The sequence below is a fragment of the Amblyomma maculatum genome, chromosome 6 (genome assembly GCF_055883805.1).
Source record: "Amblyomma maculatum isolate TAMU_Amacu chromosome 6, ASM5588380v1, whole genome shotgun sequence".
In the NCBI taxonomy this organism is placed as follows: Eukaryota; Metazoa; Arthropoda; class Arachnida; order Ixodida; family Ixodidae; genus Amblyomma; species Amblyomma maculatum.
The window spans coordinates 133,711,445-133,783,533 of NC_139349.1; the positions used below are offsets into that span (position 1 = coordinate 133,711,445).

At 47.8% G+C, this 72,089-nt stretch overlaps 1 protein-coding gene across 2 annotated transcripts; it reads right to left on the minus strand.

Annotated features, from left to right (window-relative positions):
• Positions 1–19,766: 19,766 nt before the first annotated feature.
• On the minus strand, positions 19,767–41,013 carry LOC146186790 (uncharacterized). 2 transcript variants are annotated; one of them, XM_084607407.1, is made up of 4 exons: positions 40,663–41,013; positions 27,628–27,821; positions 25,322–25,380; positions 19,767–20,823 (listed from the first exon to the last, which is right to left on the minus strand). In XM_084607407.1, exons 2-4 carry the CDS (start codon positions 27,812–27,814, stop codon positions 20,158–20,160), a joined length of 912 nt encoding a protein of 303 aa, XP_084463533.1. In that variant the 5' UTR covers positions 27,815–27,821; positions 40,663–41,013; the 3' UTR covers positions 19,767–20,157. The 2 variants fall into 2 exon arrangements, with proteins under 2 accessions (XP_084463533.1, XP_084463534.1); XM_084607408.1 differs by lacking the exon at positions 40,663–41,013 and adding an exon at positions 34,075–34,315.
• Between the last annotated feature and the right edge of the window lie 31,076 nt (positions 41,014–72,089).

The window sequence follows — 72,089 nt, forward strand, 5'->3', positions numbered from 1 at the left end:
GGGAAGGAAATACCTCAAATATCAGTTTCGCTCGCCCCCCCCCCCCCCCCCCCCCCAGTATGCAAAAAAAAAGACTTCAATTATAGCACATTGTAAAATATTTCTCGCGTGCTTTTTGCTCCGGAATATATTAATGAAGCATGTGGATACCAACTGCACAAAGAAATAGCGGACGGCAGAACCGAAGCTCGGTGGCTGCAGCGATGCAGTGAACGCATTTGAATGCCATTCGCCTGAAATCCCATTGTCAAAAATGGTCGTGAAATGGCTTCTGATACGAGTTTAAATACAGAGATGTGGAACTTTGTTTTTGATATGAATAATTGTTGCATTACATTTATTTCGCAACCAATCATAAGCCAGGTTTTTAACGTGTCACTTCCGTCGGTGGTTTCTTTTTTTTTAAACGGCAGTACCCGGGTTAGATTCCCGACCGCCAGTGGCTGCGTTTTGATGGAGCCTAAACGAAGAGGCCTCGGTGTGCTGCGCGATCTCAGCGCGCGTTAAAATCCCCAGGTGGTCGAAATTACTCCGAGGTTTTTTTTTTTTATTGATTGAAAAACTTTATTTGGTGAGGGTGTCTTCGCGGTTTCTCCTTTTGTGGAGCCTTCATCGCTGGCTGGTGTCCTTATTTCAAGGCTTAACTTGCTTTCGCCGCCCTTAGAGCACGCTGTATCAGACCTCGTTGGTTTTCACAGTGGTCGCTGGCCAGCATTGTATGTCAATCTTTTGGCACGCCCATGTTATGTCATACATCGTGTGTTTTTCCCCACACCACAGACATACGTGCGGTTATGCCGTCGGGTAAATAATATTTCGTACGTACAGATTCAGGAACGTCCCTGTCTGCAGTTTTCGCCATATACTCGCCTCTTCTTTGCTGAGATCTTTATGTGGCGGCGCGTATCTACGTCTTGCCCCCCTATAATATGCAAGTATCGCCGAGCACTCGCAAGGCACCGGCGTATAGGCTCCTCGAGACCGGATGGCCCCGGGAGCTCAGCACCGTACATATCATCGAGCTACCCGATCCGCCTCTTGGTTTTGCGCCCTTCCTGCGTGTGCCGGCACCCATATGATAGCTGTATAGGTCTTATCGCTCCTTCAGCGTTTCCAGTTTCTTCCCTGGCTTGGGATCATGACCACGTCCGCGTGCCTCCATTCCTCCGGCACCGTATCATCCGCCCAGTTCTTGTTCATCAGGTATGTGAGCTCGTATCGCCTCGTCATTCAGGTTCCGAATCATAGCGTTGGTAATCTTATCCGCCCCCGCAGCCGTGTTATTTTGAGCCTTTCTCATCGCTGCATAGACCTCCTCTTTAGTGATGGGTTTATCTAGGTACTCATTGTGAGGCTCTACTACGGCATCCTTTCGCTCTTAAATTTCTTCTCCATTCCTTAGTTGCCGCAACACTGTCTGCAAGTCTGGGTCGGACCCAAACATTTTCTTGCTTAGCAGCTCTGAAGTCACGCTCACTGCATTAACGTCGACGTCATCACTGAAGTCATCACGTTCGCTTGGAACGGCTGGCGACGATCTTGAAAGCATATCGGCCAGGAACAGCTGTTTCCCTGGAACAAAGTGAAGAACTAGGAAGCTCAGGAAAAATCGTTGCAATCTTGGTGGCATGTCACCAATGGCTTTCGAAGCAATTGCTATCAACGGTCTGTGGTTTCGGTGGCGGACTTGCGGCCGTAAACGAAATGAAGAAAAAATTTCACAGCCAAAAGTAATGGCCATTGCTTCTTTCTCGATTTGCGCGTATCTTTGTTCTGCCTCCGTCATTGTGCGTGATGCATAGGCGACCGGCCGCCAACTACCACCGTAGTTCTGCAGAAGGGCAGAACCAATCCCATTTTTCGAAGCATCAGCAGTGACCTTGGTCTCTCTTTAGCATGACCGAAAATGGCTAGCGAAGGAGTACCGCTCAATGCGTCACAGACAGCTTGCCATTCTTTACAGTTGTTTTCAGACCATTCAAAAAGGGCGTCTTTTTTAATGAGGCTTCGTAGAAGCGTCGTCCTTTCCGCTAGATGCGGTACATATTTCCCGAAGTAGTTCACTACCCCGAGCATTCTGTAAACGCTAGCTTTGTCCTTTCGCTGAGGCATTTCACCTAATAGTGCGGTCAGTGCGGGGTTGGGTCTTATTCCGTCTTTGTTTATGACGTCACCCAAAAAGTTCATTTCTGTGACACCGAATTTGCATTTCGCCGCATTGAGCGTCAGGACGGCCTTTTTGGCTAGTTGCAAGGCTGTATTGTGCTCTTTCCTTGTGCTCGCCCATGTCATCGACATAGATTCGGACCCCTGGAGCCTGGTCGATTATTTCATTCATTGTTCTCTGGAAAACCTCAGGCGCCGAAGCAATGCCGAAAGGAAGTAGCAAGAAACGGTAGCGCCCAAAGGATGTTCCGATTGTGCATACCTTTGATGTAGCTTCATCTAAGGGGATTTGGTGGAACTCCGAATGTGCGTCGATGAGAGAGAAAGAGGTGGCCCCGGCAAGCTCAGCCTCAATGTCATCTCGTTTAGGCATTTCATAATAATCTCGCTTTAGGCACTCGTCAACATATGCGCAATTTCCCATCCTTTTCTTCTTGCTGAAATAAACTGACTCACCCAATCAGTGGGTTCGCTGACTTTAGCCACGATGCCAGCCCGCTCCATTCGATCCAACTCTTCTCGCAGGGGCTCAAGCAAACGCCAACGGCACCCGTCGCACCTGCTAGAAATACCGGTGTTGCATCCTCGCGCAGAACCATGTGGTAAAAGCGTGCTAGGCAGATGCCCTGAAACAACTCGGGAAATTCCTTAACCACTGCAGTGCTGTTAGTGTGCACAGTGTTCACAGAACGCGACAACAGACCTAACGCTTCACTTGCAGACCGTCCCAATATGGCCTGGTTGCCCTTTTTTTTACAATGAACAAGTCGAAGTACCCCCTTTGGTCGTTCAAAACCACTTGGAGCGTAGCCACGTCGATGTGCTTTATAACGTCACCGGTGTGTGGGCGGAGTATGGAGGGGCTTGCTCTTAAACCAGACTTCGCTTTGAGCCTTTGAAAAACGTAGTAAGGCAATAGATTCTCTTGCGGGCCTGTGTCTACTTTCAGAGACACTACTTGGGAAGCCACTCTCGCGTGAATGACCCAATCAGCTCTGTTGCCTAAGCTGACGTCGAGCATTCGAAAACCTTCCTGCTAGCCGCGTACTTCGCTTACTTGAGGCACGTTTTTGCAACAGGGCCGAAAAATGGTTAGAGCCACGGCACCGGAAGCATGTTTTGCCGAACGCTAGGCATCTGCCGCGTTCGTGGACGCGGTTACACTTAGAGCATTTGAACTGCCGGAATGTTTTTATCCGAGCCATTTTCTGTTCTCGTTGAGCCCCATCCTGCTCTGAACATTTTGCACACTGTTGAAACGTTGCCTTGCTGGCGCGTTTCAATTCATGCTGCTTGTTTCTCCGCTTGAGCCTATGTATTGTTTTGTTAGCGCATACCTCTTCTGCCTTGCAAATTTCCTCCACCCTCAGTAAAGCAAGGTGATTAACTTTCAGCATCTTAAAGCAAAGTAAAGTCCTTAACTTCCAAAGACAACCTGGTCCCTGACCATGGAGTCACTCCTGTGAAAAGCATTCGAAGGGTTCGCCCTCAGCTTGCGCTGACATACCGCTCGTACACTTCGTTTTGCTGCTCTTTGCAGTAATTCCTTGAACTTCTTTGTAACAGTCTAGGGCGTCTTCCTCGGCTACGGTGAGCAGCAGTGCGGTTTTGACTCGTTTCGTCCCCTGGTTCTTTCGTCGACTCCGTGGCCTGCAGGAAAAGCTCTAACCGCTGCTTGAAGAGGCTGCGGTTCTTCGCGGTGCTACCGGACAGCACCAGCGGCTGCGGTGGCTTCACTAAATCCATTGTGCGCTTCGATCAGCGCATTACTGCATACGTGAAAGCCATCCCACGTCTGACACCATGTTCCGGCGTCCGACAACGAACACGCAGCATGGAAGCAGCAAGAAGAGCGTTATTCGAGATTGCTTGCTGGTATATATAGCCTACAAGCGGCTGCATGATAACGGCCAGAGCGCATGCGCGACTGATGCATACACGACATAACCCACTGATGAGATCATTTATGACATACTTACGAACGGACCGCGATCATGAGCCATTAAAGGCTTTCGCCTTAATACGGTACTGGCGTGCACGCTAGTTGGTTAGATGACTCTGAAGTCTTCCAGCGCTGCATAGTTACTCACACAAACACACACATACACACAACAGATTGCAGCAAGACGTTCACAGCGATGGTGCGCTCACTACCACAACTAACTGGCTGTTATTTGTGATACGAAGAAAACACGAGAAAAAAGACATAAGAGCACAATAAGAAGAATAAAACAGATATTTCAGGAAAAATGCAGTATCCCTTCCTTCCTGCTGAGCGCCATAGACGAAACACACACGCATTCCTTTTCTTGACCCGAAATTATATTAAATGACTCATTAATTTGTCTTTTCAAAGTCTCAATGTTTACCCCTTGAGTCCTGTTGAGCGTTATCCGTTCCACAGCGAGAGCAATGGGTGGCCAGGTTTCCTGGAGCCGACAATGCTGCACACGCATTGCTGTGTTCTCTTAACATCTCATTGAGGCATCGGCCTGCCTGCCCAACTACTTCCCACATGTCAAAACAATGTTGTACACAACACAACTATCTCCCCTTGGCAAGGAACAGGTCACTCATTCCATCTTTTTGCTCCAGAACAATTCCTTCAAATTCAACATACAAGGATCAAAGGTATAGCTTCAACAGACCTAAAAAACGGTCAGTGCTCATTCCACTTCCATTTTGAAACTGCACTGCACCGTAAGTAAGCATCAGTTGCTTATTCGACAGCGAGGATGGCCATACGCTGTGCAATGCTGTAAAACATATATTTCGCGTCAACAGAGAAAAAACATCTGATGGGTGCCGCCCGTTATAGAAATTCAATCAACTCATCTGAATTTCTCACCGAAAGCGGGTCTTCTACTGGGAGACAATTCATGTATTTCTGAAGAAACAAAGCTACTACGCAGCACTGCCATGTGCGGCGGTCCTCAACGAGGACTCGGAAAGGGTATCCCTCCTTGTGGAGGCATAGCAAAGCAATCTCCTGAAAATCTTTCTCTTAGACTCAGACAATCCACCATCTATCCGCAATGCTACTGCAGACCCTCCTCGATGAATCTTGTGCCGTAGCCAAGCGTCCAAATACCGAAGTAAGGATCGGAGATGTCAGTCCTCAGTTCAGCTCATAAAAAGCACGAGTCCTCGCCTTCGCTTCTGCTATTAGAGAACATCTACTTGAAATGGAGACAATGAAAATATAAGAAGACCCGACGCACTCGAAATTTCATGAATGATCGAGAGGATCTCAAGCGAGGTAATATCCGGGGAGGGTGGAGAAAGGGGCCGCTAGTGTGAGTGAGAGGGGCAAAAAGACGAGGATGAAAGAGGACCTGGCTTACGGACCCGCGAGGAGCCACACAAGAGGCATCCGTGTAAACGACTCCATGGGTATTGAAGGGCGGACTGTGATGAGATGCGAGGCAGCAGCATGTCGGCGGCCAGCATACAGAACCGGCGTCATATTGGAGGAAGTGAGGAGCGGCATTCATGTAGAAGGTCAAGAAGTGACTCGCGGTGGGGCGGCAACAGAATGGACAAAAAGGTCCCGCTGCAGCGGATCGGAAGCCACGCGAGTTGGAGTCAAAGCGTCAACTTTGAAAGCAGGGAATATACGGAAGTTAGCAGCCACCGGTGGGGAAGAAGTTGGCAGAAGGACTGACTGGATGGGGGAAATGTTAGCCTGGTTGAGAAGCTAGTGTCCATGATCTGTGCCGGAGACGCGAGTTATCTGTCGGTCGCGGTTACCTTTCCTCTACGGCACTTCGCTCAGTGCACGTGCAACCCTCGAACCTATACATACACCACTCCTTTGAACATACAATACTCCTTCATGGGAAGAACAGTTGATTTGAGGTAAGCTCAAATCAACTCCAAGAAGGTATTTACATACACTCCGGCTGAATTCTGGAAATCCAGATAGTCTCTTTTCATAGTTTTTTTTTTCTAAAGGGATCATCAAATGCACTTCTTTGCTGAGATGCTTGACCAAGTATCCCGAGATTAGCATCTGCCATGTATATGTTTCTGATAAAATTGCGCGGAAAGGTTTATCGGGTGAGTTTTTGCACTGAAGAACACCGACAAGGTGCCTTGGTTTGTATCCTTAACCTTGAGGCGAAGCTGTCTCAGGTCAGCTTCCTCGATAATCCGTACAACCTTCCTCGTAGCAGCTCTAAGTCCTTAGGTTGCACTTTACGTAAGTGCTGCCAGAGACTTGATCCGAAAGGCATAGCGATTCAAATCTCAATTTGTATCTTTCGTGTTCTTTTATACGGTTCAAACAGTCAATCCCTTCAGCCGCAATTCGGCTGGCCTCATTTTTCTTCATCAGCTTTTTCTGCGACATGTCCTTACAATGGCGAGCTTCCCTGCTGCGTCAACTTCCGTTGCATAAGCAAAATAGTGTGTATTACCAACGGTAACTACAGGATTTTGTTCGCGCTGAAACGCACTGCTTTTTGGTGCAATTTGATTATGTGGGGCGTTGGCTTCTATTGAGATATTAACTGCTGGATGCAATCCTTGGCAGTACCATGTTGATTACTGAGAACGCCAACTATCCGAAGATGACCTTTCTGGTCGTTGTTTGCCTTGACCGCCGAAGTCAAGCTTGATGTTCACGCCGCCAGACGGTGGATGTACGACGAGGAATATTTTTTTTTTTTTCAGAGAATGGATACATGCCTGCAGACTGAAAATCGTTACTACCAGTTGTAGCGTCTTCGTTTGTTCTCGAACCGTATTGCGGTACGTGGTTTCAAGCGCGCTGTCGTCCGCGTATACCCATAGGCCATCAATTTTGTCCACTTACCATGCGATATTCGCCATGGCGATGTTAAATAAGATGGGGGGGGGGGGGGGAATGACTGACTGAGCCTTGAGACAAACCCATGCGGTTTATAAAATGTTGCGCAGTGTGGTTGGTATCGATTTGAATGTCACAAGTTCTGTTACTCAGGATGGATTTCACAAAGTTGATGACTCGGGCTCAAACTCCGGTGTGGATGAGCGCGTCGACAATGGTTTGATGACTGATGGTGTCGAACGCCTTGTGTAAATGAACAGCTACCAGTATGTCGGGACGGCCTTTGCACCATCGGCGTGCTCTGTTCAGGATTGGAGGTCTCAAGGTAATGTTTGAGTGCTTTCATTGTTGTGGTAGAGAGCCCGTATGCAAGTGCTGGTCGAGTAGGTGTGCCGAAGGTCCGGAGCATGCTCAAAACTATGTCATCTTTGCCAAGACACTGTTGTTTTTCACTTGTGGAAGAGCATATTCAAATTTGGACGTGCTAAAGGGGGCGTTAATGCCAGTAGAGTCTGTGGATGGAACGGGGCCATAGGTATCTGTCTGGCGGGGGGGGGGGGGGGGTGAGGCGGGTTGCGTAAAGAAAGTGCGGGCTGCCTCTTTCTTGTTCAAGCTCGGTAGCAGTTTAAGTGCCGATGAGAAGGGGTTCTTCGTTATTTGCGATTTGGCATTGCCGTTCCTGGCCCGCAGTACCTGGCCCCAGCCCTATTGTTTCAGGGCCACATCGCCAATCTTAGCTGACGACAGCAACGGAGTTGAGTCCCAAGGTGGCGAGCTCTTGGCAGACAACGGCTGAATTAGGGGAACGTCCGTGTGGTGGCCGTCGGCCAAATGTGGCGGCAAGGTAGGGGAAGCGATGGCCTCGAGTTCACGTCGGATGATACGGGTTACATTTTCGGTCGACGTTGGCTGGTGTTGGGACGGCAAATCCTGACCCGAAGATGTCGGAGCAGTATTTAGAAGGCGGGAAAATGAGTGGGCTATGCGACTTTTGGCGTATTCAAAACGGCGGCATTCTTTGATGATGGCATCAACTGTGTTGCAGTCTTTGTACACAATCAGGATGTTTGCGATGCCCTTCACGATATGACCAACTTTGGTGGACTCCGGCATGTTGTGGTCTACTTTGTGGCAAAGAGCGAGGACGTCCTGGATATAGCCACGTATGATTCGGTAGCTGTCTGGAGACGGGTCTCGAGGGTTCGCTGTGCGGTAAGCTCCTCGACAAAGGGGATTTCCAAAGAGTTCGCGGAGCTTCTTTTTGCAAGTATCCCAACCGGTCAGCTGGTCTTCATGAGTCTCGTACCAGGCGAGCGCAGTGCCCTCGAGGTAAAAAACAACATTCGCTAGCCTGAGGGTGGGATCCCAGCGATTATAGATAGGTGCTCACACGTTCGTACTTGCGTATCCGTTCGTCCGCGTCCGTAGTGCCGGTACCAGTGAAACTGCCAGGATCGCGCGGGTGGATGAGGATGACCGATGGCAAGGCCCCCGTTGGTGTGGGGATGGTACCTTGAGGCATCTTTGGGCAGGAAAGCAGAAGATGCTGCAGCACGCAGGAGTTCCGTCGTGCGGAGGCTGACGCCGGGATCAATGGCCGTACCTCCACCAAGATGTTACGTGGAAACTTGATGTATTTACAGTATATTTACAGCACAGCTTGAACTGGCATAGCAGTGAGCAGCAACACGGAACAAGCCCCACCTCGTCGTCATCACCTTGTCCTGTCCGCGAGGCAAGAGAAGGACGCACTTCGTCGTCGTCATCGCGTAACAATATTGTTCGAGAGCCAGGTCAGATCCCGCGACGTATCATGTTGGCCAGGATACATGCCTCGGATAATCGGTGTCCATAGCCAAGGATGAATCCCACTGCCTCTGTGGCTGCGTGTGACATGCAGACGTGTTCCGAGAAGACTGGAGCGATTGTAATCCCATGTTTGATGCTGCGCGTTGAACCCGCCACTGAGCTTCTCGTCTTTAGGGTGAGCGTCGCGAAGTTTTCATATCTAGTCAAAACTAACTTCTTGGGGTTTGGATCGGACGTATGCGCTGAACAACAAGGTGGGTGTTTTCGTAACCAGACGTAAGCGCAACACTTGTAGTGACGGAGTCCAGTGGAGAGGTTTCATTTGTTTCTTGAAGGAAAATATAATGGCACCACCGGCCGGTTTCACGGCGCCACCACTGCCGCGGTGCATGCTGGTGCACGTAATCATCCGGCTGCTCCAGCCTCCCGGAGTGCCTGCGCGCCACTTGTCTGAATGATTTTTAGCTCATGTGTGTGCACGAGTTCATCGGGAAAATTTACCTTTTATGTTCCTGTATGTTATACAATCAGCATAACAGACAAATGACTCAGGCTTAATATATAAGAAATATCTTATATAGCTCGTTTGGTGTAAAAGCCGTCGGCATTGTCGTCGTCGTAGTAGTAGTAGTAGGTTGCGCCGCGTGTCGGAATAGTTGGGGGACGCGTAAAAAAATCGTACAATGGTAATTTGTCATTCTAGTTATTGATAATTGATTGATGTGAGATAAGCGATGACGAGTAATTCTAGTTATTGATATATGATTGATGTTAGATAAGCGATGACCAGTAATTAAAATCATTGTATTTAATTGGATAATTGATGAATTAATGAAGGAAAAACGAAAACGAATCGGAAAGGTGGTTGGTTCAAAGAAGTGAGAATGCCGAGAATTAAAAAGCAATGATTGATCCTAACTACAAAAAGCAAGCATTAGCTTTTGATTCTTAGTGTCCTGACTCCTTTAAAATTTATCTTGTCAAACTGCTTTTCTTTTTTCTGTTTAATTCCGTGCATATTTGATTCGAATAATTTTAACTCATCATCGCCTATATAACACACCAATCAATCATCGATCACTATAGGTAATGTGCGGCGAGTTCGTGTAGAGCGCAGGTTACAACAGTGCAAGTGCATATATGCTCACGCTGGCCAGCTGATTACTACTTACATGGCAGCGGAATAACTTCAGAAAACCAGCGCATGCGTAGATCGGTCGGTGGGATCGGTCTATTCGGGGGCACCTATGCGCTCAAACAAGAGGTTGAGTTCGTGCGCACGGGCTGCTAGGCTTCGGCAGTTCCACTAAAGGACATTCAGGTATGGTTTCGATTGAGGTGATGGGCATATTAATTGGTAGGGCAAGGCGGACGTCTATCGACCACAGCAATGTTGGGACGCTTTGGTGCGGGAGGGGGGGGGGGGGGGGCGTTTTCGGAGCATCTAGGCGTTGTGCAAGGTAAGCCTGGTCAGTCCGTATGAGCTGTTGGTCGCCTGTGATTTGCGATTGAGCATTATTGAGTTGCTTGAGTAGGCTGCTGATTTTATTGAGGATGATAAGCTGCGTCATGACAATTACTAGTTGTGTTAAAATCTTTTCTTTTGTGGCTTGTTTTGCCTAGCAAGCTTCAACTCGTTTCGTGAGAGCGGCGAGTGCTGGGGACACTGTGTCTACTGACTATTCATCTGCGGTGCGGAAGGAGATGCTGTCGGGTTTTGCGGAGTGTCTGGCGTTGGACACGCTATTGAAGAAAAAGGCTGAGAAGGCGAGGATGTGCCAAGCAAAGGGGTAAGGGTTTTTTTTTTTTTTTTATACGGAGGCATGACGAAGTTTCGTCTTTCACCTGCTTGGCTTCGAAAAACTGTTGGAACGCTAAATGCTAGAAGAGCATGAGGGAACGCGCGCGTTGGAAATCAGCTAGCGCTTTGACAAGCACCTTGTATTGATGAGATGCGACCGGCAAATCCGATGGTTGCAATGTATGTTGCGAGTTACTTGAGGGGTTTCTGTACCAGTTTTCAGGCGTGACTCCTTGAGAGCTGTCTGGGTGAGGAATGCGGTTGTGGTTACGATATAGAACAGGTAGTCTCAGTGGAGCCGGTGTCGTGGCCAAGGTCATTGCTGTGTGACCGAGCCTGCGTTGGTGGAGGGACTGACGGATTCTCAGAGGGGCATGTTGTGCATCTAACAAGACGGTCCTATACATTACACCTAACGCTAGATGCATGCCACGTCTCCTGTGTGTGCAACTCCAAAACGCCCGCATACCGCGGCGTTCGAACAGAACGCTTGCAAATGTGAGAATGAAGGCACACAACAGGGCGATATTCGAACGCGTATGCCTGCATCGAATCAATTAAATCTAGGTGTAGTGGGGTAACTGGGAAAGAATGTGGTGTTATAGCATCGTTTATGAAAAAACGCAAAAAGCCATTGCTGACTTCTTTGTAAAGTTGTGAATTTAGGATTTTCTTTTATTGTAGATGTGCTTGAATAACCTGCATAATTGGCGTGTAATGAACCAGCTGGCTGTGCTTGACTGGTTTATGGGGGCTTCAATGTTCCAAAGGGGCCCGACCCCTTGCCTACAGGGCGGCGTATTCTATTCGCTGCTTTACGGTCACTGCCACCTCTGGGCTCCACCAAGTTTTTGCGCTGCGATGTCCTTTAAAGTCTGTTCACTGCGTGCCTTTAGCCGATTCCTCATCTCGGCTATGATAGTTTTGTCAATGTCTCCACTCTACCTCTAGGTATTTGGCTATCTCTCGTAGCTCAAAGTGGAATCTTGTTGGGCTGCTTAGTCGTGGTTTCTGGGACCGTTCCCGTCTGCAGTGTATGTGCCCAAACACCATTCGCAAGCACACGTGGTAACTGCCCCCAGATTTCTTTCTCTAATCTCGAGGATCCCTGGGCGCCTTTCTGTCATCAGACAGAAGTGTATGGACTGCATCTCCCTACTCTCCCAGATTGCACGTCCCTCAAATTTGGCCGAACCGTTCACTATAACAAGCCGCTCCCCTTCCACCATTTTCAATAGTAGGCTCTCGCAGATGGTAGCCGGCAGCTGACACGGCCAAACACTGATTCTTCAACGGTTTCTGCGACTTGACGACACCACTTATAGTGACATCAGAAAGAAAGTTGAGGGGAGCTGGCAACTCGGGTCGCTCATTTGAGGTGGGAAGGTGGAATATTGGCCAACCTTCCAGTGCTTTCTGTATGAAGTCCCCGACTATCATCACATCCGACTGCTCGTGAAACTCGCGCATATCCTGTGCGAGGCATTTGTACAGCCTACACTATAACGCCCCCAGATCATGTAACTGCTAATGCAACTGGAATATCTATCCTAGTTCCCGTCAACCAAATATGTTCCTAGTACGGTTGCCGAAGAATAAGAGAAGGCCTGTGCGTGGCCTCTTTCAACACTCCTACGTCACGACAATGAGGTCTGGGGAGAGATCGCCGGCGGCGAACGCAAACATATGCAAAGGCGAACTGGAACGACTCGGTCTGACCTGCGATCACGGTGTAAGGAGTAGTTGCCTGCGGTAAAGCTATACTCGTATCCGGCCACAGGTGTGCGCGCGGGCCCGAAAGAAGCATTTATCAATTGATGTATCATCCTTGAACGGGCTGACAAGTATGGACAGCCAGGTTCTCAAGAAAAAGTGAACTCCCTGATTTATTACTCGAACCCAAAGGTACAAAGGGGTTAGGGCACAAAGAGGGTAAGGCAAACAAAACCACGTGACACTGAGCAGCACTCAGATAACGTGAAGCCCGCGATCTGACATGACACATCCTCCGGCTCAACAAAAGCGCCGTTTTCTGTGCGCACATAAAAGGCTGACGGCCCGTCCGGTCCAATCACATTTCCTTTCCATGCTCAGGACTTCCCATTCAAATGTACCACATCGTTGCGTGCGGTACTGGTGTACGTAGCCGCCTCCCTTGCAGCCCTCTAATAGAACATGCCCATCTAGAAACACTCTTTTGCCGCTTTCGTTTTTATCAGAATCCGCTTCACGATTTGTACGCCCGTTACATTAGGGATATCTTGCTGGATGTACCATGATTGAAATCATAAAGCTGTGAAATAAGAATGAACTCGTGGCTGCTAAACTATAAAACGTCATCCTTGAATACGTCCATGAGCACCATGCAAACCGTCTGCACGTCTACACCGACGGCTCAGTGAACGCCGTGAGTTCAGGCTCCATGGTCATCCCCGCAATGACTACAGAAATTAAAGTTAGGACAACTCACCAGACTTCTTCGACTGGCAAAGAACTAACCGCTCTGTGTCGCAGTTGGGCATATCAGTCAGCGCAACCCCCAACAATGGTCTATTTTCAGATTCCCAAGAAACACTGCAAATCCTTACAAGCTGCTCTTCGCCGTTGAGCCCAGGAGCCACTCGTCACGGAAATACGAGAACTCCATCACTATGTCATCAATAAAGGACACGACATCATCTCCAGGACACAGCGGCATAGCGGGCAATCTCCGCGCGGACGAGGTCGCGTAAGCCGCCAACCCGATGGCGATCGTGTGTCGATCCCTTTTGCCAGAGCAGACGCAGCGGGCAGGCTTCGCGCACAGCAGGCTCTGCCGTGCACTGGAGCGTCTAAATGAAGATTCTAGGCCACTGACGGCGGCGATCGTCAGCAATGAAGGCCTCCCATGCACTGCTCCGCTTCTTGAGAACCACGGGCCAGCACGTTATCTTGTGATTTTTCCGCACGCTATACTTAGTACATATTCCTGCAACCCCCTTTTATCCTTCACCTTCATATCAACTCACCCCCTTCCCCCAGTGCAGGGTAGCGAACCGGTTTCTTCTTCCGATTAATCCCCCGCCTTTCATCCTCCTACGTGACATAGTCCGCCGTCCACTCATTGCGCAGCAATGTCACCTGCCAACTACCACCTTGTATTGCATTGTAAGCATAACCTTCATAGATCATGATGCTGTAAATAATAAAGTTTGCAACAAAACGACCAAATAATCGAAAAGAGCTTTATATGATGTTTGCGTCTCGATATTGACCAGTTATCCGCATACTTTTCGTAGATGGTGGTGTGGAATGGATCTAACATAAAATATAGACCACATACCATAACGAATTGGATAACGGTATGGTTGCTGCGGTTAATAAACTCTCGTTTTTCTCATTTCCTATTTAGTGAATCTAATTTACTACGCGGAAAAAAGAATTTCCACTGCAAATATGTCATCTCGCAAACCATGCTTGCATCCAGGTAGTTTTTCTGTACACGCAACCTAGGCGTTATATGCCTAAAAAACTGCAACGACGTCCTGCTTCAAATTCACGACATCCGCTTATTTTAACGTCGGAAGGGTGTCGTGTGCGATAATCGCGTGTGCTCGCACGTGCATATGCCGATCATGCAGGACGATGTCTTAATCGCCGACTGCGTGAGCATGAATTTAACAGACGACTTACGCATTTAACTCGCCAAATATATTGTTATATACAACACCTCATTTCATATATGGACGCCCTCAATACCGTCTCCTTTGCGACAACCGGCTAGAATCTATCTTCCTATTCTGCGCTCGCCCATCGCGGTGCACATCGACACATTTCTTCCGTTTTCAACCAATCGTGACGACCTCTGCCTTGACGCGATATGTTGTTTCCAGTAATGAAAAAACCTTTATTTTATGTACAAGGCTGCAACTCAGCCAATGGCCGAGAGCATTGAATGCTTCTCGCGTTACCGTCGCTCATAAGAAACATGAGAGGAGCTTATTGCACAATGGGGAAGATAAGTAGAAAGAAGAAAAAAGAAAAAAAAATTTGGGCAATGCTTCTTGCGGCATCAGCGGCACCGAAACCGTTCATAATAGCGTGTCTTGAAGACAACCACAGTGCGGCAGCCCCGCTGTAGTTCCTCCTGCAGGCTGTCGACGGAGCAGGACGATTCGAGTGCGCTCACTGTCCACTTTGTTTTGTCCACCAGGTGCCGCCACGCTGGTTTCGGCCAACGCACACACTCCACCACATCCACGCGCGCGTGCCAGAGGGCATGCAACGCAAGCACTATCCCAATGTCTCGTCACACAAGAGGTCTGGACATGTAACGTCCAAATCCGTAGCGAAAAATCCCCAGAAGATGTGCGCCGTGTTGCATTCCATAAAGACATGTTGAGCGGTTTCCCGTCGGCCACACAGGAGACAGTTTGCGCCCCATGGTAGGAAGAAACCCCGCTCTTCTTGATGGGCTTTCACGGGCAAAACTCATGAGTGGAAACAGAAGAAGAAATCCTTAAAGTCTGTTGGAACGGGCAGATGTCTTGCCCACACCTATGAGTGGTTTGGAGGTTGTAGAAATTGTGCTAGCAGGTCCCAGTAAAGCTTCCTCGGTTTTACTGCGAGCAGGTACTTCAGGAGAAAAGCCCTTGCAGCAGCGCCAGAGACTGCGGTACCTCCTTGTAGAAAGATGTGGCTCTCATGCCGTGACATGTTGGCTTAGTTGCGGCCAACCAAGAAGCCAAGTGCGCCGAGCCGAGACACTGAGTAGCGGCGCGAAGAAAATTATATTTTTGGTTTCGAAAGAAAGAACCTTAAGCTCTACGTTCACTAGGCCCAGTCCGCCTCGCTCCATGCTCCAGAAAAGATTGCTTCGGCGCATGGGCTCTGCCGTAGAGCGCCAAATGAAGACTGCCCATGATCTGTGTAGCCTGCCCACAGAGCCCCTGTCGATTGTGGTCGCTCTGGTTGAGTATTGTATACCGCCGGGTAAACCACCGCGTTGCATTCATAGGCTCTCGCGAACATGGCTATGTGTCTTGGCCGCCATGGGTCTAGCTTCCCTTCAGCGGCAGCTAGTTTGAGTTGCAGCCTGTTCATGATCGGTTTCCCCATGTCGAGACTGACGCCTAGGTACTTATCAATTTTTTCGGTCCATTCTACTCCAAAGAGTTGGCGGGGCTTCCCTCTCCAGTCTCCTAACCAGGCACCTTGCGATTTTTCTAAATTTAGTTCGGCTCCAGAAAATTCACAGAAGCAGCTTGGCAATCGAATCACCCACTTACTTGTTGCTGGGATGTGCAAATGGAGGCTGCGTCGCCCGCGTATGCGAGGACGCGCAGTTCTTGGCCGCCAAGATCTAAACCCTTGATGGTTTTAGACGCAAGTACCATGCGACACAGAGGTTCCAAATAGAAAGTGAAGAGAACATGGTGATATCGGACACCCTTGTCATACCGATCTATTCACCTGTATCGGCGTGCCTACCGTTAAGGACGATTGAAGTACTGATGTCAGTGTAACGAGTTTTGAGCGAATTTATTATGTCGTCGCCTACTTCGCATTGCTCAAGGAGACAAAAGAGGAAAGCCCGGTGATCCTGATCAAACGCCTTCCTCAAATCAATTTGGAGAACGGCCAAAGGACGGAGCCCTACTGATTGGTAAGCTACGTCGGGGGTCGATTCAGGGGAAGGTTTCTTAGGAATGAGGACTAAATTGAAGGAGGGAGAAGTTTTCGTTTTCTTATATCCTCGAAAACCTCAGCTAGTATTGGGCTGAGTTCATTCCTAAAGCATTGGTAAAATTCGGCGGCTATTATGCCGTCCGGTCTGGGTGCTTTGTTCTTAGGGAGCTTCGCAATTACGCGCTCTATTTCGTCGGCAGTCAATGAGGAGTTTTTTGCCTCCCTAATCTCCTGAGGAACTTTGGATAGTTCTCTCAGGACGTCGGGTGGCACGGGATCCAGCTTTCCGGCCTGGAAAAGCTTGCGATAGTATTCATCCAATGTCTATGTCACTTCGCCGTGCCCTCGCGCAACGTCGCCGCTGTGAATAACCTTTCGTATACACTGACCCGCGCAGCATTCTCCCGTTCGAAGGCACTAAAGAGTGTTTTGAGGGCTGCGCCTCGTACTACACTCTCTGCTCCCAACTGCGGATGAGTGCGCCCCAATAACGCCGTTCCAGTTCCGATCGAAGTTCCTCTTTAACTTTCCGAATGTATTCACAAAATTCTTCCGGCATCTCTTCGTTGGCCCCGACAAGGCCCTGAAGCTCTGTGAGGTGCCGGAGTTTAGCTTTAGCGGACGCGGCAATTTTTGTTCCGATCTCTGTGGCAATGGTTTTGAATTGTTTTAAACAACTCCCGTATTGCATTAACCGAACCAGACTTAAGCCTAGCAATCGCCACATTAAGAACTCGTCGTTGCAAAGGATAGTAGAGTTGCAAAGGAGAATTGCATAGTAGGGTTGCAAAGGATAGTAGAAGCATCCAGTGTCTTTCCACTGTTTTTACTATTCGGCATGTTCCGGTACCCAGCACGCACGAGAAAAGGCCATGATCAGAGAAACACACCAGGAGCGACGGCGTAGCTGCGGACGCGATGGAGCGTCTCACCGCAGACATAGATGCGATCGAGGCGAGCCTGCGCTGTGCCGCGCCAGCGGGTGTAGCGCGCAGTCGAGCTGTTCGTCCGAGAGCCACATCCACCAGGTCAGAATCGCGCAGGACCCCTTCTTAACACCCGCGCCGACGCATCCACACCGCCATCCCCGCCCGCTCTATCACTTGCGCTGAGTACGCAGTTAGTCACCTCCGAAGTATACGATTCCGGAGACAAGAAGAAAAGAACGGAGAGATCGAAAGAGCTCGGACCTTGCCGCTGTCTCATTTGGGGTGTAGACACACACAAAGCGAGTCAGCTCCCTCCCCACAAGGGAATCAAAGAGACAAAAGCACGCGTCCGCTCCCAGCTCACAGTCAACAATGGTGACGTTATCTTTTTTATAACGAGAATGGCGGTGCCTCCTGCTCTTGAAATCGTGATTATATGAAAACACCAAAATTTGGCTCCAATGTAACGAAAAAAGAATTTAGCATCATCTGCGCTTAAAAGAAAAAGATAGCTCGTTGATTTAATTATTGAAAACAGCGTCGACGCTGCTCTTTTACAAGAGACCAAAATTTCGATATGGTCTCTCGTCTAAGGTGGGCTTGAGATCGTCTATCTGCGGCCTATTTCTTCTCAAGAACTCTTCAAAGACCGCTGTGATGGCCACCGACATCATCACTTCGCTTTAAGCGGTACGGCCTGCCTTCGGCCTTGAGTCAGGTGCTGCGCGCAACTGGTATCAGGACCTACTGGCTCGTTGCATGCATGGGGCGAGAATTCGTGACGTCACTTACCACTTTGCACGTATCACCACAACTGGGCGTCATTGCACCGGGGACTGAACTCGCGCGTCGCTAATTCATTGCCATATATATGACTCGCGAGAGACAGCGTACCGGTGGGTAAGACAAATAAGCAGAATTGGGGAATTAGAAAGGGGAGGTCGGGAGAGCTCGAACCCTACCGGCAGCTGACATTGGACCATGGTGCAACCCCGTCTTAAGTTAAATAAAGCTTAGGAACATTACGAAGATACCGGATGGGAGATGGTGAGACAAGGGTGGAAGTTCGACCGTAAAAGTGAAGAGATCAACCCGAAAAGCAGAAAAACAGTAGTGTGCAATTGATGAAATTAGCGGCGCTATTAACGCACAACGTTAAAGGTTAAATTCAGCTACAAAGCCGAAGCCGCAGGGCCACGTGTCAAGAGATGGGTTGAGATTGGTCGGGAGGATCATGGTGTCACACGTAGTTTAAAACATGACTAAAACGTGGTTAGGATATGTAAGAGTTTAAAGTAAATTAATTATGTTGAAAAGAAACAGGCCGAGTTAGATGAGGAAGCAAACCGTGACCCCTGCACTACGACCCGGACATGCTTCCTTTCTTATCCTTCAAGGCAGATTCGTTGAATTTGGCTAAAAGTTCGTTTTTTTTTTGTTTATTTTCGTAGTAAATAAATGGAAAATATAAAAAGTGAAAATGTTTGTGCAACGATACGCAAAGAGGAAGCCAAGCTACTGAAGGGCTTCATTAACGCTACCGCGTTAAAGCCTTAAATCCGAGTTTAAGGTTTGCCTGAATTTCTTGTGTGCTTTTCCGCCTATCCTCTGACGCTACGTTGACGTAAAGAGTGAGTGTCAGGGAACGGTGTATTCACTGTAGCCGCACTTTCCGTTTCCGAGCATCTTATATTGTTGAGTAAACGCTGCTTCGTGGTTTTTTTTTTAGCTATTTGTCGCATTTTGCCATTTATATGAGTTTCAACTGTTTTTCTACTACGTATTAAGCGAACCAGTCATACGTGCTATACTCTGGAACAGCCTTTTATGGCTATGCAGCCAAGCCTGCTGCAGCGAGTCCTTCGGCACAATATTACTACGCAAATTACTTCAGGTGTATCTGGCCTCAGTTGTGGCTTCGGTTTCACTTCTGCCTTTACGTTGAAATAATAGTTTTCGCACCCCGTCTACTCAGGGATGTGTTCCTCATTTGGGAGTGTAAATTCCCAAATGTCAAGCTGTGCCCACAGCAAAGTAAGCGCATTTCGAAACCTTACAGAAAAAGCGGCGAAAAGACGATAGCAGGCGCGGTCACGTCGTACGCTTCGCGGTATTTCCTATAAGCAGCACAGCATTTTATAGAAGCATTTTATAGCACAGCACTTTTATAGAAGACTATGTTCTCCTGCGCAGTGAACTGGTTGTTGTTGTGGCTGTAGGAAGAAGGAAAAGATAATGCACGGGCCTGCTACTGGCTCTGTAGCTCCTGTAGCTGCCTCGTGCGGACAGAAGAGAAAATAGAGAAGAAAGAAAATGAGGAGGGGAGAGAAAGACGCGCGCCGCAACAACAGCCGCCGTCCACCACCGAAAGAGTGGCGGGTGCAATGACGGCCTACGAAAGATAAAAATTGGTGGCAGGCTAGCCCCCGCCGCAAGCGGCGTTGACCTACCTGTCCCAGCCCCATCAGGGCCTGGATCAGCCACCCTTCGTGTCCTGTTTGCCCTTTTCGCTACCTAGCCATAGAAAGTTGGCGCCGTTTATGGCATTTCCAATGGCTTGCCTGATTGCTAAACACGCCTCGACGCCAGTTAGAGATCCTAAACTACTGCGATTCACGTGCTGCGCAAGGGTTTTATTTGTATCACTACTGTTCTTTGTCGTGACGTCTAGATGTGAGTTTGGCGCGACTTGGTGTGGCATGACATGCAAAAGCCGCAACAACAAGGTAACACTACAAAAGTTTGAGGTGTCCGCAAAAGCTGGCGGGCCTGACCATGACGAGAGGCACAGTCTCTCTCCGCAATCATGGCAAATCGTGGTATTTCCACACATGGCAAAGATACTGTCGGTCTGGAAGTAGGCCTCATAGCCACTGTAGGGTTAACCATCGCGTCTCGTAAAAGCGACCGTAGTGAGCCCAATAGTGTCGACGCAAGCATGCGCTCCACCTCTCCTCCTCCGCCTGCGGCACCAGTCAGTGAGCGTCGGAGATGACGAATCCCGGACCGCTTCCCCTGCGCCGTGCGGGTGTTGGCGGCGGTGCATTGGGTGGTTCACCGTCGATGTCGTTCTCGGACGGATCTTCTGGCGGTAGAGTCGGGCTACTGGTGGCGTCGATGGACGGGGCCGGCGTGTCGACAGTCGATGTCGGCTCTGCGACATCGCGGGTTACCGACGCGCTGACTGTCTGGCCGGTCGTCGTCTCCGGCGGCGACGGGACTCGCGTGCTGTCCTGTGCTCTCTCGGTGTTCTGCGGCACATCCTGGTCACCATTAGTTGATGGAGCCGCGATTTCTGGAACACCAGTTGATTCTATGCTCGGCGCACTAGTTGTGATGACCACCGAAGTGGGCGACACTGAAGATGGCTCCGAGGCTATCGTCTCAGAGGTGGGTTCGTTGGACGCTTCAGCGGTAGTACTTGCAAACCCTGTCGACCTCGACGGCGTGCTTTCCGTTTCCGCGCTGCCCTGTGTAGTCGGCTGGACGGTGGGGTGCGCCGTTGAGTCCCGGCACGGCTTGTCCTCTTGTTCGCGGTGGCGGGGTTCAAAGCCAAAACCAGATTCTGGTTCCTCAGTGTAGGTGTCTTCTGGTCTCCTTGGCGCCGGAGGAGTCGCGAACCGGAACTCGTGGCCCTCATCCTGCATGAAAGAAGAGGGTAAAATTAGCTTATTGGTCTGTTTTTGTTTGTTTGTTTTTTCAACCGAGCAAATACAGCTTCTGCTGCAAAGGCAGAGCTAAATGCGGTGGCGCCTGACGAAGGCCTCTGTCCCTGTGCAGTTGAGAGAAGTGCAGTCATACTAACTACCACATAATAAGAAAGTAATGCGCATTAAGCAAAACTGACAAAGACAGACATCGTGCATTTTAGACACTTATAACAATATGGAGATTACATACGCAGGAACCCGATTCGAGTTTATTAGGTTTGGCTTGTGGGGTAAAACGTCCCAAAGCGACTCAAGCTATGAGAGACACCGTAGCAGAGGGTTTCAGAAATTTCGATCACCTGGGGTTCATTAACTTTCACTGATATCGCACGGACACAGGCGCCTTGCTTCCCGCCTCCATTGAAGAGCGGCCGCCGCTCATGAGTTCCCTCCTGTAGTTGACGGCATCCTCAACTCCATAGTATCGGCGATTTAATCGCTGCAAAACGATGTCTGCCCGTTTTTAAACCTAAGCCTAACCAAAGCAATTCCAAGAAAAATAGACTTTCGATTGTATAAAACCAGGTTTAACAGTGTTAAAGACACTTAAAAGGTGTTCCAGGCAAATATAACCATATTTTTAGAAACGACTGTGTCCTAGCGTAGTGAATCCAGGTATAAGCTGTTAAGAGTTATTATTTAAGATTAACGAGCTAACTTTTAAAATATTTACAAGTTATTTTTTACCGACCGAGCACGATACCTCGAGTAATAAAACAAGCTTCCTCATGACAGCGGCGCCGTTTACATTTATAAAGTGCCGAGACGCGTGCCAGGTGATGTGCAAGCACTGGGTAAGTGATTTAACGCGGCAGCTGGTCACGTGATAGCTTTTTTTGAAGGCCGCCAATAAATAAAGCTGCTACACCGAAGCTTGGTGGTAACAACGTACTCCACTTTTCGATATTTTATTCGCCAAGCTAAAAGAGCTAATTATTCTTTACTGATTGATTACTTTGATGAACCAAGATACTGCAAATCATCATAGGTGACTCAAAATATTTTTTGTTGGTTTTAGAGTGCTTGGGCTAACCGTACTTTTAATACCTTGATTACATCCTGCTGGGTGGAAGACACTGTATATTGCTTTCAAATAAACAGTGGTAGCGAAAGCGGGCCCATAACCTCAAGAAACCGTGCTGACAAATCTTTCAAATAAAGAAATGCGGGATCCTGCTATGTATGAAAAAAAAAAGAGACGAATTTATTCATGAGAGCCTTTTCTTTCAACCGGTTTGGCTTTATTATAACTAACTTGCGGTTTTGAGCGTGTTTCGAGCCGTTTCATGGCTTCTCCTACGCTAGTTTACCATCCATTCCTTAAGATATTTTAGGTTAGCAGAATATGACTGCTCCGGCCGCCGACTGCTCAGTGGCCCCCCTTCACGCGCTTTCATTTGGGCACCCCACGATGACAGTGTTATTATTGTTCCGAGCGTTGTGTGTGGTGTGTGTATGACTCGGGCGAGGACGGTTAGCCGGCTTTAGCTCTTTGGGTCTTCCAGAGGGGTGTGGTCGATAGTCGTTTGAAGGCTCGCCGTGCGAGGAAAAACACATGCCCACGAAACAGACAGGGCATGGGTGCCACAGCTTCTTCTGCACTTGCGGTCCAGGCTGGATGCTCTTGCTAAGGAGAAAGCCTTTAATGGCTCATACTGTCGTGGACAAAATGTGTCCCGTTTTTGCAGCAGCTCTGATTGGCCGAGGCGGGATGACGTCATAGAGATATTGATCAATCACACAGCACCACCACAGAATGCGCGAATGCGTGCCTTATGTGGTCATATGACAAAGAATAATTACTAATTAATGACAAATAAATAATTAACTACAAGCTAATCAGTAATATTACTGATAAATTAATCAATGACTAATTAATTATTTGAGATGCCTAAAATCAATTTCCTAAATAATGTCTAACTAATTACTATTTAATGACGATTCCGTAGCAGAATGCAGCACTCAGGCTTTCGAAAGCCTTTCACTATTTTAGTTGCTAAAGTCTCTCGTAATTTTTTGTTTAGGGAAGTGCTTTCCTTGTCACTCTGAGCGGCCACCCGCGGGGAACATTAACTGATCTACAGAATGCGCACGATTATCATCAGCCGGACTAATGCAGGGCGAAGGCCTCTCCCATATTTCTTCAATTAACCCGGTCCTGTGCTAACTGCATCGACTTGACTCCTGCGAACTTCTTAACCTCCTCTGCCCCCCTAACTTTCTACCGTTAGCCTAAGCGATTATCGGTTATCGTCTCTTCGCCATACATGCCCTGCCCATGTCCACATTCATTTCCACTAGAATTTCTTTAACTTGAGTTAGTTCTCTGACGCACTCTACACGCTTCCTATCTCGTAGCTTTACACCCACCATTTTTCGTTCCATAGCCCTCTGCTTTGTCCTCAAATCACGTACAACCCTCTTGGTTAGCCTCCATGTTTCAGCCCCATAGGTGAGTACAGGTAAGATGCAACTGTTGTATACTTTCCTCTTGAGCGGTACCGATAAGCTGCTAGTCATAATCTGCGAGCACTTGCCAGATGCGCTCCAACTCAATCTTATTATCCTTGTTATTTCCCTTTCGTTGTCCGGATCAGGGGTTGCTACTTGTCTTAAGTAGACATATGCCCTCACACTTCCAGTGTTTCGCTACCTATTGTTAACTGCCGTTCCTTCCCGAGGCTGTCGATCTTCTGCATATTGATCTTCAAGCCTGCTTTTCCTGTCTACGTCATCGATGATTATTTGCACTTCATCGCCTAAATTACAGAGCAAAGCAATGTCATCAGCTAATCCCAGGTTACTGAGGTATTCCCTATCAACCCTTATCCCCCACTTCTCGCATTCCAATTCTCTGAATACTTCCTCTAAGCAACTTGCGAATAGTACTGGGAAGATCGTATCTCCTTGCCTAACACATTTTTTATGGGAACTTTGTTATTTTCTTTATGCAGAACTATGGTTGCTGTGCAGCCACTGTATATATCTCCCAGTACTTCATATACGGCTCGTCCACACACTGATTTCGCAATGCCTACATTACTGCCGAGGTTTCTACTGAGTCAAATGCTTTTTAGTAATCAATGAATGTTATGTATAAGAGCTGGTTATATTCTGAGAATTTTTTTTTTTTTTTTACCTGGATCGATAGTCTACCCTTTCCGGAAACCTGCCTGATCCTTTTTTTTTTTTTTTTTGAAGTCTAATGTTGCCCTGATTGTGTTAGCGATTACCTTGGTAAATACCCTATACGAAACAGATAGCAAGCAGATTGGTCTTTTAGCATCTCCTTTCTTATGATGCGCATGATCCTCGCAAGTAAAAACAATCATGCTAGCACTGGCACGCCATGGGCGCGTTTAAGGTAAAATTCTTTGATTGGCATTAGGAAGCTGAATTTTTATTGATTTGTGAAGTGATTTCCTGAATCTTGGGCAAACTGATTTAAGGCAATGCTTTGAGAAGAGAAGAGCGGGAGGGGAAGGGGAAATTCTCGGCCACGTTTGGTCAGCTTTCTTTTTGAACTGCCTTGTAACAGTGTTGTCGCTAATAAACTGCCTTGCTGCAGAAGGAGGTCTGCCCAACCTACGAGCGGGCGAAGATCGGCGTGAAGAGAACGATAACGCAGTCATTGGCACTGTCACCAAATACACAAGGTTGGCCTCTGCTGCGTCGATGTTCAAAGTGTTTAGTTGGACAAATTGTTACTGGCTACCTAAATAATATGAAGGAGCCCTGAACAAGGGTAAAAGGGGAACGGCCTCAGTTCACAGGTCGAGCCAACTTGTCGAAACGTTGGCTCGACCTGCGAACTGAGGTGTATCCCTTTCACCCTTGTTCAGTGCTCCTTCATACCGTGTAAACAATCTTCTTCCTCTCATTCTACCTGGCTTCCTAAATGTATTACTAACGAAATAGCACATGCAGACAGGGCAAGCGATTGTCCCCTCATAGTTTATATTGTCTGAGCCTTCCATTTTGATGCGAATCATTATTTTGCAATGCTACAGTGAACTGCAGTTAATCATGGATCCCATCCATTCAAGCTAGATTAGCTCGCCTCTGCCAGAATGGCAACCAAAGAAAAGACTGCCGCCACGTCTGCGTTGAAAACTGCCGTTCCAATTTACCGAAATAATTATATTTCTGCGCGCACCGCAATGCCCCTGATTACACGTATTGAATGTTCTATCCGCTTTTCTTATAACATTACAGAACATTCTAGTATTTATCAAACTTTATGCGTAATTGTTGTTATAGATAGTGACACGTTGATGTGACACATGCGTAAAGTACATCGCGTACCTTCGGGCTGATGAGAAGCCTTCGAGATTTTTTTTTTTTTTTTCCTGTTTAGGGGTGTTTCGATCATTTCAGAATAAGAACTCGTGCAATTTTGCCCGCAAATAGGAAATCAGTGGCCACTCACCGGTGAAGGCATTCCACGCAGCCAGTTCACGAAGTCCATGAACGCCGATTTGACGCTGGCTGCAAACAGTGAAAGAAAGGGGCAATTGGATGGCACTGTTAAAATCTTCCGACGGCACTGATTACTCATTAGCGTCATGTATGGAAAAGGGAAAATGTATGGAAATGGAAATGGAAAGTATGGAAAAATCAGGACGTACGGAAATGTGTAAGCAGAGACTCGAATTCATGGATGCTTCACACAGTTAAGTAAACGGACACGGTTTCAAGGTTAATGGCCTGAAGAGATAATGATACACCGGTGGCAGAAAAGCTATATAAGCAAAACACAGAAACATTCATCACTGTATATCGTCGTCTTTTTTGGTTGAGGCCCATGCGTATACGTGGTCGGAAGATCAGGCCGTATCAGCTGGCATAAAATATCAGCGAGCATACTTCGCTAGTTCTCTGCAGCTACGCAGGTGTTCGACTTCGTGTAACCGGTTTCCACTGGAAATATAAAGCCTCATAAAAACCACGGGAGATGTGGCTATATAGCATTTGATCGCTTGGAGACCGACTGTTTGTATCAGGTTCTCCTTTCACATCTGACACCTCAGATTCCGGAAAAGCCTTATGAACGAGCTTGGCGAGCTTCCTCAAATTTGTAAAGCATGTTTTAGGCGCAGAATGATGGTACACAAGAAACAGAGTGAGCGCATCTGGCAGGACAACAAGCCTGAATGCATATTTTAATGGAGCAGCTCTACTACCCGCCTTCTCGAAAAGCGCGAGTCTGAAGCAAGGCGCTACTAACAACTCGGGTTTTATTGAAAGGCCACTTGCTAAAATACAGCACTTGCTTTTATCAACAAAATGAAAGAAAGCACATAAGGACAATCACTGCAGCATGTATCCCATCATACGAGGAAACCTGTATCAAACAAGGCATATTGCTGAGCAAGAAATTTTAATTCTTTTTTTTTGAGAGCACAATTAGCGGATGGCTGACACACGCGTTTAAAGATATGTTTAGAATCATGGTCATCTATCATTGCATTTCGCCATGTTTTGAAAGCACCCGTGTTCTCTTACTACTTACTGCATCCCTTAAGATCTTAGTCACTTGAATGCCTCTTCAAATGTGTGATAAATTCTGTCTTTACAATATTTATTCTCTTATTTTGCACCGCTTGTATGTTGTATTTGCAGTGTTCCATATACCACTGAATTTGTTCCGTATACAATCTTCAAGTTGATTTGATTTACAATATAGTGATTTTATTTATTTCGTTTTCAGTTCAGTTCAGTTCAGTCGTTCAGTCGTGTCCAACTCTTCGTGACCCTATGAACCATGTCACGCCACGCTTTCCGGTCTCTCACTATCTTCCTAACATCACATAACTTCATCTGCAGTGCCTTGAGGATGCCATCTAACCATCGCGTTCGCTGCCTACCCCTTCTCCGGCGACCCTCAACCTTTCCCAACATCAAATCTTTTTCCAGCGACTCTTCTCTTCTCATCAGATGGCCAAAGTAGCTGAGCTTTAACTTTAGAATTTGACCCTCCAATGAACAGTCAGGGTTTATGGTCGATAACATCGACTGATTTGATCTTCTGGCAGTCCAAGGAACTCTCAATAGTCTTCGCCAGCACCACAATTCAAACTCGTCAATTCTTCGGCGGTCAGCCTTTTCACAGTCCATTATTTCGTTTTATTGAACCATAATTATATGCTTATTTTTCTTTATATTGCAATACAAGAATTTTTTCGTTTGTTGTCTTTCAACACCATAAACCTGGTTAATTTTTGCACCGTTGAAATCGATGCCCAGCAGTCTTGGATCTCATAACGTTTAGCACGCTCAAAGGACATTTCTGATAAACATACTTTTTATGTCAAACATGAGAGCGTACAAAGGGTACACGTGCTGCAGCAAGTAACCTATGCCATTTTGATTGCTGTATACCTTTGCAAAGGTTACACCGCTTCAAATACATGTAACCTATGTATAAATTAGACGTAACCTTTACTATTTGTAACTTTTATAAAGGTTAATCGAAGAAAAGTTACATTTTGTAACACTTAAATTATAGGCGCTGATGAATGTGAAAATGTGCACTTTTACAAAGCTTACCCAAAGGTTACCGTGCTTAGAGTGTACGTCAGTTATATGATTGGGCTAACCGTTCACAGACTTTGCAGTGACATCCACGGACACCAAACACTACTGTATGTAGCCTTAGCTCAGGCAAATCTCTGGAATTATTGCTTCCACTCTCTTACTCTGGCAGCGAAAGATATGAATCGCGCTGCCACTCACACCAGGAGCGCTCGAAGAACTGGGAGGCCCCGTCGCGAAGGCTCCTGGCTCCGCTGGCTATACTGTCCAGCAGGCCCCTCTTGACCACACTGTGTGGCGTCGCTGCGCCACCGTCTTGTGCTGCACACGCTGCTAGGGATGCCGCTGTCGCCATTAGCGCCAGCAGCAGGAATGCCCGAGAAGCCATCGTGCACCTGCACCAAAGAAAGGATTGCTCGTCGAACCCTTGTGCCGCTTACTCGGGTTCGGCTGACAGAAGTGAAAAGCCACACAGCGTGCTGAGGCTTTCCACAGAATGGCAAAACCGCCCACGATGTATTTGAACGAAGCCGGAGAGACCTTTTTAGATAACGATGCAGAGACGTTGAAAAAAGATCTTGCGAGACGCTTACGCTTCGCCTAAGAGCTGGCACAATAGCGTACATTTTTTTCCAACACGTTTGACGACTGGCGCAGAGTTTAGCCCACCGTTAAACAACTTTAGTTGGCTTGGTTTTCACGGAAAGGGAATACGCATTGTCTGTCTCACTTCTCGGCGGACACCCACACTGACAATTAACGGCATACAGTTGGAGGTACATATGCCGTTGGCTCGAATCCCAATCGGAAACTGCGGCGAAAGTGTCCTTCTAAGCCGGCCACATTGCCATTTGCCGCAACTCGAAGCGATAGTCTCTGAGCGCAGCTAATTATTGCAGCCGCCGTCTGATTAATTTCTGTCCGCTGACACACCGTTGGGTGGCGCTAATGTTTTATTACAGAGGAATTTGGAGGAATTGCTCAGTGTCACCACAAAGCCATTTTTGTTGATGCGAACGCATTAGAAACTATGTGCACATTATAGCAATAAAGTTATGACGATAATTAGTATTAATTATTGTTATTGTTGATTACGATGATTAACGGTCAGTGGTAAATAATAATGAAATAAGCAATGAAAGAAATAAAATTAAACGCATTACAAAGTGCGAAAAGTAAAAGTTATAAAAACCCATCCCGGCAGCCCTAATGCTTCTTCGTTCTCTCAGTGCAGTTTCTGCAGTGACCTCTAAGTTATACCCCTGTCACACGAACACTTTCGATCCTCATTGAACTCGATCTGCATTCAACTCAATGCAGATCGAGTTTGTCACACGGCAACTTTCAAGTGCAATCGAGCTCGAGCCTGCTTGACTTAAAGCTGCTTCCTCAATCGCTCTTAAGGTTTCAATCATACTCGAAAGCGGCCGACACCTTCTTCACCAGCGCGGTCCAAAATCTGAAAACAAATAAACGCGATAGAACCGCAAATAATAACATATAAATGTATTAAAATGCATGGTACAACATTTATAAAATATTGTTAGAACATTCCTAGAGCATCAAGCTTGTTTGTATTGAGCAAATTTTATAATCTCGACACCACGGTACTACACCGCTTGCAAAGATGACATCCTCGGCGCGGAAATTGTGGAGCGAAAGAGAAACTGCAGCACTCATCGACTACTGGGAAGATAGATTAGGTGATATGAGACGCCAAAAGCGAAATGCTACTGTGTACGCTGAAATCGCGCAATAATTACCAGAATCTCGTGTTTCTTTTTTAGACTCATTGCGACTGACGACAGATGACAGCAGACGACAGACCACTGGTCTTTGGATGTCGGCAGAACCTTCGGCATCGCCTAGCACACACGAAGAAACTTTTTCAATGCGCATTGAAAACCTCGTGTAGCACCGGATGCTTCAATCCTTTTTTGAAAGCCTCAATGCAGATCAAGTTTAATGAGGATCGGAAGTGTTCGTGGGACAGAGGTATTATTTCAAAACCTTTTGACATGTATGTACCGAATGCTAAAGCATTCATAAATGATTCTGGCGACGTGCGCAACTTCAGAGTGAGCGCAGGTTTATTCAGGACGCGTTTGTTTGTTTTTCGGCCAAGTGTGTATTGCGTAAAATGCTATTTGTTGTATTGTGCTGTTTGTGCTACAGAATGTCGTTGCCTCGCTAAGGGGACTCGAATGCGTTGCTGGTTTATCACATCTGCAAAAACAAAAATATGAAGAAAACAATATCAGCGTGTAGCAGGCGCCCAAAGTGAAGGCAAGATGCAAGATGCCGCCAGGCCCATGCCGTGCCGTTGCTGTTGCTGTTTACGTAAACAGCAACGGCACGGCATGGGCCTGGCAGCATCTTGCTGTACGAGATTTCTCGTGTGTTCGGCACGTTTTAGTGCTTGGCCACCTGCAAGCTGGAGATCACTGGTGCCACTCGGAGTAGAAAGTGGCTTTTTTTTTTTTGTAATTCACCTCAGGCTTTTCTTTCCTTCAAAGCTTGCTTGCAGTTAAACAAAAACGCTTAATTACCTAAATAAAATATTGTAATATTTTACCTTATCCGAATCCCGGCCAAGGCAGCCATTTTTCGATGGAAGCGAAAAGCAAAGCGCCCGTGTGCTGTGCGGTGTCAGTGCATATTAAAGAACTCTAGCTGGCCGAAATTTCCGGACGTCAAATCCCTTAAACCAAACCAAGCATTTAACGTATACCACAGAAGGAAAAAAAGTTGGCGCGAGAACGCACTTATGTGCGTTGTGCGATAATGGATAGACATATGATGTTCGAAACAGGTAACACGGCCTCGACCCCCCAGAAACGCTTGAAACGGACGTTACAAGCGGCTTCCATTGGGTGCGTAGATAGACAGGGGGCAGGTCATGATAATGTGATATTCGATGGTGTGCTGATAGCAGTAAGAGGCGCTGGCATGTTGCATTTCTCAGACTTTGTTTTAAACCAGGAAGCAGCCTGCGCGTAGGTTGAGGTCGTGTCGTTTCATCTCTTCTGCTGCTCTCGCACTTTCCATGCTATCTGCGTTCACTGACTGCCATCGCGCAAACTTCAATAAGAAAAGCTGAGGTGACATGGATGCTAAATTAGAAGCGAAATGCTATGACGTCACCCTGAACGCTGCACAAAGAACGGTTGCGTAACAGTTTCGATACGAAACCACGTGCGTATTTCCGACACCTTTTTTGATCACATTAGCCAAAACTGGGTACCCCAGTTTTCCGACTTTTCGGCACCACGAACTTGCTATGATGTCGAGTAAAACAGTGCGCAGTGGAAGTACGGTGCACTATAAAATCGAGAGCCCGCAAAATATTTGGTACTCATTATTCAGACCAGCGGCTACAGTATTTGTAAACCCCAGCTTTGAAACATGCGATGAAGGTGAAGCCCATATTATTTTTGTGTCTCAAAACCAACACGAAGCACGCGACTACGGTTGGCAAGCTTTTTTAGGGAACGGCTGTTCTTTTGTGCCTGGGGCTTAGAGCTTCCTGGTCACGTTCTTTCTGAACAGCCAGTGAACACCGGAATTCCCGGCTACGAGATGCAACGACACTATCATTCCCTCCGGTATGCATTACATCATCATCATCATCAGCCGGACTATGCCCACTGCAGAGCGAAGGCCTCTCCCATATTCCTTACATTAACTCGGTCCTGTGCTAGCTGCATTCATTTGACCCCTTCGAAACTTCTTAACCTCATTCGCCAACCTGACTTTCTGCCGCTCCCTGCTCATGCCCATTTCTTCTTCATAATTACCACTAGAATGTCAGTAACTCGAGCTATTTCTTGGACCCACTCAGCACACTTCCTATATGTTAAGACTGCACTTTTCCGTTCTATAGCTCTCAGCCTGCACGTTTCAGCCCCGTAGGTGACTACTCCTTGAAAACAATAAAGTTTGGACTCAACATTGAGGTCTACCGATACTCAGCAATCACGACTGTTAGCAGGAAGGGCTTAGAACATAAGAAGATGGTGCGTTTTATATGAAAGCCTGCTCATTAGGCACAAGGGCAACTCCAGTTTTTTTTTTTTTTCAGCCTCCTTGGATTTTACTGCAACTTTTGCGGTACGTTCGTCCGAACTTTCTCGTTATTTGTGCCAAATTTCCCAGCGCTGTGATGTTTTCTTGTAGCGCAAACAAATTCGTGGCATCAACCGTGAAGAGGTACACGAGTAACCTTAATCGCCTGACGTAACTGGACGCACGATAGTCTATGTTTGCTCTGTGTTTGCTGCAAGGTAAAACCTTGCGCTTGCATTCGGTCATTTAGAGAATAAGTGACTCTAGCTGAACTTGGAGTCGCTATTTGGCGACCGTACCCGTTGCGTCATAGCTTGTTAGGTCGCTGAAATGCTAATCCCGTATTCTGGAGTATGGGGGGGCGTTATCATTCTGCAGCTGATCATTCTGTATCTAGACTTTCTATACCAACTTGTGCTCTTCTTGTGTACAGCCCTTTTCTCCTGGTTCTGTATCATGCTTTGAAAAACTCATACGATGGCAAATTTCGTTCGAACCTGGTGGCAATAAATGTTTTCTGTACCAGGTGATTAATGATATTAGATGTAATGTAGTTATTCGTTCGATTCGAATGAGATTAAATCAGACTGCAGAAAGTAGGCGGCACTTCCCTCACGCGTCTACTTTGCCGCTATTCCTCGCATACGGGGGCGAAAGTGAACGCCTCTTTCATTAAATGCCGAATGCTGAATGACCACTTCCTCCAAACACATGAAAAAGCCACCAAATATGAAATGCCCTTGGAGATTGTATCAACCAATACCTGCTTGAAAGAGCACTGAACAAGAGCTCGCAACCCGAGCCACCGTTTCGGAAAGAAAACTTGTCTTCATCTGGACAAGTCCTCTACCTTCGTTCATTGTCTTACATACTGTGTAGCCATCTTCTCCCTGGATACCTGTCTGTAATAAAGCTGCACGTTTCGCTAGCCTGCATAGAAATAACTGCAGTACGACAGAATTGACACAGGGGATTAAACGAGACCTTATGTCCACCCGTGGCATAGCCAAGTATGGGTAACGGGTGATCAAACCGAAATAAGACGTGCAGGGCCACGGCTGAGCGGCGCGGAAGCAATCTGTAATTCGCGCCACTTACAGAAGGAAGTGTGGGTCTAGTTGCTCTCACCATCCTTGAGATGAGTAAGCATCCGTCGGGGTGTTGGGATCTAACTAAGGCAGTGGCCCCTTTTACGCATTTTTTAGCCATGGTTCCTTCAGGAATGAATGGCAGAGAACTAGTCAACGCGGCAAAATTACGTTACTTCTTTCTTCTTCTTCAGTAGGTAACTTTTATCCTGTCCCGTTCTCGCTAAATCTCGCAGATGCAAGACAGCTCCGAGAAAGCGGCAGTATGTAGCACCAAATGTATCAGTGGACGCTCTGTCACCAGACTGCCGCGAATTGAACACTGGAACTGTTTCCTCAACTTCACTGCGCGCTCCGTCAAATACGCATTAGCACTCAATAAGCAGCCCTTAGATCAACACTGGCTATGTGTAGTCAGTCTGCACAGCAGCACGGCACATTTAGCGGTGTTAAGGGCAGCACAGAAGGCTAGAAATGGCGGCGGCGCTGGTGGCGACGCCCATTTTACATATTGTAAGCCGCTGTCTGTAAATGACTTTTAAAGTTTCGTGTTTATTCAGTGGCAAGGGTTGCAGGGGAGGAGGGGCGGGGGCATGAAAGATCACACGCACTTTAAAATGCAGCAAGTCCCAATACGAAAGGCTAGCAGGCGGCCAAGCGCCTCCAAGGCTGGAGCGAGCTGTGCAGACCCGGCCTCCGCTCTAGCACTGAGTATGGGCAGTGGTAGCGTTCCTCAAGAAAGTCAAAACAAAATTATCAACACAAAAATTCACAGAGGGAAAAGAAAGGACCCGAAATGAGACGGCCAGCCTCGGAAGAGCGTGGCAACACTCTTTACTTACGCTAATGGGGAAGCGGCTTTTTTACCTTGGCTGTAGTCGTGCCGAACAGCTGTACAGCAGGGCCCTTCCTTCGCGGCGACTCAAATGACCCTTCGCAAATAACCAATCGCATATATTAGCCGGACGTGGGCTGCGGCGAACAAGGCCGCACGCGAGGATGCGTGGAAACACAGAGACGGTGCCAGAGCACAAAGCAGCAAGAACAATGCGCACGACGACGAGCGTTGTAACCGGTTTGTCTCTCACGGACCGCTCCCGATCCGCGCAAGCATCTCGCTCAAAGCAGCGTGGGCACGTCCGTGAACGCGCCTTACTGCTCGCGCTTCGCTTTTTCTCACGCGCACGGGATGGGCCGCGTGTAACCGAGCAGAGCCCCGGATGATGCGCCCGCGGATTCACTGGGAAGGGACGGTAGCCTCACTCAATTATTGTTCGGCCAAGATGCGCGAGCATTGATTCAGAGCAAGGAGCACTCAAGGGCCGTGGGAGAAATCGGCGACCGAGGTTTCGCGCAGCCACCCATTTGCCGCGGTACACCCGACGCTGCAGGAACGTTGCAGAGAGCAGGGACATCAAACTCATCAAGGGGAACCCTACGTAGGCATTTGTTTTTAACGCAGTAACGAAACAGTATACGTACAAATGTGGTTTACCTTGTAGCTTTCAAAGATCCGAGCAAATCCGAAGCTGAAGTTGAGTCGTTCTCTCCTTCCGCCTCCCTGAGTTCCGTCGGTCTTGTGTTAAGTCTCCGGTGACGTGAGGAACTGTCCTCCTTTTTTAATTTTTCTGCCTAGCTAAATGAACGCACTGCGCTATTGCCGGCGATCCGGTGCCGTTGTGACATTCGCCATTGATCGGGATCACGCGGGAGAAAGGCAAACTCAGGTCGTTGTTCAGGTGGGAGAGCCGAGTGCAGGCGGGAGCGCGCTGCCTCGGCGATCACCAGGGCAACACGATAGCCGACCCGACAACACGCGCTTCGCGCGCGCTTCCCTCGGGCCGCGGTGGCCGGGACACGCCTGCCGAAACGATCGGCACGTGGCGACGATCGCGGTCGACCCCTGCAGCCCTTTCTGTTTCACTATAGAAATCCGCTCGGAGTGGGTTTCGGCCTAGCGTTTTCTTTACAAGCACAAAAACAATAATAGATGCCGAAGGTATCCTACTGGACTCGCTGAATTGATCATTTGAGCAACGTTGAGTAAGATGGGTTTAATGCAGGCAAACAATTTGCTATCAATGAGCCCCTCAAAAGAGCTATTAAGAAGGCGCGGTTATAAATGCCTGCCCTCGGAATGATTTTTTTTTTCTTTTTTTTTAACGTTCACTTTATGATAGCGCTTCCCTGGAAACTTAATGAAGTATCTGCTGCTCCATTTCGATCGAGCGTTTGGCTGTGCGCAGATCAATGTGTAATCGCAAAAGGGATTATGAAGCTTCTCAAGCGCACAGAAAAAGTAGAGCTCCGATTACTAAACTAGGCGTTTCTCTGTCCTGGATACATCGTTACTATGCACTGACATATGGTGGAGAAAAAAAAAGTTTCACTTAGTGATAAAATGCACGTAAACCCTCTCTAGTACGCTCAAACGTCAGCGTAAAGCTTCCGCAACTTACTCAGGCCTTTTTGAGACCTCGTAGACCAGAAAGAGTATATGCGACTTTAACTATACCGCATTGGTAGCAGTGCAGCCTCTAAATGTAACGGAAAAAAATATTCCTCTGCAGGACTATCTCCTTAAACTGCTCTAGTGCGGAGGACTCCTATCTTCTATATAGTTGACATATTTTTCGCGTAGCCGGGTCTCTGGAATCTGTGTGACGATGAGTGAAGTAAGGGATGGTAATCACCTAATGTCACCACCAACCTCACTAAGCACGCTGCAGGAAATAGGCCTTTTCCACAGCATTATAATTAACCAGTTTCTGTGCCAACTGCGCCCACATAATCCCTGCTAACTTCCTAATTCCATGCGTCCAACTAGCATTCTGTCTCCCCTCTCCCTTTTTTCGTGCATGATTCGTTCTTCCTGCTTACCTTGCTAAGCCCCGTGATAGCTCATTTAATGTCCGTCAGTTCTTCGAACAGCACTCCTACACTATCCTCATCAGGTAAGGTCTAACATGGCGAAATTCAGTTTCCAGTGGCGGCCTGACCGGCGCCAGAGATTCGCAGCCTCTCGACTGCGTCAGTTGCTCGGCATCCACTATATATGGACGGAGAGCCAGAAGCTAATCAGTGTCTTCATAAAGCAGGTGGTGGCCAATTACTACAGCATGTTGGTCAAATTCTGGTCTGATGAGGGAGTGCGTATTCCTGCTGTGGCCACTCGGCATGCAGTTCAATCCAGAAGCGTGTTTTGTGTGTGTGTGTGTGTGTGTGTGTGTGTGTGTGTGTGTGTGTGTGTGTGTGTGTGTGTGTGTGTGTGTGTGTGTGTGTGTGTGTGTGTGTGTGTGTGTGTGTGTGTGTGTGTGTGTGTGTGTGTGTGTGCGTGCGTGCGTGCGTGCGTGCGTGCGTGCGCGTGCGAGCGCGTGCGTGCGTGCGTGCGTGCGTGCGTGTGTGTGTGTGTGTGTGTGTGTGTGTGTGTGTGTGTGTGTGTGTGTGTGTGTGTGTGTGTGTGTGTGTGTGTGTGTGTGTGTGTGTGTGTGTGTGTGTGTGTGTGTGTGTGTGTGTGTGTGTGTGTGTGTGTGTGTGTGTGTGTGTGTGTGTGTGTGTGTGTGTGTGTGTGTGTGTGTGTGTGTTTAATCCTGTGGATAATCATACGGCATGGTGCTGCTGCACTTTGCGAATTTTGTATAATTAAACATAGGCTGGTGCTGGACGTCACAAAGAGGCCAAAGTCAGGCGGGTGGACGAATGAGGTTAAGTAGTATTACAGGGATGAAGTGGATGCAGATAGCACAGGACTGAGTTGATAGGAGGAATATGTAGAGGTCTTCACCCTGAAATGGGTATAGTCCGCCTGATGATGGTTATGCTGGACCCGGCCCAAACGGTTCCCATGTTAACAAAGGCTTGCGGTGACTGAACGCGTGTCCTGTCGACAACTTTCTTCATTCGTGCGAGTGCTTTTTCGAACTAATTCTCATTATGCACCAACTACTCCAGGTCGAGATTTAATTCGGATGCAACAGGTTGCCACGCCGACCTTTCAGGGCTGCCATTTCGCAATAAAACAGCACTCACTGTGCAGGTTAACGAGCACATTGTGTACTCTTTTACGTGTTGTTTTCGCGTCTTTCTAAAATTTCTTCGCCCGATATTCGTAACACCGCTTTCAGTGGGCGACATCAGCAGCTGATAGCACCGATGAAATGATTCAAAGAGCTGTTTCCATGCGGCCATGCGACGTAAGCAGGCGTCAGCACTGACACTGGAGAAAACGCAGAGACTCTGCAGCTCAAAAGCCGCCGGGTCTGTGTTGTCTGTGCACAACGCTAAAAACCGTAATGATGTGCAGCTATAATATTCGAACACTCGCTTTCAATGGCTGACTTCTTTGCAGCCTCCGCCACGCAATCTCTACTCCTTTCAATCGCAAATGACGCCAGGGTGGGGCCCGGACCCAATCTCCATTCCCCGTGAGAGGCGGAGAGGGTAAACATCTACGCCCAGCTTTAGGAATTGGCAGCGCCATGCCGATAGCAGAAAAAAAGGGCCTAAAAATGCTGCTCATTTAAAAAAGGGCGGGTAAGCGTCGCCAAAAGGTATGGAGTTTATAGTCCGACTCAATCATAACGGAATTGCTGCTACAACGAAAGAATCGTCTCTTCCCTGCAGTTTCTCCGTCTGCGAATTTCATTACATGAGCATTATCGGGAAACAAATGTTCGTCGCGAATCGCATTTTATGCTTATTGCCATTCATCGCCATGCTGTTGCCTTTCTCAGTTAAGGGGTAAAAATTAACTACTTATTGTTTTTGTGGGATTATGTCAAAAAGCACTTTTTCTTGCTCGGTTTTCAGCGAGTGACAAGAGCACTGCTTTGTGTTTATGTTGTATATGAATACCTGCTGTTAAGAAATGTTTTGCCAAATATTTTATTTCATTTATTACAATTACTGCGCTATATATAGTGTGAGCACTGTGTGGCGCTTCATCTTCCACACTGCTGAACGTGCTGCTTCATCTTCATCCTGCTCCCTCTTGTAGATACCCATCGTCATCGCGGAGTGTGTTTGGCTGCAGTGTGCGACCAAGGCTTCAGGTCTGTAATAAAGCCTGATTCCCCAAGTCCGACCTTCGCGTTACCTTACAATATATATATACAAAACAACTAGCTGAAATCGACGTCCTGTCAGTTCATACGTTGTCATACGTGAAATGTGTCTTGAAATGCGTGATGCTCTTTTTACGAACGTTCAGGGACGTGTGCTGTGAGATGACGGCTGAAGCAAGCACTTCCTCAATCAAATCTAATAATAAAGCGGAATAATCAAGAAATTAAAGGAATCGCGGAAGTATTTACTGTAGCTGTGTCGGCCACTTAATGAAAGGAACAATAAGCTGCCCTCAACTAGTGAGGCCCTTGTCTTTTACCCGCTCGCAGCGCATCATATTACGCAAGAAAAGCTTCATTGTGCCTCCAGTTGCTGTTGTAACCGTAAGCAAAAACTAAAGCTGCTAACAACACCGAGTTGCTTCGAGCACGACGGAAAATGTAGCTAGCCAAGGAACTGCAGCCTGAGTTCCGGTTAATCTCGGCTACCCTTTCCCCTTTACAGTTATAAAATAAATTCAAGCTCAGGACCCCCCCCCCCCCCTACACACGCACACAGAAATATCATCCATGATGCGGTGTTCGAAACCGGGACTAGCGGACGCTTACTTGGCCCAGTCGCTCTATCAATTCAGGTAACGATGAATGCTCACGCATCAAGTGGTGTTCCGAGAGCAAACTGGCCGAGAATCCGAAATGGGTGGGGTGCTATTCCAAAATGAAGACGCTACCCGCTAAAGTATTCGGAGCCTGCCACCATCCTTGTAACAACGTTAGGCATTTGGATCAATCAAGGGCTATAAATAATCGTCAGATGGACAAAAAAAAAAAAAAGCTCTCAGACCTTGACCTTAAAACATGCATCGCAGGGTTTGCCTCTCACGAAGTCGAACAGCCGCAGCACATGGCGCTCTCACCAGCAGCATGGCCAACGCGTGTACTTCATTATCGAGATTTCCGCTCTGCTTCAACGTCGATACCATTGCGTGTGGAAATAGATATTATGAGAGATCAGGAAGGCTGTATATGTGTCCCATTCTATAGCTTCCCTCACTTGGCGCTCTGCTCTCCAAACCCAAATGAAGTTTATAACATTCCTTCCGGCCTCTGTCCAGGTGATGGTCAACATGCGGATTAGGTGCGAGGTTTCTTTTTATTAGCGACATGTGCAATGACAAAAAGACATGCGTTTATTATTGGCAAGGACAAACATTAACCTGTAGCGAGAGGGCACCACGTTGTAACCACATGCAGCGAAAAAGTATCATTTATATAATTTCAAGAAGACCAGAAGCGAAATACAGCTGCCGCCAACACCGGCCAGTTTCTCGAGAAAAATTCATGTGTTTTTACCCATTTTTTTTTAAGGTGGGGATCTCGGAGGCTATGCTTCGCTGCCGTTCACGTCATTAAGGTGGCAGCCCGTTCTTTTGGGCAAAGACTTCGTAAGCTTGAATTGATGAGTTCTAAATCCACTTTCCTTTCTTATGAATACGGCGTATGTTGCCGAATAGAAAGATTGATAATGAGCCAGAAAATCAATTTTGCCGAAAACACCAATTGCATGGCGTTAACTTCAGTGGGATTTTCGCACAGCCAAAATGCGGTGCATTTGCATTGTCTGCCGCCAAAACAGTGCACCCAGGTTTGCCCCATCACTGCTGGCGCATCTGTGCATCAGCAAGGATCTCAAGCCTCCCATTCTTTAGCGTATATAGAGGTAATCTCAGGAAACGTGCGTGAATCACTCGGTTATCTCCAATCTGCCCTGAACGATATATGGCAGAGGCCATCAGTGAGCATCATATAACAAATAAATGGGCAAGGAAGCAGGTGCAGAATTCTCGAGGAACTCCTTAGCTTCAGTTGTAATGTACGGTGTAATTCTGAGGACCGTTCAGTAATAGAAATCCTGCTGTCTTTACGCTATTTGCTCACAAAATGTTTTTCATCGCGCATGGAATGTTAGTCGTACAAGAACGTTTTTTAACCTTTGCGTTGAATTCTTTTCTCGATTTTCTGAAAATTAGCAGCTTTGGAAGGCCATCCTATATTTTAGATTAGAGCCTGTTTAGCCGTGTTAGATGTACGCCTTAAGCCACGTTCTGTTTATTTTTATTTATGTTTATTATTGTTATTATGTTTATTTTTCTATTTATGATTTTATGGGCAGACTAGCAGTTGCCTTGGCGGATATGCAGCATAAGCGAATATTTCTGTAATATGAAAATGAATGCAGAGAGAGGAAAACTAAGCCTCGAGGGTAAAATCTAATCAGAGACCTAAGTGTACAATGTCTTACTTTCACATTGGTGGAGGATTTTCAGTTCATAGTCTAAACTCCGTCGCTACACGAAGAATTACTTCATGAATATTTTTGATTCCCTGGATAGCGCTTATGAACGCGAAGATACGCAGGAGCAAGGGGGAAAACTTCGTCAGAATTCGCCATGCATTAACACTTCTCTCCAGCAAAGTACGTTTCTGAGCTTCCAACGTTATTTTTTTACATCCCCTAAGACGTAAATAATAAACGCTATACATCTGGGGCCGACATCTACAATATTCAGCTATCCTACTGTCTAAACGTCGCTTAAATAAAACGCGGAAATAGAAAGTAATGCTAAACGATGGATTCGGCATTTTTGGCACTCTTTTTCCGTGTAGGATATGCGTAGGAGCTCCGAGTTAGGCCATCTCCGCTCAAGCTTAGTGCCTCTTTTCTGAAACTGTAATCTTCATTTCTTCAATAATCTCACTCGGTCTGTAAGCAACAAACATTGCGGGTAGGTTCAGAGTAACTATAGTCACCATGTTGCCGCCACTTACTTCAAAGCGCCACTCCGCGCAAAACAGCTTCCGGCACAATGGACCTAAAACAATTTTCAGTAAACGAAAAACATATAAATCTGAGTTTCTTGTCAATTATGCAAACGTTCGTGCCGCGACAATATCAATACGGAAAAAGAAAAGGCCGTCGTGGCCACTGAGGCGTGAGAAAAAGCGGGCCACGTACATACCCAAATTCACGGTCAGATGGTTCCTGCTTTTCTTGTTCTGCCCTCTCCGGTCGTTGGGGTGAAGCGGGAGAGGGCTGACCGGTCACCGCCGCAGACGTGCGTGGCAAGTGTCAGGGCAAACGCACCACCCGCAACAGCCAAACCACGATCTCCTGACAGCACGGCAACGCTTTCTCCGGCGACCAGCAAGCGTTAACTCGGCGACGCCTCGTTCACGTTGGTTCCGTGCCGCCTCTGCGAGCGCCGCCTCGCGTGGTCGCCGGGTTGCCCCGCACACGTAACCCGACAAAAGAGCGGTCGCGCAATCACTCGTACCGCTGGTGCCCTTTGTTCTGCACCACCGCCGACCAAAAAGCGCGGCTGAATCAACCACTGAGCGCTTCCTTCTGCCCTCACCCCTCCTCGTCAAGGACTTTTCCTACGCGCCTGATCCCTCTCCCCGTGCACCCCTTTTAGCATTCCGCTCAGGCAGTGCACGACTGAGTTCCTCACTTTCTCTTCTCGGTCCATCTCTCTTTCCTAAATAGCCAGGCCCACAACCCAACGAAGCCGCTTTTTTTTGCGGGCCGTCTAGACGACCAGTATATCCGCGCATCAGCGCACGACCATGATTTCCCTAGAGATGTACACTTCACTCCGCCTCCTTTCTGCCCGCTGTTTATGACGTCACTTTGCCGCCTCATTTTCGCCTGGACAATGGGCGCGCTCACGCTACAAGGAGGAAAAGAGAAGCCCCTATTTTACTTTTATTATTTTGCAAGTTCCCCGAATCTGTGTGACCAGGAGGGAAAAAAGACAATGCTCGTCATGTCTTTCAGATGCCCAGAAAAATCTGACGATTTCTGGGAAAGTGGTTTGAGCGTTTTTTTTTTTTTTTTCGTTCTCTCTTATAGGTTCACCGAACAGTCGGCAGATGTACCCTGGACAGGGTTGCAGTTTTTTCCTATATATTTTGAAAAAACGCACACTTTTTGGCAGTCTTATTTGTGAACTCGTTGTGAGCACAGCAAGAGCTTCGTAAGCGAACTTTCGGTACGCTTTCAGAGCTTACACCGTTCCTCTCAATATGTTCATAAAGATATTTTACAATATTGCACAGTTGCAGCTGCTGTTCGATTATTTTCAAAAACGCACCCCATGGGTTTAAGATGAGAGTTTGAACTACTCGGTGCCAGCAGAAAAAAAAGAAGTCGGTAAAAGCAAATTTTCGCAACCCATCAAGTTTAGACCATTGCCATCAATATGTGCGCAACAAGATCTAATACTATCCCTCAGTGCCTAAAAATTAAAATATGTGCCAGTAAGCTGAACTTGAACCAGGTTAAGAGCGCGATAAACCAGCCTTGCTTATAAAAAAGGTAGTTATGGAATTGATGCAACCTTTTTGTCCGAAATCTTTTCAAAAGCCGCCGAACCTAGGTCATCTCCGCTTTATATTATTTTGCACATTAAATTATTGCCACCCCTTTATCCAAGATCAAGCATAAACTCTATCTTCGGAATGAAAACTTTATAGTAAATCTGGGCTCTCGACTAGGAGAAAAACGCTCAATTTACGGCCCATGTGAATGGTGAACGAATGAATAAGCAGGTAATCTTCAAAGGAAATCATTAACGAACGCAACTAAAATGACACTCTATTGTGCAGTTATGTCTGATGGCAAAATCTAATGCACCGTGACAAGAAGTGCAAAAAGTTCACTGTATTGAGTGTATAATAATCTGGTTGTGTAATTGAACCGTTAGGAAATTCAATAAAATAAAAGTGCGTACGACGCGGTTATAAGCTGTAAATTCTTTTCATTGTGGAATCCGTGGAAAGCGAATTTAAGTTGTTCAAATAAGAAAGTTACTGCTTTCAAACGTCTACAGGCAGACACTCCGAGCTCCTGCTCGCAATTGTGTATTTGATCCATTTCTACTGTGCGAGTAGTGGCATTGGGTAGCTTTATTAGTTTCACGCACGTACCAAGTTCACGCGCGCAAAGTAAGATGTCTACGCAACCGTGTACGCGCATGTCGTTCGAAACTCTTATAGTTAAACGCACGCGATGCACGTCGTGCGTTGTTTCTAGCGCTAAAAGCGGAAAGTTCTTCGTGGCTTTGCAGCGCAAACTGCGCAGCAAAGAAGGCGAAGGATACACTCGTTTGTCACCGTGTCGTGGCCTGTATTGTTTTTACAAGGTGTGGAGGGGGCTGAAGGGTGAGTTGAATGAGGTAGCTCACTCTCCCTAGTGCAGGGACAAAAAAAAGCCCGTCGCCTACCCTTTCCTGCCCAACCTTTGTTAAAGAGCGATGCAGACACTGCTATACAGGCACTATACTATGGCGAGATCATTGCTATGATGAAGACAAATGCTTCTTAGTCAGGCTACGCTGCATAATCGCCCCTCTATCTAAAAAGCTAAACCTCTTTGTTACTTGAAACTTTATGCGAGGGTAAGATTGGGCGAGTTGAAGGGGAATACAGCAATGCTGAACACGATGTCGCGTTGAGAAATTAGACACGAAGCTGTTATCGATGTGAAGCGGGAGGGCAGGGCGCCGCAATGCTGTTACTTACGTATACGCCAGTAACACGAATACCTCAGCGTGGAAATACAAATCTCACGAACGTCCTTGAGACCCACGCGGACCCTTCACGTTATGCGCGTGAGCACTTGTCCCACGTAAGAGCACTACATGCATGCGCAAAACAAAAAATGTCTATTAGCAGAATGCTTCAGTGGGTGTCACAAAATAGAAGATAAGAGAACGCTCAAGTTTTGCCTTAAGAGTAGACGCAATAGCGCCTTTTAGCACTGTCATTGTTAAACGTCTTTAGTTGCTTTGGACTTTTGGGGAAAGAAATGCGCAATATCTGTCTGACTTCTCTGTGGGCACCTCTTACAATAAGCGACGTACAATTGGGGGTACTTAGATATGCCGCCGGTTCAAAGCCCTGTCGAAACCTAGCATCAAACTCGAAAAGTCGTCGTTATTAAACTCCCTTTTTACACAATAGCGTATGTAGCATATGCTATCGCGTAAAAAGGGAGTTCAATAACGACGACTTTTTCTATACTATAGGATGCCGCAGCTTTAATATCCTTATCACCTCAATTTCTTTTTATTTTCCAGCTGATTCCCAATTCATAGTTCATGCACGAGATACAGTTTAAAATTCAGGGCGAAAAAGTCATTCCTTGTGTTTGCACCAAACCCTGGTCAGTATCCCCTGCGTGTATGTGCAATCCGTTTTGAGGTGTATGTGCAATCCGTTTTGAGGCAAGACGAGAGTGCATGCACATGGCTCCAGAGCCGTATCAAGCACATGGTGCTTTTTAAAGACGGGTTACATTCATTTTTACAAAGAATAGATGTACGCTACGATACGCTGAGGAAGATTAGTTTTTGTTGTTACTTGTAAGTTACGAATTCTTTGAAGGGATCTTGACAAGGAAGGCTGAGGAAGCGCCAGAACTCTAGGCGGAAAGAGGGTATATTTTCCATTGATGAAAGGCAACAAAGAAAAGACATATTGACCAGACGGCCTCATCTGCGTTGAATAGGAAGTATTAGCTGGCTGGAGACCTGCCTGCAGTGAAGAATTACAGACCTCAGTAATATTATAGCACCGTTTTCATGAGCAAAGTAGTTAGTGCTTCTACCATTTCGATGCCAGCTATTCTAGTTCATGACCGGAGGCTGCGCCGCTTTCAGTCATCACGTGACACATTTGGCTGACGCTGAGTGTGCAGAAAGAAGATAGAAGACGAGAAGGGCAGGAGCATGTATCGTCAGACATAACAATAACAGGCGGTCTTGGGAAGAAATGCACATGACAAATGGCTGGTTGGTTTCGGCTCGGCTGGCAGACCTGTACTCAGAGCGGTTAACAAACTGCCACTGCGATAAGCAAGCCCGCTTACGTGTCTCTTGTCGTCATTTGTAAAATGTTAGTCAAACGTTTCAGAAGCCTTGCTTACGAAGAGTTTCCGAGTTTAGAGGCCTAATTCACAATATCAAAGAACTCGACAAAGGAGAAGCCTCAGTTCGCAAGCCAATGCAATTCGACAAGGGGTCTTGTCTAATTTGTCCTCAAGAGTTGATATTACTATATATGGTGCCATGGCAATGCGTCATACATACTCGTTAGAATGGCAATCACGAATCGATGTAAACTAATAACGTCGCCCGCGATTCCAAGCAATTCATTAGAGCTTACCCGCTATGCATATTACGAATGAAGCGGCATAAAATGCAACATACACTGTAAAACATTTTTTGTTGAAAAATACAGAAATATTCTGTTCTGCTATGTTTTCTGTTTCTAATTTTTTTGTAATTTTACAGTTCTTTCTGTTTAGAATGGATAGAAATTTTTTGTAAATTGACAAAACTTTTCTGTTATGTGGCGTTTTCTGTTATTTTATTTTTTTTTTTCTGTCGGGGTTAAGTCAGTGATGCCATTATATTTTTTTTTACTCGTCTTTCATTTCACGTGTTTTTTTTTTTCCTGTAACAACAATAAAATTGCGTAAGGTGCCATTTTCTTCAATCAACACTATATTTAAGGCTAACTCCACCTCATCAATATCTCTCAGCGCCGGCAATACTAGATAGCACCCATAAAGCTGACCGCGCAAAGGCCGTCGTCTAGCCACCGAAAGGCGGCAAGTGGAAAAATGCATAACAGATATCACTGTGGCAGCTTGAGCCAACCAACAACGGACTTCAATGTGGCGCCGCTAGTTATCTTCTTTCGAATCGAAATTGTTGCGCAGCCGATCGTCGGGCAGCGCATTCGGGATTGTAATACTAGTTCGCTTCCTGTTAAGCATTTACCTACTATTCAAGTAAAAATCAGTTTGCGGTAGAAAATGGAACAGACGACATATATATATATATATATATATATATATATATATATATATATATATATATATATATATATATATATATATATATATATATATATATATATATATAAGCAGATTAAGCAGATCAATTAAGGGGAAATGAGGGTGCTCGTTATAATACATGAAGGAAAGAAGCCAACAGTCGGCGAGGCCAAGGAAAGCGTTGGGGATGGTACTTTATGTCATTTCTTTTTTGATGTTTACTTGGATAATCACAGAAATTAGTAATGTAATCTGTTTAGGGGAAAGATAATTAAACACAAAGTAGAAGAAAAAACAACGTGCCGATGGTGGGAACGGAAACCACGACCTCCGAATATCGCGTCCGGTGCTCTTCCAACTGAGCTACATCGGCCGCTGTCCCCCCTGCTACTTGCTTGGGTATTTAAGTTGTCTGTATACGAACCTTGAGAGTGTTCACCAGCGCCACCCTCAACCATAGCGGCGGACGTGGAACGTCCTTTGTTACCGCCAGCGTCACATAGAACGTGATCAAGAGCGAGGGCGAAAGCTGTGCTAGAACTTTCTTACGCTACCTATGGCTTCAAGACTGCCAGAACCGAGACCCCCGTAAGCTACAAGCAGATCAATTAAGGGGAAATGAGGGTGCTCGTTATAATACATGAAGGAAAGAAGCCAACAGTCGGCGAGGCCAAGGAAAGCGTTGGGGATGGTACTTTATGTCATTTCTTTTTTGATGTTTACTTGGATAATCACAGAAATTAGTAATGCAATCTGTTTAGGGGAAAGATAATTAAACACAAAGTAGAAGAAAATACAAACAATATATATATATATATATATATATATATATATATATATATATATATATATATATATATATATATATATATATATAATTGTTTGCCTTCCAATCAAAGTTTCGGCTGGAAAACAGATAATTACTGTTATTTTTGTTAATGTATTTCCGTCAATGGAGTGAAACAGATATTCTATGTACAAGGTCAGAAATTTTCTTTAGAAATACCTGTAATTTCACTCACATTTTTTACAGTGTACCACTAAGCGCTCAGAATTGCACTGGCACTCCACATCCAGTTGTCGGTGAAATTTGCATTGCTGCTTTGCTAACTGCCAGAAGATTTTTTTTTTTTTCCTGTGCTTCTTGAACTCTTTCTTAGTTCTTCTAAACTCGCCGCCAGGGGTGCGAGGGTGTAAATTAAAGCAGACGCAAAGCAGCGCTGTAATTAATGGAGGGCTCATGAATAATTTGTCTTAGCTAAGACTCTTGCCGAAGGAGAGCATCGCGGTGCTGCCATAATTCAGCAGCGAAATCCGCGTATTCGGCTCCATTCTAACAGTTTTAAATACTAAGTCTCCTCTTCTAGACATTTCAACTCTAGATTAAGGGCTATTTAAGAGACTTGCCTGTATGCAGACTGTGGCGCTCTCCTCTATATTTCTCGGCGAACGCCGCGTTTTCACTGGCTGCGATGATCTGCGATTTTTTTGTTTTGGGCAGTTGCGACTTCCGCGAAAAAAAGATAGCATTCTCGATGCCACTTGCGGTCCCTTGGGAAACAATCACGCACTCAACGCCCAAAGTAAGTGCGGCATGCGTGACGGCTATAAGTGACATGCGTTCTTCCAGTTCACTGCCAACATAGCCTTATAAAGCCACGGCATATTTGGTTTCCTCGTGTATCTTAATGGGGGAAAAGCCCAAACAAAAGGCTCGCGCTTTGCGTGGCTGAATGCATCACTGAGTGTCTCTTTCTGTGAAGAAGCGAAATCGTTTGCGACTGGGCGGAACCAGTTTTGTGGTGTCTACACAGCTGCTACAGCAAAGCTCGGTAAACGTTCATTCCTGAGGCACTTGCTTAGCTTCTGATAGCAGGTACTTTCATTTATTTTATTCTCAGCTCGGTCTAGCCCCTCCCGCACCCCCTGCAGCATACCTACAGCGAAATAAGAAAAAAGGTAACCGGGTATCAATACACGTTTTAAAGCAGGGCATTTCCACCAATCCAGGTACATTTTTTTTTTTTTTTTTTTATGGGGGCTCCCCTGATATGGCTGGGGCAGGTAGGTCACCGCCGCTTGCGGCGGGGGCTAGCCTGCCACCGAATTTTTATCTGTTGTAGGCCGTCATTGCACCCGCCACCGCTTCGGTGGTGGACGACGGCTGTGGTTGCGGCGCGCGTCTTTCTCTCCCTCTTCCTTTTCTTTCTTTTCTATTTTCTCTTCTGCCTGCACAAGGCAGCGGAGGTGGCTCAACTACAGAGCCAGTAGCAGGCCCGTGCATTTTATTTTCCTTCTTCCTACAGCCACAACAACAACAACAACATTATTTTACAGCAGAATGTACAACATGCTGAGATATTACTCCGGGCACTATGCTGCAGCCTCTCAGAAACATTGCCAGTGCGTTTTGGCGCGCACGTTTGTCACATTACTGTGTAATAAAGACCCCTATTTTAGGAGAGTGGGGGAAACCTGATATTGCCGCCTACTACCAGTGAAATAAGACGTCACGCCAACCAAATATTTATATTGCGCGACTTGCTACATGTCGGCTGTTGTTATGCTCAAAGTTGACCACGATCGTCAGTTTTTAGCCGGGAAAAAAATGCGGAGTGAGCCTTGGTGAAATAGAAATTGTAAAGGTCTTAAATCTTGCCCGCAACGTTTTTCTATATTGTGCAGATCAGTCAGCCTGATGTCCTTCAGTTGACGCACCCGTTCACTTATTACAATTTGTTATTTTTTTTTCTCTCATTCGCACTTTAGTAATTTTGCGTGGGCGGGCAATTAAAAAGAATTATTTTAGCTGCATGTAATATTAGGGAGGGGAGGTCAAAACGCTATGTTATGATGTTCCTGCGGGAATAAATTTAAATATATAGGTTCATACTTGTTCTGAAGCACGAACCTCAATTGCTTCTTCGCTTTCTGTAACAGCTAGACGGAACATATGAGCGCAAGCCACTGAACGGCAAACTCTATAGCATGTAGAATATATGAAGAACGTTATGGCATGCAGTGCCGGCGTCATCAAGCCTTTTGATGCTCCAAATTCTGCCCACCATAGAACAAGAAATAAAATGAGAGAGCATGATAAAACATCGTGCTCACGTGCGCACTATCGAACCAAGTCGCGTGTCCATTTAACAGAGCTAACCGAAAATATATCAACTTTAAGAGTAACAAAAAAGAATGTTACGGTGATGGCAGAAAAAAAAACAAAAAACATTTCGTAGTCAAGCTACAGGCAGAGCAAATTGTAGTGGGGCGCGGAAACACGATGCCAGGCTCTGTCTGAGTGCAGTGTCCCTGATTGGAATAGACTCGCAGACGTCGTCTATATGTTTATGTAACTAACTTAAAGTGCATTCATTGCACGCATGAGTAACATGTTAATCTTAGAAAAGATTTCATTTACTCAGCGCACTGTTTCACATTCCGCCAAAAGGCGGGGCAAACTGTGAGATTTCGATGTTCAAAATTTATTCAAACGCTGTAGTGTTTCTATTTAGCTGGCTTCCAGGACGAAAGCACGTAAAGTCGTCGGTGTAGTTCATTGATTGTCGTCATTATGCCTGGTTTGGTGAATTGAACTGGAACGGAACAAGAGCTTCGCGTGTAAAAGCTCTGACAATTCCGCTCTTACCACGTAATATAAGTAATGCAAAGTGTTTTATTAATATAAATTAAGCAATGCTTGCGTGATGCTCCGCGATTTTATTTTTTTACAAAGCATGCACTCCGAGCTTCATCAGCAAGCATGTCTTATATAATGGTTTCTTTATGGTTGTCTTTCGTGACGCCGCCAAGAACTGCCAATAGTGTCCTGTGATACCTGAAGCAGGGAATGTGTTCGTGCTACCCGCATCTTTGTACCGTGCGAAGCTGTAGTCGACGGATGTGACGACGTGAAGCTGATCTATGAACGACATATCAGGAAAGGTGGTCCTAGTGGAAGAAGGAACCACACGACTCAAGGGAAGGAAGGTTGGGCTATATTACCCCGGGCACATGGACAGGCAGAACAGAGTTATGCGAACGTGCTATCCGTGCATTGTATACAGAGATCCTACAGAACTACATGCTTAGCAGCAGAAAATACCTACTTCCTCCGGACAGAGAGCCAACGAAGAAATAGCAGTGGGAAGAATGCACTCTGATTTATTTTCTCTGGCTATCTACCCAGAGGAATATGACCAGCTTTGCACCAACTCAGGATAGGCGCTGGACCTATATCATATTGTATAGTCATGTAAGAACCGTACAGATATACAGGCTAAGTAGGGCAAGCCACTTAACGTAGAGCAAGCCACTGTAATCCACTGCCGACCCTTTAATTCAGTTCTCGCCAGCGGAAAAGGCAAGAATGCTACCAACGGGCTTCTGAATTTGGAACGCCGACCGCCACTATTATCTGTGTTCAATAAATGTTTTCATCAGCATCGCCATCATCATCTCCAGTCGAGATTTTGTGAGACGCCAGGGCTCAACAGATTGCATGTTAGGGCTATTTATTTCTTCTTAATGAACTTTGGCTTTCATATAATGCAAAGAGGCCTGACACCGAAATACTCTCTTACAAGCGCACCATGCGACCGCCTAGAAACCATGAACCGAGAGGCAATGAGGACCATCACAAGCCTTGCACCCATCACAACGATCATAATTTTACATGCATGGGCTGGTGCAGCAGAGACGTAATGATCGTATGCCTAGAGCTGCTCTATCGCACACCATGTGAGCGCTTAATGCTTATGCAACGTCACACTCCGTTCTTCGGTCGCCATCGCCAGTTCTCTCTCCCTGGAAGTTAGTACATCTAAATCACAAGCCAGTCGATAACCGCCGACCAACATTTGCTAATTCAGCATCGTCGCGTATGAAACAAGAAAGCCAATCTACTGCCCATGCAAGCCTGCCCTTAACCACACCTCCAGGGTTCAACCCACGGAACCTTCTACATATTAGGTAGGCTGCAGTTCAAGAGCCCCTCTGCTCCGTCGCCACCATAACGATGCTCCCCGCGGCCCTTGTCATCCGCACTGTCGCCCTTCAAACAGTATGGTTGTTCCGGCAGAAAGTATTGAAACAGGGAAATGCGCGTCTCAGCACCCCTTAGTTACTACCAGTATTAAAAAATTACGAGGGACTTTGGTGAAAGTCGAAAGCTAGAGTGCCGCATTCTGCTACGCAACTGACACTGATCTGTAAATAATTAATTAGTTAATAAGCAGGTAATTATTTATTACTGCAGTAATTAACTGACCAATAATTAGTTTATTATTGAAATACCTATTCAGTCATGAATCAGTAATTAATTCATTAGTAATTATTCATTGGTTCACATATGGCTATATAAGGCACGCTTCGCGCATAATGTGGTGGTGCTCTGTGATTGGTCGAGACCTCTATGATGTCATCCCGCCTCGGCCAATCAGAGCCGCCACAAAAGCGGGACACATTTTGTCCACGACAGCCTGAGTGGGAGAGGAGGTGGGGAATGGTGGCAGTTCCTGGCCCAACGGGGCTGGGACGGTAGGTCAACGCCGCTTGCGGCGGGGCCTAGCTAGCCACCGAATTTTATATATTGTAGGCCGTCATTGCATTCGCCACTGCTTCGGTGGTGGACGACGGCTATTGTTGCTGCGCGCGTCTTTCTCTCTCGCTTCTTTTTCTTTCTTCTCTATTTTCTCTTCTGTCCGCACGAGGCAGCGGAGGTGGCTCAGCTACAGAGCCGGTAGCAGGCCCGTGCATTTTCTTTTCCTTCTTCCTACAGCCACAACAACAACAACAGCATGAGCCATTAAAAGCTTTCGCCTTAAAAGAGTTTTCACTATTGGGGGACTGTTAATCCCGGCTTTATACCGAGTTTGCCTGTTATTGCCAGGATTTTCTAGTCTTGTTTTGTTTTCTTCTTCTGTTCTCCTTTATCTCTTTCTTCGTTCACTTCTTGTTTGCTTTTTTCTTTTAGTGCATGTGTTTATTAATATTATTATTACTATTGTTATTATTATTGTTATTATTTCCCCATAAACCAAACTAACGGTTATACTGATTGAGGCAGAAAAAAAAAACATCATTTGCTATCCAGCGCTGTGTTTGTCGCTCTTCTTGTCTAGTGTGTTTGTCTTTGTTTGCACTGTTGCTGAGATGTTTCACTAACTAGCCTGTCAATACGAGTCGTCAAAGCTACTGCAGAAGTGGACCAGGGAAAGAAAAATTAATGTATATACACGCGGCTGCGTTTCGATGGAGGCGAAACGAGGTGGCGTCCGTGTGCTGTGCGATGTCAGTGGTGGTGTTGAAAACGTTTATTGAGTCAAAAGGTGTGGAGGTATGCATGTTGTTGTTGTTGTTGTTGTGGCTGCAAGAAGAAGGAAAAGAGCCGTTTGGGTTCTGCAAACACAGCGGATAAAGAATAGCACGAATCTCTAGGGAAACGCATCGATATCCTCTAATATTCTCGCAACGCCAGCGCATTGTATAAGTAATCTTGCCAGGGAATTTTTTTCTTGTATGTGTAACCCCAATCCTCTGTTTTTATGTCTTCTTCGTTTCTTGTTCTTATCCTCCTTTCCCGCAACACAGCCTTCACACACTTGCACTTGTGGCGGCAACAGGCTTTTGCAGCTGGATACGTGTCTACGCAAGTAAAGGTGCGTTGCGGTGTTAGCAGCAACACCCTCCTTTTTCTCTGTCAGCCGCCCACCCACTTGCTAGGCAGCGAAACTATCTAGAGAAAAAACTTCGTCTTCCCGCTCGAGCATCTGTTTTTTGAGTTCGTCTTGGCTCGGTTGCTGGTGACGGTTTTGGCGGAGATGCTTGGGTAGGTTCATTCACGATTCGAAAATGGAGAAAGAAGGGATAGGCAGGCTCGTTAGTGGGTCATACGCGCTTCCTGATGTGCTTCAAAGGCGCCTCAATTCGGGCGTATGTTTGGCAATTTTCCGGTTGTGTGAATGGAGGAAGACACAGAAATGGCGCGCACTGCAATGAGAGAAAGTGGAAGGTTAATGCACTCCCGCATTAAAACCTCATAATTATTACCTGAAGCAATGCGTTCGTAGGCACCTGGCACGGGGTGTAGAGGGCTTGTTTACTGACATAAAAATACCATGTGCTGTAATTGTGATTAGTTTGTAATGGCACTGGTGTTGGCCTCTGAATGAGGCATGCAGAGCTTTGCGTAAGATCTACGACAAACCGCTTAGCGCTGTTTACCGCTTTCATTCTTTCCTTGGAGCCGTCATCCAAGCGTTCGATTGTCCGCTAAAATGTGACTGGGGGAGTCAGCGCCGCGTGACTCAACGGCACAATTAGGGTGGCGGCGTTAGTTACGGTGATTAAGGCTGCGCGTGCGTACGCATGTGCGGCCTTTCAGTGTCAGGCTTTTCTTCCTTTTCGTTGTGCTGGAGATATCCGTCTAAGTGAAACGTGACCCCCTCGCAACGCTCAAAGAAGCAGCCGAAAAGCACTTGGTTGCCGCAGATGTGAAAGTCAAATCGTTGCCAACAGGAATCACAGAGCGCCGTCCTGCGGACATCATGAGGAGAAAAATTACAGGCTAGTAGCGTTCATGTACTTTCACCTTGGGGACTGATAAGCGCCTCAATTGCATTTTTTTTCTTTTTGCTTTTCCCGTGGGGTTTCTGAAAAGTCTTCAATTTACTCATTTTGTTCCCTGTAGTGAACACAAGTTTTGTCGGTTTTCACCCATTTTTAATCATTCACTCAATCGTTTCGTCAAAGTAAATATTAGTCGCTAATCATCCTTAGTCAGCATAGTGAGATAGCAACAGTGACTATAGCGTCGGCTGGCACAGAGCATGCGCGGATGTCTAGACTTGCAAGCTATGCATATAAAATTAGTAAGGCAACACTAAGATATATTCACTTATTTTTTTTTTACAGGAAGTTTTCATCAAATGGGCTTTTTCGAGCTTTCAATAGCTATTCATTCCTTCTCTCATGATGTTATCTAGGCGACCGCCCAGGCTTTTGTACAGCTTCCTTGGTTTTCCTTTATTTTCGACGTCTGGGGAGTAGTACTCATCCTTGTACAGCGAGAACAGACGCAGCATGTCTGTCGTGGCAGTACATGACGCCATGCCCGCAGCATCACGTGATTCACTTCTAACCAATTACTATGACGAAATTCCAGACTCCCCTCGTAGTCGCTCAGGCTTCTGGGAGACATGTTGAAACCTTTTTGGGGTGCGAAAGTTCGCTCATAGACATATAGTCACCATGAAGAATGCAAGAGATGATGATGATGAAAACATTTATTCACATTGGCTTGACCATTAAAAATGCACTAACAGATTACATGGTGAAATTGCTCGGGTTCAGCCGGGCTGAACCTAGTTTACAGAGCAGAATGTCGATTAAGCATGGCCAGACATGGTTTGCTGTTGCTTAACTCCGCCATGAATGTCTGCGAACGTCACGTAAACGCCTCCAAAGCACTAGTTCCAGCGCGCCACGTCTCCACGGGTCTCTGCAAACCTCAAGGACACCACAGCCTGGTCTAGACTGCACGGAGGTGTCGATGGCATTTTCGAGGGGGAAATACCAGTAGGCTATAGTCAGATGTGCAACGGTGGCAGAGAAGGGAACGCGTAGGCAGGCGACTGGCTAGCTGTGTGGCATATGTCAGGCAATGTTGTATACCTGTGGAGCTGTGTACCAGTACGAATAAAGTTTGTCAGGTGTACGAAGTAGAAGAAGCCAGCACCGCCTGCACCACGCACTACACGTGCGAAGAGAGCAGCGCTGGCTCTTCGCATCGCACTTGAAGTCACTTCTCGGGAGTACATGCCGGTGATATAACCTTACGGCGATGCCATAATAGACGCCTGTGGCATGTACGCGGAAGCGCTGGAGCGAATCTTCCCCCTTTTTTCGTGGTTCGTGACTGTACAATCCAACTTCACGGCATTACTGCCCCCTCAAAATGCCCCCACCGCCAGAATTCTCTAAAAAAGCGCGAAATGTCGTCAAACTATAAACAAGGACAATGCAACATAAATACTGTGATTTTTGATATACGATATGTATCTTTCTTTATAATATCTATTTTAATTTTCAACTAACGATTGTGCGAGCAAAACAGTGCAATTTACCCCTAATACAAACGATGACATTTAACAACCCAGTAAAGATTCCCGCTATTGAGCCAGAATCCTCAGCGGAATGTAAATTTTGCCGGCTGAAATCTTAATTGTACCATATGGTATGAGCCTGTCAGGCTAACAATGTCATAGTCACTACAATCCATAGTCACTATGGATGCACAGCAACCATAGTTCTGCATAAAAGGAAAGTAACAAAATTCCTATAAAGAAGCGTGTTAGTCAAGGAGACACGATCTCCCCAGTAGCATTCACTGCTTGTTATATATATTGCTACGAAGATATCATACAGTCAAATCGACATTATCAAAAATATTATGTCACCTACAACGAATTCTGGCCAATCCTCCACTGTGGGTATGTGCCATTACAACGAGGGAGAAGAAGAAGAAGAAGATGAAGCGGGCAGTGGCGCGGGGCTGAGCGCTCGCGCCAGGCCCGCTGGCCATTAAAGCATATTTCATCGTCATGTCATCACGTCGTTCTGTTTTTGTTGTGTCGCCGTGTTCCATCGCTTGTCATGGCACCACGTAACAATATTGCCACGTGCCTAGCGCCGCGCGACAGCCGTGCTTGGTGCCGACGACGACGAAGCGGTTGTTGGCACGAGTGGCGCGCTGGTGCTGGACTCTGTGATCGGAACTACAAGCCGACCTTATTCTCGGGTCCTCGGCTATGTGTACCTTCACGGCTCCCTGTGACTTGAGTCGTGACACTGGTGGAGGTGCCATCGATGATCTCTTCTCTTGCGGACGACCCTACGCGGCCGCCTTTCGTGACTACTCCTGTTCATCGTACCAGCCGACGGCGCCGAGGCTTGCCCCCCCAGGCCTTCCCTCTTGACGAAGAGACCCTAGCTGTGGCAACGACACCGCCCGCCCGTACCATGACTGTCCCTTCCACCCCTTCGTCCTGTCTCATCCTCCAGACCCCACGTACCCCTGAACCATTTCACTGTGAGCAGTTTGAAGACTCCGAGGACTGGCTAGCTCACTACGAAAGGGTCGCGACGTTTAACGGCTGGGACGACGCTGCGAAAATGCGGAACGTCTGCTTCAGCCTTGAAGACGCTGCTCGGACATGGTTCGAGAACCGCGAGGTCACATTCTCTACGTGGCCGGCCTTCCGAAGCCAGCTCCTCGGTACGTACGCCAACAGTGACCGCCGAGAGAACGCCGAGCGTGCCCTGACCTCTCGAGTTCAGCGTCAGAACAAAGGGGTCGCAATGTACGTTGAAGACGTCATGCGCCTTTGTCATCGCGCCGACCCGTCCATGAGTGAGGAGAAGAAGGTGCGGCACCTGATGCACGGCGTCAAAGACCAGCTTTTTTCCGGCCTCGTGCGGAACCCGCCTACCACCGTCGCGGCGCTTCTGGCTGAACCTGTGATCATGGAGAAACTGCTACAGCAGCGATGCAGCCAGTACGCTCGGCCACTGAATTCCATCTCCACACTACCGCAGTCTGACCGAACCGACTACAATCCCGAGGCAGATATGAGCTCCCTTCGCGACCTCATTCGCACCGTGGTTCGCGAGGAGCTCCTGCAACTTCATGGATCATTTACTCCTGGCGCGACTTCCCTGGCCAGCATCATCCGTGAGGAGGTCCAGAACGCACTCACGCCACCGACAAGTACAGTCGTTCCACCACCACCCCCGGGCCTGACCCAGCGGATGACTTATGCTGATGTCACACGCCGCCCAGCCCTGCTACCTACCCCTTCGCCTTACACGCCACCTCAGGTTGCTGTGCACGCTGCGGAACCGCTGCCCCTTTGGGCATATTGGCGCCAGGCACCCCGGAATACTGATCTCTGGCGCGCTCCAGATAACCGCCCTCTCTGCTACCACTGTGGCGAGGCAGGTCACCTCTACCGGCAGTGCCCTTATCGTCAGATAGGCCTTAGAGTATTTTCCCCCGACAGCCCTCGTCCACGGCCTGGTCAGCGGCCTCAGGACATCACCGAGTACGTCACCCGCCAGCGTAGTCTGCCACATTCTCCTCGTCGCGAGTCGCGCTCGCCTTCGCCTCATCGCTCTTCGCCCTCTGGGCCACGGTATACCGCTGGACGCCATGGTTGCTCGAGCCCTCATCGGGAAAACTAGCTCCGGCGACCTTTGGGGACGAGGCCGCCGCACACCGAAACGCCGAAAAGCTTCCACCGCCGCACCGCTCGATTCGCCCCGACGTCGAACGCCGAATTCCTGTCCAGTTTTCGCCACACAGACCAGGTCGTCCCGACGTCGTCCGCATCGCCGACCAGTTATCACCGCCATGACGCTTAAATCGCCCCGACGCAGACCACACAACTGCCGCGCAGCTTCCGCCGCCGCACTGCTTGCTTCACACCGACCTGCCGTCGACATTGAATTGTCCCGACGTCGACCACCCAACTGCCGTCCAGCTTCCGCCGCCACACCGCTCACTTCACTCGGAACCGACGTCGACAGGCCCTGGTCTTGGCCGGGTCTCCCTGGACATCCCTGTTATCGTCGACACGAAGGAGGTCAGCGCTTTAGTTGATGCGGGAGCCGATTATTCTATCCTTAGCGGGCGGCTTACAAGGACACTGAAAAAGGTGATGACGCCATGGAACGGACCAGACATACGGACGGCAGGCGGACATGTGGTTGCACCACTGGGTATGTGTACAGCCCGGGTTACGGTGCGAGGCTGCACATTTGTTGCGACTTTTCTTGTTCTACGCGAATGCTCTCGTGATGTTATTCTTGGCATCGACTTCTTTCGTGAGCGCGGTGCCACTATAGATCTACCGAACCGCTTGGTAATGTTTCCCGCCAAACTGGCCACTGAAAAGCATGAGTACCGTGGGTCCCACTCCACGCTGCGAGTCGCCGATGATAGCCTCACAGTGCCACCACGCGCCAGCATCCTCGCCAGAGTTACCTGTGACGAGCCACATCACGGCCTCCGGGTTGTTGAGCCTAATGTCTCCCTCTCACTCGCCTTGGGATTTTCTGTGGCAAGAGGTCTTTGTTTCCTTCGTGGAAGAGAGACGGAGGTGCTTGTCACCAATTTCTCCAATGAACATCGACATCTGTTCCGAGGCACTGTCATTGCTTACCTTGACCATCTGCACGAAGTCGCCGAATGTTTTGCTTCAGAGGAAGCTACGCCTAGCACTGAACCGGATGATGCCGTACACGCTGTCGACATCAATAATAGCCTTTCCTCCGTTGAAAAGAGGCAACTCCAAGATCTATTGCTGGAGTTTCGTGTGTGCTTCACGTCTTCATCTAAAGTGCAGCAAACGTCGGTCATTAAACACCGGATTATCACGCATGAAGGCACTCGACCCATCCATCAGCAGCCCTATCGTGTGTCTCCTCGGGAGAGAGACGCTATCCAACAGCAAGTCAAGGAGATGCTCGCTGATGGCGTCATTCAACCTTCAAGCAGCCCATGGTCGTCGCCTGTAGTCCTCGTTAAAAAGAAAGACGGAACACTTCGTTTCTGCTTTGACTATCGGAAACTTAACAGTATGACAAAGAAGGACGTCTATCCGCTGCCACGGATTGACGACTCTCTCGACCGACTTCGCCGAGCCAAGTACTTCTCCTCCATTGACCTCAGGAGTGGTTATTGGCAAATTGAAGTTGATGAGAGGGACCGTGAAAAAACTGCCTTCGTAACACCAGATGGGCTTTATGAATTCCGCGTCCTCCCATTCGGGCTCTGCTGTGCTCCTGCCACCTTCCAGCGGATGATGGATAGTGTGCTCACAGGTCTTAAGTGGCAGACATGCCTTGTTTATCTCGACGACATGATAATTGTTTCACCGACGTTCACGGAACACCTGCGCCGCCTGAGAACTGTTCTCGAAGCTGTCCGGTCTGCCAACCTTTCTCTCAAGCCTCAAAAGTGCCACTTCGGGTTCACCGAATTGAAGTTTCTAGGGCACATCGTGAGTGCTGATGGCATCCGAGCTGACCCTGAGACACTTGCTGCCGTTGCTTCCTTTCCTGTCCCCGCCCACAAAAAAGCAGTCCGACGGTTTTTGGGGCTGTGCTCCTATTATCGTCGCTTTATCAAAAACTTTGCATAGATGGCCAGCCCTCTGACTCTCCTGAATCGAGATAGCGCATCATTTTCCTGGGGCGCCGAGCAGCATATGGCTTTCGACGAGTTACGACGCCGGCTCCAGTCACCCCCGTTCCTGGCACATTTCGACGATGGTGCCGACACAGAGTTACACACGGATGCGAGCAGCTTCGGCCTTGGTGCCGTTCTAGTTCAGCACCAAGACGGGGTCGAGAAAGTAATTGCCTACGCTAGCCGTGCACTATCCCGTGCTTAGTGTAACTATTCCACCACTGAAAAAGAATGTTTGGCGGTAGTATGGGCCGCTGCCAAGTTCCGCCCGTACCTTTATGGCCGACCGTTTTGTGTCATCACTGACCATCACTCGTTGTGTTGGCTGAAAAACTTAAAAGATTCTTGTGGCCGCTTAGCACGTTGGGCATTACGCCTGCAGGAGTTCGATTTCGATGTTATTTATAAGTCTGGCCGGAAGCACACCAATGCTGATAGCCTGTCCCGCGCGCCCGTCGACCCTCCTTCGTCAGATGCCACTGACGACGATAGCTTCCTCGGAGCTGTCACTACGTCCGATCTCGTTTCCAAACAGCGTGCCGACGACGAGCTGCGACTGATTATTGGCCATCTTGAAGGTGGGCATCCTACATCACCCCGGTATCTTGCTCGGGCGTTGTCGCCGTATTGCGTCCGCAATGGGGTGCTTTATAAGAAGAATTCTACGTCGAGTGCAAAAACATACCTGCTAGTCATACCGGCTGATCTAAGGCACGAAATCCTCCTGGCCTGCCACGACGAACCAACTTCAGGGCATCTTGGCTTTACACGAACCCTAAACCGAGTCCGGCAGAACTATTACTGGCCACATCTTTCTCCGAGCGTTAGACGTTACGTACAGACTTGGAGACAAGTCAGCGGCGAAAAAACCCACGCTCAAGCCATCCGGTATGTTACAATCTATTGAACCACCCTCACACCCTTCGAGCAAGTGGGCATGGACCTTTTAGGCCCATTTCCTTTATCCTCTAACGGACACAAGTGGATCGTAGTCGCCACAGACTACTTAACACGCTACGCTGAAACGAAGGCCCTTGCCCGAGGTACTGCCGGCGAAGTTGCTCGATTCTTTATGAACGACATTGTGCTCAGACACGGTGCACCGTCGACCATCATTACTGACCGTGGAAAGGAAAGGCGTTTACAGCTCGACTACTGCGGGACACCTTAACTCTCAGCCATACCGAGCATCGGACAACAACAGCGTATCATAGAAAGACTCCAAGCTGGGCTTGGTGGTTCATAGTTACTAAAACGATTTGCAGCGCTAAAAGACGACACAGAGAAAAAAGGTGCACAGGACGGCGCTACACTTTCAACAATGCTTTAATTCATGCAAACACACAGAATATATCTTTTTAGTAACAGCGTGTCACCCTCAGACAAATGGATTAACGGAGCGGCTAAACAAAACTTTGGCGGACAAGATCTCAATGTACATCGACGTTGAGCATAAAATGTGGGACGAGATCCTGCCGTATGTCACCTTCGCCTACAATACGGCGCCGCAGGAAACCACGAAGTTTACGCCGTTCCGTCTCGTATATGGCAGAGAGGCCCGTACGATGTTGGACGCGATGCTCCCGTGCGGGGAAGAAGCGGTCGAACCCGATGCCGCCCATTTCGCAGAACAGGCCGAGCAAGCCCGTCAGCTGGCCCGCTTGCACATCAAGGAGCAGCATGCCACCGACGCTCGACACTATAACCTTCGGCACAGGGAAGCCCACTACGAACCAGGGGACCAAGTGTGGGTGTGGACCCCCGTGCGCCACAAAGGCTTGAGCGAGAAACTACTCCACCGCTATTTCGGACCCTATAAAGTCCTGCAGCGCTTAAACAGCGTTAATTACGAAGTCATTCCAGATGGAACTGTGACCGTCAGTGTTCGACGCCAGCGGCCTGAAACTGTGCATGTGGTGCGCTTAAAGCCGTACTTTTCGCGTGACTGAGCGCTTCCTGCAAGTGAACCCTTGCGTTATTGTACAGCTCACCTCACCCCTAATTTTTTTTCTCCTCTCACCTTGTTATCGGGACGATGTTTTCTTTCACGGGGGGGGGGGGGGGGGGGGGATAATGCCTCGTGCCTAGCGCCACGCGACAGCCGTGCTTGGTGCCGACGACGACGAAGCGGTTGTTGGCACGAGCGGCTCGCTGGTGCTGGACTCTGTGATCGGAACTACAAGCCGACCTTATTCTAGGGTCCTCGGCATATATATATATTGTCACGACTCAAGTCACAGGGAGCCGTGTATATATTGTGGATGCACAGCAACCATAACTCTGCATAAACGAAAAGTAACAAAATTCCTATAAAGAAACGTGTTAGTCAAGGAGACACGATCTCCCTAGTAGCATTCACAACTTATTTAGAGAAAATATTCAGAAACCTGGAATGGGAGCAGTTAGGGATGAGGGTAGATAGAGAATACCTCGAGTAATCTGTGATTCGCTGATGACATTGCCTTGCTAAGTAACTCGGGGGATGAACTGCAAAGACTGATTGATGACCTAGACAGGAAAAGCAGAAAGGAAACAGCAGTTTACGTTTGGTAGCGAAGTACTGGAAGTGTAGGCGAATATGTCTGCTTAGGACAGGTGGACAGGTAGTAACCGCAGATCCTGACCATATAACGAGGATAATAAGATTAGGATGGCGCACATTTGGCAAATACTCGCAGATTATGGCTAGCAGCTTACCGGCATCGCTGTATACCACAGTTGCATCTTAACTGTACTCACCTATGGGCTAAAACGTGGAGGTTAAGGAAAAGGGTTCTACTTAAGTCGAGGGCATTCTAGTGGAAATCAAGAAGAAATGGGCATGGGCAGGACATGTAGTGTGAAGAGAGGATAACCGATGGTCGTTTAGGATAACAAACTGGATTTCAAGAAAAGGAAAGCGTAGCAGTAGGCGGCAGGAAGTTATGTGGGCGGATGAGGTTAAGACGTTCGCAGGGGTCACCTGGATGCAGCTAGCAGAGGACCAGGTTAATTGGTACTGTGCCATTTCCTCGGTGATGACGAACGGTTGCGGAATGTCTCGCGGTCTGTAACCGTTACCCTGAATAATGGCAGTTAAAGCTTCATGCCTTTCCACACTCTTTTCATGCGCAGACAACTCAAGCTTGATAAGCTTCTTGAAGCTGACAAACCGCTTTTCTCTCTCGTCGCGCTCTTGGCGTTTTAGCCGTTCACGTTTTCGGCGTTCTAGCCTTTTGCCTTCCTTCTTCATTTTTCTCCCTCGAACCTCGTCTCAGGCCTCATTAGCTTCCTCAGCTGTCACTTCCTTTGCCCGCATGATCTCAAGAATTTTCCTTTTTTCGTTTCGTTCAGCCCAAGCCAATGCCCAACTCATCACAAATTCGGAGAAGGTCTCTGACCTTGTAACTCTCCATCTTCCACACCAGCCTCTTGCTGTTCGCCTTATTTAGAGCGCAGCTCTTTTGCGCCCGTTTCTGGGTTTCGCGGCGTCGTCGGCCTCGTAACCAGTTCCGCCCCCCTTTCAGCACCCCAGTTATAACCGGCGCTTCGGCAACCGGAGCCTCGCAGGAAGAGGGAGGGGGATACACTCAGCGGCGAAAGATGGGGGCAGGAGCGCGCGCAGCAACCGGAGAACACGAGGAAAGGAGGGGGGGGGGGGGGGGGGGGCTAGCAGCGACCTGAGGCCGCCAGCGAGTCCAGACGACGTGCTGCGTATAACACGGTCACCGTGATGCAGAAAGAGGAGGAGGGGCTCCCCCCCCCCCCTCTACATGCGTAGCGGCGAGGTTTATCTGCGTTTGCCGAAACTCCGCGGCTCGCTATCACCGGATCACGGTGCGTGCATCCCGCTCTCACTCGCTTCACTCGCTAGCGGTAGCGGCGTCAGCGGCATCAGTCAGTCGCTGCTATCTGTTCGTCGCGCAACGTTCCTGTGGACCCACGCGCTGCCTCCCGCAACCTCCCGATAACTCAATTGCTCTCTTCATTTCTCCAACCACAAAGCTTCTTTCATGACTGCCAAGAAGTGTTAGTGGAGTGTTTCTTAAAGGAATGCGTGTGAAAAATTAAAAGAAAAGTTGTCTGTAATTGTACATACGTGTCTTGCTCGAAATGTTTTCCTCAATTTATCGAAAAGGTGGAACAGCTGAAGAGCTGCGCTCAAATTTCGCATTAGGAAGTTACGTAATCGTGGGCAATACATTTTTTTTAGAATTTGCTTGACATTCGGTAACTCACTCTAGCAAACCACGCGCAAGTATTTTACACAATACCTTGTTTACCCTCCTAGCATCCTTGGTTTTCACAATACTTTCCACTAGGCTTAAAACGCGCAAGGCTAACACAATACTACACCAAACCTTTCTCTGAGCGATCATAACCTGGGTCAGAGAAAATCTGGCGTTTGAGGGAACCTTCAGGTACTCACCGCGCCGAACTGCCTGACACCGGTCTATCCGCAGCATCCATCCAGTGCTGCGAAGTCACCGGTGCTAGCCAGTTGGACAGTCATGCCTGGGACATCCTACCGTTACTTACCAGTGCAGTGCCACGGTCACGCTCGGAACATCCCAACGCTGCCAATCACTGTTGTGCCGTAAAAGTATGAAGTATGGTCCGTAGCTCACGTCACCCTTTTCGCAATCGAGAGCTTCCTGTTCCCTTGTCGGTAGCGATGAAACGGACTCAGCGTCGATGAGATGAACAAAGGCGCTTTTAAGCACTATGTCATCATCAACAGCCGGACTACATCCACTGCAGGACGAAGGCCTCTCCATTTTAAACTCATCCACTCTCTTAACTTTCTGTCGCCTCCTGTTACGCTTTTCTTCCCATGGAATCTAGTTGGTTACTCCTAGAGACAGTCGGTTATCCTCTCTTTGCACTACATGTCCTGTTCCTGTTCATTTCTTCTTTATTTCGACTAGAATGTGAATAACGTAAGTTAGGAAGCGTGCTAAATGGGTCAGTTCCACCTATCTTTATTTATTTTATTTACACATACTGCAGTCATAGAGACCAAGCAGGGGGGCAACATTCAAAAAGCAAAAATAAAATCAAACACTACGCAAATCCAGCGTTCCGGCAACAATAAAAGAAGAAAACCAAACAGAGGGCAATGATATTGTTAAGTTTACACATACAATAAGACACTCTTTTCAAAAGCAGCGGCATCCTGAGCCGAAAAGACATTTGCTGGCAGTGAGTTCCATGTTGTGATTGTTCGGGGAAAAAATTAGTTTTTGAACGTATTTGTGCGTGCAAAGTACGGGGTAAGGTTATGGTTGTGGCTATTGCGTGTCTGTCGTGTAGAACGGGGGGATATATAGGGAGCAGCATTAATATTAAATTGACTAGAGTAAAATGAGTACAGAAATTTAAGCCTTGCAAGTGCTCTCCTTCTTTCTAGAGTGGATATGTTCTTCGTAGACATCAGAACGGATGGCGAGATAGAGCTATGGTAAGCGTTAAAAATGAAACGGACTGCTTTTCTTTGGATCATTTCAAGTTTCCTTATATCCTTTTTTAAGTGCGGATCCCATACGACGGAAGCATACTCAAGTTTCGGACGAATTAGTGTGTTGAAGGCAAGTTGTTTAAGTTCAGAGGGAGCGTGTTTTAATTTGTGTCTTAGAAGGCCGAGGTTCCTTGAAGCAGACGAGCAAATGCTATTAATGTGGCTGGACCATGAAAGGCGATTTGTAATGGTGACTCCAAGATATTTGTATTCGCTCACCTGTAGCAGTGGAAGATTGTTTATTGCGTAATTAAAACTGTATGGCGCTTTCTTGTTAGTAACCTGAAGAAGAACCGATTTGTCGCTATCAAATCTGTTTCGTACCATCTGCATTGTTATCAACCTTTTCTTCAACATTCACGTTTCAGCCCCATATGATGAGTACCGGTAGGATGCAACTGGTATACACTATCCTCTTGAGTGATACCGGTAAGCTGCTAGCCATAACGTAAGAGTATCTTCCAAATACCTCCATTCCAATCTTATTATCTTAGTCCTTTCCGTCCGGATCTCCGGTTACTACATGTCCTAAGTAAATATATTCGCCTACTGCTTCCAGCGCTTCACTCTTAAAAATAAACTCGTGCGAGTTACTAAGGAATCTAGAATCCACAGTCATTAGTACCTTTCCGCGACTGTTACTAGCATGCTACTAATTGTTTTCTAACCTTTCTTTAAGTGCTCGCTACCTATTTTAAACCGCTGTTCCTTTCCCAGGCTGTTCATTATTGAGTCTTCTGCATATAATTCTTTAGGCCTACCTTTCTGCCTAAGTTCTCCAATTCCATGTCTTTGAATACTTCCTGCAAGCAAGCTTAGATATACTGTGCGCTATGACACACTATAATACACTATATGCACTATGTACAGGGCAATATTTACAGTAACTCGGCACGGGGACCTAGAATTACAAGCTAGACACAACTGTAGTCACATAACGACTGCCCGGGAGACTACGACGCGTCTTCTCCTTGCGAGTGGCACTGCACTCAACGAACGCTTGTGAAGATATCGGTCTCCAGGGGCAGTGTTCTCGCCTATATATAGCCTGGAAAGCCGTTCGCACTCAAAGTGTCCAATCCGGAGGCAGCACGTCACGGCGGTCTGAGGAGTCCAATCAGCGAGCCCGCTGATCACTCGCATCAAATCTCCCGCAGCGCAAGGCGATCCGCCGCTAGGAGACCGGCGTCATGTCTGGAATTTTGCGGGCGTTTCAACAAGTTTCTCCCCAATGCCAATTTGCAATGCATTGCTGTCTTGCGGAGCAGCATTGAGGATTGTGAAGGGATGTCAGCAGGAGAAGCTTGACGTTCGGTTGAGCGGAATCCGGGCGGCTTGCCCGGACACAACAGTCCTCGAGCTCGGGCTTAAAGGACCACGGTTCACCATCCAGTCGAAAATATTTTCTTCTCCTGTGAGGCCGCCAACGCCTCAGCCCGAGGATATGCTAACCGGGCACCACGCCCAGAGGGGTTTCGGAGCACACATGATGTACCCAAGAAATATGCTGATATCCTCCTGCATTAAAGACTTGACAGAAGAACATATTCCCCACCCCACAAGAAACTTACCAGAGAAGAAGCAGTCACCCTCCGAAAAATACAAACCAACAGCCACGTCCACGGCAACTTACTACACAGAATCTCTCCCACCACCTACAGATATGAATGCGCATTTTGCAAAGTACCAAACACCCTAAAACATATGGTGTGGGGACATGCAAGGGACCAACTGGTACTATAACCACCATGGCCATAACCGAAGAGCAGTGGAAACTCTGCTGTCAAGCCCCAGCCTGGAGGATCAGCGTAGTCTGGTCAGCCGGACTCGGGAGATGGCTCGGGTCCACGGCTTCCTGAACTGAGGAGGCTGCCCACCTAGAGCTGAATATTTCACGCCCGCTCATAATAAATGTTTTTCTCTCTCTCTCCTGTGATTATGTGGCTTCGCCCCCGGAACGCCAAGCAACGAACAATTTCAGAAGGTAGTGATTAGTAGCGCTGTTAAAGCCACCGGAATCAACCGATTCTGTCGTTTTCCTCTCCTCCCGTTCCCTCGAAGATTTTATCTCTCCTGCCTAACTGTCTATAACCTCCGCTATGCCTGATGATGGTTATAGTGATGGTTATAGTCACCCGCCCTTTGTAGCGGGTCGCTGGTTTAGCTTCAAAAAACTAAATTTTGGCCAAAAATGAACAAACATTGAAAACAAGGTAACTTAGGTTGAGGCAGGGTCCCCTTGAAGTGCGCTTCAACTCCGTGAGATGCGCTGCACTTCATTTCTCGCTTCCGCAAGCCACATTCTATTTCCTTCCTCCTCCGCGTTTAGCGGGAGGCGTGGTGTCTGTAGGAAGGCTTTAGAAACGGCGCAGCACACAGAACGGCCCCAGAAAGACGCATACATCGTGCGCGACAACGAAACGGGCGAGAGAAGCGCGCAGCGAGCGGCTCACACAATTAGTGGTCTTCGCCCACCGTTCACGTATCAGTCAAGAGAGATTTACCAGTGGATGCCATCGTCGGTAATTGTCCTAAGTTTCCACGTCAATTTCCAGGACTGGCACAAGAGCAAAAAGCAGGGAAACTGGCTTTCGAAGACGAGCATGAAAGAGCTTTTATTTATATTTTGCTGTTGTCCGGCACGCGCATCGCTGTAGTATTTTGCACAAACTATCGAGATGCCTGATCGAAACTTTGGGCTTGATTATTTAAATTGGCATACCCTGGCAAATGAACCTTTAAGAACACCGAAAGCAGATTTCTGTGGTGCGCAAATGAGTCTCCAGTCTTTCAAGTATGGTACACTCGACGATTTCCTGGAGGGCGTCTTGTTGTTGTCCTGGGCAGCCGCCTGTAATCTAAATTGTTATAATGTCGGATTATATGGCGTGACGTACAAAGGCACCACTAAAGAGGGGGGAAAAGGCATTCCTCGAGGTTCAGTTATATCGCCCCTCTTGTTTAATATCGCTATGCTGAAACTCGCAACATTATATATTTTTTTCAATCTGTTGTTCAAAAAACATTCCTGCATTATATATGATTGTTATTTTCAATCTGTTGTTCAAAAAACGATCCTGCATTATATGATTGTTATTTTCAATCTGTTGTTCTAAAAACATTCCTGAAACGTCACATAGTTTTGGTAAAAGAATTATTTTCTATCCAATTTCACTAGCTAGGTCCCTTGTGAAGTTATTTAATGTTTGTGCAATTTTTGCAGAAGCTTTATTTGCCATCATTTTATATTTATGCACTTTATACTAACCGTGGTGCTCTTTCATTAGATGCTAGCAATTTTGATTGTTCTGATTGTTTTGTTTTTTTCAACAGTGCAACTGAAAAGACCTGTCGCCTTTATCTGCCCACGTTGCTGCAGCTTCCGAGCCATCAGGCTCAAGGGCTCGCGCGGAATCCTGCAAGAAGACGTCAGGACTCATGTATGTCGAACCATGGTCTCCGAGGTCATCCTTGCGCGCGTGTAAAGGAGGTGATCTCGGAGGCCATGGTCGAACATGTGGCGCGGGAGATTACAGGAAGATAACGAAGTATTTGACACGCAACATTTTCTCGACTAGCGCAGAGATAAAATGCCTGCCCTCACAGCCTGGTTGCCTTTACCGACATACAGGCTGTTAACAAGGTTTCCTCCTCGGTGGATCCATAGGCACCTCTAAAGAATATAAAATCAAATTGCGAGGCAAATCATGATATTTACCCTGCACAGGTTTAGAGCTTGGAGGTGGCGTAGTGCTGCGTTACATGACCAAACCGTGATTCTTGTGTACATTTTGCAAACTATGCATCTGCAGTTTGTGCAGATACATTTCTCGCAAGGTTCATATCAGGCTTTCTCACACTCCTGAAAGGTTAACTTGTCCATACCATAATCATAGTCGCTTGAACCCCGAAAAAAAATTCTGCATGATTTATTACAAAACTAGCTAGAGATAAAAACATGTAGTTAGATGTGCAGAACAGGCATCACTTCCCATGAGTTCTTTGTAACTGGGAGTTCCGATAATGGCATTATCTTCAGTAGAACGGTGAGTTGAGCGAGTCCTAGCACGATGCGCCTTCGCCTAGCCTCCAAGAATTTGATTACGCTATTCTGTACAAATCCGGTCAGAAGCACGAAGATGTTGACGCGCACTCGCAGGCTCCCGTCAGATTAGTCGATAACGTCACGGATGACGACAAAGGTTTTCTTGGACTAGTGAATGCCTTAGACATAATGACCCGACAGCGAGCTAACCCACACCTTCGATCTGTCATTGACCACTTGGAGGGTCCCGCTGCTGACGTCCCGCGCCAGTTTGAAAGGAACCTGTCTGCATTCTGTCTTCGGAATGGCGTTTTATTCAAGAAAACCTCCAGCACTGTTGACCGAGCGTACCTTCTCGTCGTGCCGGCCGACCTTCGCGCAGATATCCTTTTTGCTTACCACGATGAGCCCACCTCCGGCCACTTGGGCTTTGCACGCACACTCGCTGGAGTTCGTCAAGCCTATTATTGGCCTAAACTTTCTGGCGCCATCCATCGCTACGTCAGAGGCTGCCGCGAGTGTCAACGTCGAAACGTGCCGCCTCTCAAGAGCCTGCGGGTTTGCTCCAACCTATTATTCCACCTCGGATGCCGTTTGACCAAGTCGGCATCGACCTTCTTGTACCATTTCCGCTGTCATCGGGGGGTAACAAATGAATTATAGTCGCGACCGACTATCTCACACGGTATGCGGAAACCAAGGCAGTGCAGCGTGGCACATCATTTGAGATCGCTCAGTTCTCTATGCAGCAAATTGTGTCGCGTTATGGCGCACCGTCCCTAGTCGTCACCGATCGAGGCACCGCGTTTACGGCACAGCTCATGCATGACGTGTTCGAGCTTAGTCATACCAGCCATCGAAAAACCACTGCACATCACCCGCAGACGAATGGCCTCACGGAGAGACTCAACAAAATCATCGCCGACGGGATCGCAATGTACATAGACTCGCAGCACAAAAACTACATCACATTAGCCTACAACACGGCCACCCAAGAGACGACGCGTTTTACACCATTTCGTCTAGTCTACGGACGTGACGTTCAGACGATGTTGGATGCCATGCTTCCGAACTGCACAGATGATCATCCACTCACGCCAGACGCCGATCAGTTTGCTCAGCGCGCTGAGGAAGCACGTCAACTTGACCGCCTTCACCTTCAGCAACAGCAGGGCACGGATGCACGCCGCTACAACCTCCGTCATCGACACGTCGCATAGCATTCTGGAGAGAAAGTTTGGGTGTGGACCCCGGTTCGTCGGCCCGGCTTGTGTGACAAACTGATTTCCCGTTACTTCGGACCTTACGAAGTTCTACGCCGTGTCACGGAAGTGACATACGAAGTTCTTCCAGCGGGTACTGTGCAGCCCTCGCGTCGGCAACCACGCTCCGAGGTCGTGCACGTTGTCCGCATGAAGCCATATTTCACGCGGTCTCGCGCGTGTTTCGTTGTCGCGTAAGACACCTTACCTCGCCTCCGTTATCTATTCTGTCCATGTGCTGATCTTTGTTTTCGCCTGCATTGCCCATCGCTCCCGTTCCGTCTTCGATTTCGTTTTAAAAGGGGGAGTAATGCCACCTGGCGTTCCTGATGTTCTTAGGTGGCGCCTGGAAGAAGAGGACACTGAAGTCGGCTTGCGCGCTGTGTTCGGAACTATGCCTGCCCCTACAGCTTAGCCCTGTCGTTCGCATCTTGCCCTGTTGTCCGCGACAATACCTAGACAAAAAAATAACAGAGGAACAAAAGAGACAAGAGAGAATACAAGTGAAGATTTTATTGGAAAGAACACAAATATATACTCCATCTACAACCAAGAGCACGCATGAGCAGTGGTAATAGCACCGATACCTGAAAACATTAATCTTAGTGATCAATACACTGCAGTTAACAGCGATATGAACGAGAACAGATGGGGTGTATGTATGTATGTATTACTTTAATAAGGAGCCAGTAAACGACGGATTAAAGCGTGGTGACGCTGGCCAAACGTCGACCAGGGGTTATGCCCTACACTGCACTACCTCATTTGGCCCGTTTGTGCTGGGTTGTGAGGCTTGTGCTTTTCGAGCGCACCCCGGGCCTGCTGGACGGCCCATAGTTGAATGTACTTGTCTGTATTTTGCACAGCACTTTGAAGTTCCGGCGGGTATGTCCTGGATGCAGCTTCGGTCGGGAACCTGGCACAGTCCCACATGATGTGCCATTGGTCCGCCGGACTCACTTGACATACACTGCACATATCAGTCGCGTAGATTTCTGGGTGGAGGACATGTAGCACTGCCGGCGCTAGGAGTGACCCGGTTTGCATTTGCCTTAGGATGACCGCCTCCTCCCGACCAAGTGCCGGGTGAGGCGGCGGCCTTGTCCGTCGAGCTAGGCGGTAAAATTTAGTCACTTCCTCGTAACTGGTCATTCGGTCTTTTATTTCGAACCACCACTCGGAACGGTCTCTCTCGGGGGCGCGGAAGGTAAGCGCTCGCGCCGCCGAATGGGCCGTCTCGTTGTGATTCGGTGAGGATGCACAATCTCCCGCGTGCGCCGGGAACCACTTGATGCGGGTAATGTTGCCGCGGTCTTGGAGCTGGAGCTAACTGATGATGGCGGCCGCCGGAGCGCACACTCGCCCCTTGGAAAAGTTGCGCACAGCGTTCCTCGAGTCGCTGAGCATGGTGCGACACTCGGCCTCCGAGATCGCCAGAGCGATGGCAACCTCCTCGGCGTCTGTGGCGTCCGTGCACCGCACGCTCGCTGCCGTTGTCTTGATGCCGGCAGCCGCCACAACGGCCACTGCCACGAATCCTTCTCGCTTGTATTCCGCTGCGTCCACGAACCGGGCGTGCGGGTCCTGGGCGTGTTGCTCGACGAGGACTTTGTCCTGCGCCTGCCGCCGTTCTTGGCTGTACTCGGGGTGCATGTTTTTCGGGATGGTGTCCACGTGGATGTGGGCCCACGCCTCATCGCTGATCTCGCACGATTGCTGACTGGGAGCTCGGGGATTGTAACCCAGGGACATCAGTATACTGCGGCCTGTTTTTCTGGTAGATAGGCGCTCCATTTGCGCAGTGAGCTGCGCCTCGGCTATTTCTTCTAAGGTGTTATGGACGCCGAGCTGTAGGAGCCGAGCCGTACTCGTGGTCCCCATTAATTCCAGTGCCGTCTTGTAAACCCGTCTGATCAGCGTGTTTATCTTTGTCCTGTCAGTGACCTGCCAGTTGAGGTAGGCCGCAACATAGGCGATGTGACTGACCACGAACGACTGGACGAGGCGCAGAAGGCTGTCATCATGCATGCCTGCCCGTCGTGTCAAGACTCGGTCTATGAGCCGGATAGCGTCCATTGCCTTGGTGGTAATATTGTTAATGGTCTCGTCGTTGCGGCCGCTCTTGTTTAGTAGCAGGTCCAGGACTCTGATCTTGGAAACTTCGGGGATGCGCTGCCCCGATGCAGTCACGATCTTTATGTGATCGCACTCCCGAAGGGTAGCGCGTTTTCGTCCCGGTTGTAATGGTGTGAGGGCGAACAGCTCGGATTTGGCGGGCGAGCATAGGCCTGTGCCGTCAAGGTGTTGCTCGATGGCAGCAACAGCCTCTTGGAGCTGCTGCTCAATGCTGGCGTCGGTGCCGCCTACCGCCCACAGGGTAATGTCATCGGCGTAGATCGTATGCCGGATGCCGGTCCCTTCTACTGCCCTCGCTCTCCCGATCATGACAAGGTTGAAGAGCAACGGCGAGATGACTGAACCTTGCGGGGTA

Bases quoted from the DNA above. Each gene is read 5' to 3' on its own strand.
- LOC146186790 (XM_084607407.1), bottom strand. From the start codon at position 27,814: ATGGCTTCTCGGGCATTCCTGCTGCTGGCGCTAATGGCGACAGCGGCA. The intron at 25,381-27,627 runs GTGAGTGGCAGC...CACTGTTTGCAG, and splicing joins GTTCTTCGAGCGCTCCTGGT to CCAGCGTCAAATCGGCGTTC. The intron at 20,824-25,321 runs GTGAGTGGCCAC...TCTTTCATGCAG, and splicing joins TGCGTGGAATGCCTTCACCG to GATGAGGGCCACGAGTTCCG.